Source organism: Ahaetulla prasina, chromosome 10, assembly GCF_028640845.1.
Source record: "Ahaetulla prasina isolate Xishuangbanna chromosome 10, ASM2864084v1, whole genome shotgun sequence".
NCBI lineage: Eukaryota > Metazoa > Chordata > Lepidosauria > Squamata > Colubridae > Ahaetulla > Ahaetulla prasina.
The window spans coordinates 24839263-24911351 of NC_080548.1; the positions used below are offsets into that span (position 1 = coordinate 24839263).

General features: G+C 41.9%; 1 long non-coding RNA gene across 1 annotated transcript; it reads left to right on the forward strand.

The window, feature by feature from the left end:
- The first annotated feature begins 21272 nt into the window (after positions 1 to 21272).
- LOC131204296 (uncharacterized) lies at positions 21273 to 24881 on the forward strand. The gene is made up of 5 exons (XR_009156577.1): positions 21273 to 21303; positions 22312 to 22344; positions 22908 to 22940; positions 23824 to 23847; positions 24736 to 24881. It is a non-coding gene; the product is annotated as an uncharacterized LOC131204296 (long non-coding RNA).
- The last annotated feature ends 47208 nt before the right edge of the window (positions 24882 to 72089 follow it).

Here is a 72089-nt window from a genome sequence, read left to right on the forward strand (position 1 = left end):
CACTGAAAATTTAACCGTATATTCAGGTTGGCACCCTGTTTTTTGCCTCAGCTTTCTCAGTATTCACTGTAGCATGAGAGTCAGAAATAACCTCTGGTTGGACCTACTGAGTTGGACCAATACAGAAGGCTGAAAATGTCTTTGGCGGAAAAGGTATTAGTAACGATGGAAAGTACGGGAAGATGAATTAAAAACAGAGACAGAGCAAAATTCACAGGCTCATTGGCACCCAAGATGTACCATATTTTTCAGAGTATAAGACGCACCTTAGTTTTTGGGGAGGAAAAATAAGAAAAAAGCTGATTGGCAGGTGGATTGGCCTCCCGGAATACCCCCCAATCAGCTGTTCCCAGAGGTGAATTTTAGCAACAGGTTCTTGGTTGTGAGCTCTGTGCCTTGCTTTTTTCCCTGCCTCTGCAAGCCTCTGAAGCGTTGAAACAGAGCTTCAGAAAAAAAGCCTCTGAAGCTCTGTTTGGGAGCTTCTATTCTGAAACTCCATTTCTGATGCTTTTTTCAGTCTCTGAAATCTCCGTTTGAGAAGCTAGGCAGGGCTACATTCGGAGTATAAGACACAGCCAGATTTTCACCCTCTTTTTTTTGGGGGGGGGGAAAGGTGCGTCTTATACTCCGAAAAATACGGTATATAGTATGTGGTTATATTACCTATAAACAACTAAGGAAGCTCAATATTTGACTTTTAATTCACATATTGTGTCAAGGCTTTTTGGATACCCCCCAAAACTTTATATATTTACTTGGCTGCATCAACAAAAAGTTTGAGGTAATGCTTAGAAGAAAAGCTGCAGCATTGAAGGAGGGTAGATGTCTTCTAATGGTTTTTATTCTGAAGTGGACTCTGATCGGCTTAGAATGCAGAAATTTCTCAACAGCTACCAAATTCATTTTTCATCAGTACTTCTCTCCAAATTTAATTGGTTCGGTCCATTCTTTTAAAGAAAGAAACTGATGGAGACTTTGGTCGAAGAAAAGAGTTGACTTAGTTTTCATTGCCATCTGGCTAATAACATGCTGTTCATTTCATGTGGCCATGTGATCACAATTTGCAACTTTCCCGGCCAACCTGCAACAAGCAAAGTCTATGGGGGAAGTTTTGCTTAATGACTGTGATAAAAAAAAAAGTCACAAAACAAGGTCCATATTGTGGTTGTGAGAATAGGGAACGATATGGAAAAGGACATCTCTCAAAACATTTATTATTGTATATCTGGACAATGAAGGAATTCATATACATTACCCTAAAGATGGCAGCGATGGTGTGGTTGGAGAAATCCTGAGTGTTTTAATGCAATAGTTTCCTTTTGTTTCCCTTTTAGGTCCTGGGTGGTGGAGGAAGTGGATTGATGGTAAGAAGCTTTTGTTTTACTTTCTGCCGTTCTGAATATTTTTCCATCTGAACAAGCACCCCTTTTATCTTTCTTCCTCTTACACCAAAAGCATCTCTAAAGTCCCGAGAGCATAATTTCACCTGATGAACAAAGTCGATTATATTTGTTCCCACTTGGAACCCAGGTCCATGTAAGATGCCCAGAAGAAAGTTTTGTCCAGTTATCTAGGAACAATCCAGTCCTGTTGGACCCTATGAAGTGGGCAGGATCCTTAACACTGTCAGTGCAGCCACCTGTCAACCCAGCCCATAACTTGGGGTTTTGTAGTGCATGGAGTTGTAATATCAGGGACTTCCTTAATTTGGGATGGGATTGCACTACCCCAGACAGACCTGGCCTATGTTCTCCTGGACCTGTGACTCCTGATTGAAGAGCAGGTGGCAGTCATGGGCTAAGAGAGCCTTTGTACAACTTTGTGTATAGGTGCCAGTTGCAAAGGTGGGTTTTAGTAGGTTCTGACCAGTTCTGGAGAACCGGTAGCGGAAATTTTGAGTAGTTCACAGAACCGGTAGTAAAAATTCTGACTGCCCCTGCCCCCATCTATTGTCTGCCTCCCGAGTCCCAGCTGATTAGGAAGAAATGGGCATTTTGCAGTATCCTTCCCCTGGAGTGGGGTGGGAATGGAGATTTTGCAGGATCTTTCCCCTGCCATGCCCACCAAGCCACGGCCACCGAGCCACGCCACATCCAACAAGCCACACCCACAGAACCGGTAGTAAAAATTTTTGAAACCCACCACCAGCCAGTTGTTATTATCCCTCATCAAGAATTGCTGTAGTCACTCAAGCCCTGGTCATCTCACATTTGTACTACTGCAATGCACTCTACATGGGCTTCAACTTAAGCTTTCAGAAGCAACAACTGGTGCAGAGTGCAACAACATAGCCATTCGCTGCGAACTTAAAACTTATTTATTTCGTATGGCTGGACTAGCCTGATTTTTATCTTTAAATTTTAATTGAATTTGATGGGTTTTTTAAAGTTTTATAATTTTATAATTTTATGGGGGAGTATGTTATTTTAACATTTGGGCAAATTTAAATTAGTTTTTTAAGGGATGTTTTTAATTATTGTGTGTATCTGTATTTTATCTGCCTGTTCACCGCCCTGAGTCCTTCGGGAGAAGGGCGGTATACAAATTAAAATATTCCTTCATTCATTCATATTCATTCTTGGGACTCCTAGAGTGGGCCATCCTACACCACTGCTTCATGAACTGCACTGGCTGCTAGTTTGCTTCCTGGCGTAATTGAAGGATTTGGCTATTACCTTTAAAACCCCGTACAGCAGTGGTTCTCAACCTTTATAGTGCTGCGACCCCTTTAATACAATTCCCCACTATGTGGTGACCTCAACCGTAAAATTATTTTCGTTTTGAATTTATCGCGCCTGAAGCCGTATTGGCTAGCGATCTGAACTCCTTGCGATTGCCTTGAGGACAGAGGCATTAAAGCGGAGACTCCTCCCCTATTAATTTTATTGTGCCTGAAGCCAGATTAGGCTAGTGATTGGGAGTGATTGCAGCTGGCTTGAAAGGGAGACATCAGAGCAAAGATTTCTCTCTTTTTTAATTCATCATGCCTGAAGCCGAATTCGGCTAGCGATTTGAAGAGCCTGCAGCTGGCTTGTGGAGTCAACCATTGGAGCGTGATTCTTCAACTCGCAAGTATACTTCCCTTATTTCCGATGGTCTTAGGCGACCCCTGGCAAATCGTCATTCGACCCCCAATGGGGTCGCGACCCACAGGTTGAGAACCGCTGCCGTACGGCATGGGTCCATGTTACGCCAGGTTCTTTCTTTTCAGAAAGAAACTGAAGCAGACTTTGGGGAAAGAAAGAATTACATTAGTTTTCATTGCTATCTGGCCAATAATATGTTGATCATTTCACTTGCGTGGAAAAGAGAAATGTGACATTATTAGAGGAGACAGACATTCTATTCATCTATATCTGGACATCTGTTTGATACATGCATACAGGTAATCCTTGATTTATGACTATTTGTATAATAATGGTTTGAGATTATGACAGTGCTGAAAAAAGGGACCTATGACCTGTCCGCAAAGTTATGACCATCGCACCATCCATTAGTCCAGGGAATGTGATTTAGGTGCTCGGTAACTGGCTCACATTTATCATGGCTGCAGTGTTATGGTCATGTGATCATGACTTGCAACTTTCCCAGCCAGTCTGCAACAAGCAAAGTCAATGTGGGAAAGATTTACTGAATGACTGTGATTAAAAATAGGTAAAGGTAAAGGTTCCCCTCGCACATACATGCTAGTCATTGCTGACTCTAGGGGGCGGTGCTCATCTCCGTTTCAAAGCTGAAGAGCCAGCGCTGTCCGAAGACGTCTCCATGGTCATGTGGCCGGCATGACTCAACACCAAAGGCGCACGCAATAATAAGTGGTCCCTATTATTTCTACTTGCATTTTTACATGCTTTCAAAACTGCTAGGTTGGCAGAAGCTGAGACAAGTAACGGGAGCTCACCCTGTTACACAGCAGCACTAGGGATTCGAACCGCTGAGCTGCCAACCTTTCAATCGACAAGCTGAACATCCTAGCCCCTGGGCCACCGCATCCCTTGATTTAAAAAAAAAAAAAGAGTCACACACAAAAAAGGTTGTGAGAATATGGAACAATATTGAAAAGGGAAAGATTTTTCTCTTTCAAAACTTTTAATATATCTGCATCTGTTTGGTCCCTATTACTGAATGTTGTATGAACGAACACATTTTATATCTGGGCAAAGAAGGAATTCATATATACTACACTTAAGATGGGAGTGATAATAATAATAATAATAATATTTTAATTTTTATACCGCCCTTCTCCCGAAGGACTCAGGGTGGTGAACAGGCAGAATAAAAACAACAATCAAATACATACAGTAGAATAAAATATTAATTAAAAAACTTATTTAAATTAGCCCAATCTAAAAATACTTTTAAAATCCCAAAACCTAATTTAAAACCCTAAAAACAACTAAAAATTCTATGCCAGTCCCGCACGAATAAATAAATAGGTCTTAAGCTCTCGGCGAAAGGTCCGAAGGTCCGGGAGTTGGCGAAGTCCAGGGGGAAGCTCGTTCCATAGGGTAGGAGCCCCCACAGAGAAGGCCCTTCCCCTGGGGGCCGACAGCTGACATTGTTTGGCTGACGGCACCCTAAGGAGCGCACGGGTCGGTGGGAGGCAAACGGTGGCAGTAGGTGGTCCCGTAAGTAACCCGGTCCTAAGCCATAGAGCGCTTTAAAGGTGGTAATCAACACCTTGAAGTGCACCCGGAAGACCACAGGCAGCCAGTGCAGTCATGATGTAGTTGGAGAAGTCATGAGTGTTTATGACAATAGTTTCCTTTTGTTTCCCTTTTAGGGCATGGGTGGTGGTGGTAGAAGTGGAAATGGAATGCCGGTAAGTAGCTTTTATTTTATTTTGTGCTATTCCAAATATTCTTCCATCTGAACAAGCACCCCATTTATTCTTTCTTCCACCTACACCAAAAGCGTCTCTAAAGTCTCCAGAGAATAATCTCACCTGATGAACAAAGTTCATTAGATTTGTTCCTAGTTGGAGCCCAAGCATGGTGCAGGTCCATGTGAGACGTCTGGAGGAGGTCTTGACCAACTAACAATAAGTACAAGCTTGATGGACATTACCTTACAGATGATCCCCACCCTGTTAAAGACCTTGGAGTTTTTATATCAAATGATCTAAGTGCCAAAGCCCACTGCAAATACATAGCAAAAAAGGCTCTAAGAGTTGTAAACCTAATCTTGCGTAGCTTCTTTTCCAAAAACACTACACTACTAACCAGAGCATATAAAACATTTGCTAGACCTATTCTTGAATACAGCTCACTTGTCTGGAACCCATACCACATCTCTGACATTAATACAATTGAATGCATCCAGAAATATTTTACAAGAAGAGTTCTCCGCTCCTCTGAATACAACAAAATACCTTATACCACCAGACTTGAAATCCTGGGTTTAGAAAACTTAGAACTCCGCCGACTCCGACAAGACCTGTGTTTAACACACAGAATCATCTATTGCAATATCCTTCCTGTAAAAGACTACTTCAGCTTCAATCGCAATAATACAAGAGCAAACAATAGTTTCAAACTTAATGTTAACTGCTTTAACCTTGATTGCAGAAAATAGGACTTCTGTAACAGAGTTGTTAACGCTTGGAACTCACTACCTGACTCTGTAGTCTCTTCTCAAAATCCCAAAAACTTCAACCAAAAACTGTCTACTATTGACCTCACCCCATTCCTAAGAGGACTATAAGGGGCGTGTCTAAGAGCACAAATGTGCCTACTGTTCCTGTCCTATTGTTTCCTATCATTATATCAAATTAATATAGTTATTGCATACTTTTGCTCATATATATGCTTGTATGATATGTAGTTATTTTATGTTGATGCTTGTGTATATTGTTGTGACAAAAAAACAAAAACAAAAACTAGTTATCTGGGAACAGTTTGATCCTGTTGGATCTAATGAAATGGATAGGGACCTCAATGCTAACAGTGCAGCCACCTGTCAATTAGATCAATTAGATTAATGTTGTAATGTTGTAAGCAAGATGGGTGCCAAATAAATAAATAAATAAAAATCAATCAATCAATCAATACCTTAAAAATAGATCTAGCACCACATTAGGGTGAAAATTCCCCCTGAGACTGAGTAGCTAAGGCGGGTGGGTGGGAATTTAGATCTCAACCATGTAGAATATGAGAAATGATAACATGTGCACAATGATGTTTCTTTGTTGCAATGAATTGTGTCTGTGAGGAAGTAATTTCATAATTTAGGTGTCTATGAATTTAGGTGTAACATCATTTTTACACTTTTATGGTGTGTTGATGCTCCTTGTCTTCCTGGAGCACAGGGTTGAACCTCATTTTCAGGCATCATACCTCATGCAATCATATCTCCTGTAGATTTTACCTGAATAAAGAGCAGAGATGCAGTCTCACACACATACCAAATGCTTGAACTACAAGGACAAGGTTTCAAAAGATGTCTTTTTTCCCCTCCTTCTTGCAGAGTGGCCAATCCGGAGGTGGACTGATGGGTCTCTTGGGGGTAAGTTAATATGTATTTAATGTCTATAGTTTTCATTATATTTTCAGCATTATTCTTTCTCTACATAACGAAAACCACCTCTTGAGATTCAATCCTTTGAAGCATCTCTCTCAATATTCCAGGAGGAATTCTAATAGGGGTCGGACACTGTAAGGAATGTTGAAAGGTTGAATTTATAGAAAGCTGTAGACATATGTCAATATAGGTTGCATAACAGTGAAGACACATGGATGTAATTAAAAGTTTCTATTTCTGCTCCTGCCACTGTCCTTTGAACTACAGTTACTTTCCAGAAGAGTGCCATTGTACTTGAATAAACAGCAGAGATGCAGGCTCACACACGTATTAAATACATGAACTACAATGACATAGTTTCAAAAGGATCCATAATCCAAGGTGTCTTTTTTACCCTCTTACTTACAGGGTGGCCAATCTGGAGGTGGACTATCAAGTTTGATGGAGGTAAGTCAATATGTATTTAATGTCTCTCATTTTCATTATATTTTCAGCATTATTCTTTCTCTACATAACGAAAACCACCTCTTGAGACTCAATCCTTCGAAGCATCTCTCAGTATTCCTGGAGGAATTCTAATAGGGGCCGTGGTGGCTCAGGCTGTAAAATAGCCTGTTATTAAAACACAGCAGCCTGCAATTACTGCAGGCTTGAATCCCACCAGGCCCAAGGTTGACTCAGCCTTCCATCCTTTATAACGTAGTTAAAATGAGGACCCAGATTGTTGGGGGGGGCAATAAGTTGACTTTGTAAATATACAAATAGAACGAGACTATTGCCTTACACACTGTAAGCCGCCCTGAGTCTTCGGAAAAGGGCGGGATATAAATGTAAATAAAAAAAAAATAGGGGTTGGATACTGTAAGGAATGTTGAAGGGTTGAATTTGTAAAGAGCTGTAAACATGACCTTGGAGAACTTAGGCAGAAATGGAAGTTGGAAAAACACATTTTAAGCCCTGAAAAGAGAAAACACGAGAGAGAAGCTGAGAGTTATTCTTGCCTAATTCTCTAGAGGATCTTCTTATAGCTGCACAACAGAATTATGATGATATCCAATAAAGGAGAATATCTGTAGCTCAGGGTTGGCATGATTCCTGCCTCATTCACAAGAGTCACAGGGAGGGAGGGAGGGAGGGAGAGAGGGAGGGAGGGGAAAATCCAATCAGGTTTTCAGGCTAGTTGCCATATTGAAGCCCTTCACTTCATTTTTCATATCATGCCATTTGCCCTGTGAATATCTCCTGTAGATTTCTAGCCTCTTGATTTTTTTCTCTTTTCCCCCAAGCGTATTTCATTATTTCCATAGCATGAATATGGTCTATATCCCTTTTGGGTCTTTTTTTAGCAAAAATTTGGAATTTGAGGTAAATTCTATTAGACATGAGAAGAGGACCTGCGATTCATTCAAATGTATGTCTTTGTTCAGAGAAGGAACGCCTGTAATGCAATCCTACTTCATTTTGTCTTATGTGTGAGGAATGCGTTCTCTGAATCCTTTTAAGGGACCCTTTGTGTGGGGCAATTCTTTTATGAAACATGGATGATAGTAATGACGGCAAGAATAGAGAAGCAACGGGAGTTATCATATCGTATCAATTGTTATCTTTTGTTTCGTTTTAGAACTTGCCTAGTTCTCTTGGGAGTCTACTGCCAGTAAGTAACTTTTATTTATTTTCTGCAATTCCTTTCTTCACATTCTTCTCCCACTTAATAATAATAGAGTTGGAAGGGACCTTGGAGGTCTTCTAGTCCAACCCCCTGCCCAGGCAGGAAACCCTACACCATTTCAGACAAATGGTTATCCAACATTTTCTTAAAAATTTCCAGTGTTGGAGCATTCACAACTTCCAGAGGCAAGTTGTTCTACTGATTAATTGTTCTAACTGTCAGGAAATTTCTCCTTAGTTCTAAGTTGCTCCTTTCCTTGATCAGTTTCCACCCATTGCTTCTTGTTCTACCCTCAGGTGCTTTGGAGAATAGCTTGACACCCTCTTCTTTGTGGCAACCCCTGAGATATTGGAACACTGCTATCATGTCTCCCCTAGTCCTTCTTTTTATTAAACTAGACATACCCAGTTCCTGCAACCGTTTTTCATATGTTTTAGTCTCCTGTCCCCTAATCCTCTTTGTTGTTCTTCTCTGCACTTGAACAAGTACTCTTTTTATTCTTCTTCCTCCTTCACCAGGAACATAGCCAGACGCCTCAGAATAAAATCAGTTCAATTCAGAATAGAGCTGGAAGGGATCTTGGAGGCCTTCTAATCCAACCCCCTGCTCAAGCAGGAGACAGTATACCATTTCGGACAAGTGAATAGGTCTCTTTTTAAAACTTCCAGTGTTGAAGTACCCAAACTTCAAGGAAAAGTTGGTTAATTGTTCTCACTGTTAGGAAGTTTCTCTGCTTCTTTCGTTGATTAGTTTCCATCCATTGTTTCTTGTCTTGCTTTCTTGTGCTTTGGAAAATAAGTTGACCCCCTCTTCACTGTGGCAGCCCCTCAAATACTGGAATATTGCTATCATCTGACCCAGGGGTGGGCTTCAAAAATTTTAGCAGGGGTTCTCTGCCCGGTTGCTAGGTGGGTGCGGCCATGATGGGCGTGGCTAAGTCGGCCTCCTGCACCATGAGGGAGGGAGTTTTTGCCCTCCCTGGGCTCCAGAGGCTTTCCTTAAGCTTCCGGGAGGCTGAAAAAGGCCTCCCCAGGCTCTGGAGGCCCTTGGGAGGTCAGAAATAGGCCCATTTCTGGCCTTCCGGAACTTCCGGTAGGCCCATTTTTCGCCCTCCCCAAGCCTCTACATGCGCCCTGCAGTTACCTCCATCCAAAAGGGGCCCTGTGGGGACTCCTGGGAGGGGTGGGGTGGTGGGGGTAGGGCCATCCCGGAATGGGATTTGGGGATTTTCTGAATTGGACAGAATCTTAGCTAGAGGTTGTCCTAAACCCCTGTGAACCCCCAGCAACCCACCCCTGATCTCACCTGTAGTCCTTCTTTTCTGTAGACTAGCCATACCCAGTTCCTGCAACCGTTCCTCTCATGTTTTAGTCTCCAGGCCTTTAATCATCTGAGCTGCTCTTCTCTACACTTTTTCCAAAGTCTCAACACCTTCTTTGTAATGTGATGACCAAAACTGGATGCAGTATTCCATGTGTGGCCTTACTAAGGTTTTATAAAGTGGTACACAATTGTTCACAATAGGGAGAACCAAAATATTTGGCCTGTTTGATAAAGTCTGGTGCCTTGGCCAGTGGATTCAACTGGAAGAGTCTCTTCAAGCCCTATAATTCTATAATCCCATTCATGATTTCTGCTGAGGTGTGATGAGTTGTGTGATCAATAAGAATTCCATTATTTATGTGATGAAACCATAGCATGCTTATCATAGTTTTTGCAGCCTCGGGATGTGCTGATGCCCCTTGTCTCACTGGAGCACAGGGTTGACCCTGAGTTTTCATACATCATACTATTTGCAATCGTATCTCCTATGGATTTCAAAACCCCTTGTCGTGTCCCACTCCTCCGCTGACAGCCAGGTCGGGGAGGTCCGTATCAGGCGTGCCTCTGCAGCTCTGCCAAAGTCCTAGCAAAGTTCTCAAGGCAGGCAGGAGACCAGGAAGTGACTTCAGCAATCCAAGGTAGACTTTGCCTGACTCAGAGAATGCCAGAAAGCAGATCCTTTATATAGGCCATGGGGTGTGGCTCCATGACTCAGCACTTATCCAGGCCTGCCCCTCCCTTCCTTTTGCTGACGCCGCCTATCAATTCTCCTGAAGCGAGGATCTCTCCAGGCTGCAGCTGTTGGCAATTCACATTCCTCAGGCTCACATGCTGTGTTGGAGGGGTCTAGTTGCTCCGTTTGCATGGGCATGGAGCCAGGGCTGGGGGCTGGAGGCACGTCAGGCCCTTCGTCTTGCTCGGCCTGTCTGGGCATGGTGCCAGGGCTGGGGCCTGGAGGCATGCCAGGACATTCCTCAGCGTTCGGCAGGAGATAAGAGGGACCTGGCTGCGGGGAAAGCGAGCGAGACACAACACCCCTGTTTTATAATGGGATGGAATTGCAAGGACCTCACCACCATTTGTTGGTATAATACAGTAGCATTAATTACAGTAGTAACGTAAAATAGCACATTGCTCTTGATATTAGTTCTCAATATAGTCATGGATAAGACTTCTTCAAATAAAGTGACTCTTGGATTTTTAACCAAATTACCATAAAAACTGGGGCAGTTCAATGATCAGCTGAAAGATTCATATCTTTTCATTTTGACGTTTTCATTGAATTATGTTTAAAAAATTCAGAGCCAGGATATCCATGGGTCCAGAATTCATGAGTGCTATGACAATAGTTTCCTTTTGCTTCCCTTTTAGGGCATGGGTGGCGGTAATGGAGGTGGAATGTTGGTAAGTAGCTTTTGTTTTATTTTGTGTTATTCTGAATATTTTTCCATCTGAACAAGGACTCATTTATTCTTTCTTGCACCTACACCAAAAGCATCTCTAAAGTCCCCAGAGGATAATCTCACCTGATGAACAAAATGGATCATATCTATTACCCAAAGCATGGTGAAGGTCCATGTGAGATATCCGGGGAAAGGTCTTGACCAGTTATCTGGTAACAGTTCAATCCTGTTGAACCCAATGAAATTGACGGGAACCACAATGCTATCAGTGCAGTCACCTTTCAATTAGATCATTGACCCCCCTGGTTGGTGAAAGCTACCAGATAGGTTCAAGCAGAGATGAATTCTAACCCCAACACTAACCCTAACCTTATACCATTTCAGACAAGTCGCTGTCCAATCTCTTCCTAAAACTTCCACTGATGAAGTATCCAAAACTTCTGAAGGCAACTTGGGAAAATAGCAATAGCAATAGGGCTTAGAGTAATATACCACTTTAAAGTGCTTTATAGCCCTCTCTAAGCGATTTTACAGAGTCAGCATATTGCCTTCAAAGATCTGGGTCCTCATTTTACCTACCTTGGAAGGATGGAAGGCTGCATTTATGTGATGAAACCATAGCATGCTTACCATAGTTTTTGTAGCCTCAGGATGTGCTGATGCCCCTTGTCTCAGTGGAGCACCGGGTTGAAACTCATTTTCATACTTCATTCCCCATGCAACATATCTCCTGTAGATTTCAGGACCCCTCTTTGTTTTATTATGATAGGTAGTCATATGTTAATATAGGTTGCATAGCAGTGATGACAGCTGGTTATAATTAGAAGTTTGTATTTCTGCTCCTGCCACTGTCTTTTGAACTACAATTACCTTCCAGAAGGGCCCCAATTTTGTTGAATAAACAGCAGAGTTGCAGGCTCACACACATACTAAATACGTGAACTACAACGACATAGTTTCAAAAGGATCCATAATCCAAGATGACGTTTTTCCCTCATTACAGGGTGGCCAATCTGGAGGTGGACTGTCAGGTTTGATGGAGGTAAGTCAATATGTATTTAATGTCTCTCATTTTCATTATATTTTCAGCATTATTCTTTCTCTACGTGATGAAAACTACCTCTTGAGACTCAATCCTTCGATGTATCTCTCGGTATTCCAGGAAGAATTCTAATAGGGGTTGGATACTGTAAGAAATGTTGAAAGGTTGAATTTGTAAAGAGCTGTAAACATGACCTTGGAGAACTTAGGCAGAAATGGAGGTTGCAAAAACATGTTTTAAGCCCTGAAAAGAGAAAACATGAGAGAGAAGCTGAGAGTTATTCTTCACTAATTCACTAAAGGATCTTCTTATAGCTGCACAACAGAATCACGACGATATCCAATAAAGGAGAATATTTGTAGCTCAGGGTTGACATGATTCTTGCCTCATTCACAAGAGTCACAGGGAGGGAGGGAGGGAGGGAGGGAGGGAGGGAGGAGAAAACCCAATCAGGTTTTCAAACTAGTTGCCATATTGAAGCCCTTCACTTCAATTTTCATATCATGCCATTTGCCCTGTGAATATCTCTTGTAGATTTCTAGCCTCATTATTTTTTTCTCTTTTCCCCCAAGCGTATTTCATTATTTCCATAGCATGAACATAATATGGTCTATATCCCCTTTGGGTCTTTTTTTAGCAAAAATTTGGAATTTGAGGTAAATTCTATTAGACATGAGAAGAGGACATGCGATTCATTCAAATTCATGTCTGTGTTCAGGAATCCTACTTCATTTTGCCTTATGTGTGAGGAATGCCTTGTCTGAATCCTCTCAAGGGACCTTTTGTGTGGGGCGGGGTGGGGGTGTTATGGCTCATATATAGTACATAATTTATGTGTCCATGTTTTGGCTCCTTTCTCACCTTTTTGTGTAAAATTACACTTTTTTCATGTAGAAATTTAAGGAATTCTTATATGAAATATGGAAGATAGTAATGATGGCAAGAATAGAGAAGCGACGGGAGTTATCATATCGTATCAATTGTTATCTTTTGTTTCGTTTTAGAACTTGCCTAGTTCTTTTGGGAGTGTACTGCCAGTAAGTCACTTTTATTTATTTTCTGCAATTCCTTTCTTCATATTCTTCTCCCACTTAATAATAATAGAGTTGGAAGGACCTTGGAGGTCTTCTAGTCCACCCCCCTGCCCAGGCAGGAAACCCTACACCATTTCAGACAAATGGTTATCCAACATTTTCTTAAAAATTTCCAGTGTTGGAGCATTCACAACTTCCAGAGGCAAGTTGTTCTACTGATTAATTGTTCTAACTGTCAGGAAATTTCTCCTTAGTTCTAAGTTGCTTCTCTCCTTGATTAGTTTCCACCCATTGCTTCTTGTTCTAACCTCGGGTGCTTTGGAGAATAGCTTGACTCCTTCTTCTTTGTGACAGCCCCTGAGATATTGGAACACTTCTATCATGTCTCTCCTAGTCCTTCTTTTCATTAAACTAGGCATATCCAGTTCTTGCAACCGTTCTTTGTATGTTTTAGCCTCCAGTCCCCTAATCCTCTTTGTTGCTCTTCTCTGCACTTGAACAAGTACTCTTTTTATTCTTCTTCCTCCTTCACCAGGAACATAGCCAGACGCCTCAGAATAAAATCAATTCAATTCAGAATAGAGCTGGAAGGGATCTTGGAGGCCTTCTAGTCCAACCCCCTGCCCAAGCAGGAGACGGTATACCATTTCGGACAAGTGAATCGGTCTCTTTTTAAAACTTCCAGTATTGAAGTATCCAAACTCCTGAAGGCAACCTTGGAAAAGTTAGTTAATTGTTCTCACTGTTAGGAAGTTTCTCTTTAATTCCAGAAAGAATTGCTTCTTTCGTTGATTAGTTTCCATCCATTGTTTCTTGTCTTGCTTTCTTGTGCTTTGGAAAATAAGTTGACCCCCTCTTCACTGTGGCAGCCCCTCAAATACTGGAATATTGCTATCATCACCCCCAGGGGTGGGCTTCAAAAATTTTAGCAGGGGTTCTCTGCCCGGTTGCTAGATGGGTGCGGCCATGATGGGCATGGCTAAGTCGGCCTCCTGCACCATGAGGGAGGGAGTTTTTGCCCTCCTTGGGCTCCAGAGGCTTTCCTTAAGCTTCCGGGAGGGTGAAAAAGGCCTCCCCAGGCTCCGGAGGCCCTTGGGAGGTCAGAAATAGGCCCATTTCTGGCCTTCCGGAACTTCCGGTAGGCCCATTTTTCGCCCTCCCCAAGCCTCTACATGCGCCCTGCAGTTACCTCCATCCAAAAGGGGCCGTGTGGGGACTCCTGGGAGGGATGGGGTGGTGGGGGTGGGGCCATCCAGGAGTGGGATTTGGGGGTTTTCTGAATTGGACAGAATCTTAGCTAGAGGTTGTCCTAAACCCCTGAGAACCCCCAGCAACCCACCCCTGATCTCACCCGTAGTCCTTCTTTTCTGTAGACTAGACATTCTGTAGACATTATTCATCAGGTGAGATTGTTTTCATTGAATTATGTTTACTCATTTATTCTTTCTTGCACCTACACCAAAAGCATCTCTAAAGTCCCCAGAGGATAATCTCACCTGATGAATAATGTGAATCATATCTATTACCCAAAGCATGGTGAAGGTCCATGTGAGATATCCGGGGAAAGGTCTTGACCAGTTATCTGGTAACAGTTTAATCCGGTTGAACCCAATGAACTTGATGGGGACCACAATGCTATCAGTGTGGTCACCTTTCAATTAGATCATTGACCCCCCTGGTTGGTGAAAGTCACCAGGTAGGTTCAAGCAGAGATGAATTCTAACCCTAACACTAACCCTAACCTTATACCATTTCAGACAAGTGGCTGTCCAATCTCTTCTTAAAACTTCCACTATGGAGTATCCAAAACTTCTGAAGGCAACCTGGGAAAATAGCAATAGCAATAGGGCTTAGAGTAATATACCACTTTAAAGTGCTTTATAGCCCTCTCTAAGCGATTTTACAGAGTCAGCATATTGCCTTCAGCAATCTGGGTCCTCATTTTACCTACCTTGGAAGGATGGAAAGTTGCATTTATGTGATGAAACCATAGCATGCTTATCATAGCTTTTGTAGCCTCAGGATGTGCTGATGCCCCTTATCTCAGTGGAGCACCGGGTTGAAACTCATTTTCATACTTCATACGTCATGCAACATATCTCCTGTAGATTTCAGGACCCCTCTTTGTTTTATTATGATATATGTTATATTAACCTATATGTTAATATAGGTTGCATAGCAGTGATGACAGCTGGTTATAATTAGAAGTTTGTATTTCTGCTCCTGCCACTGTCTTTTGAACTACAATTACCTTCCAGAAGGGCCCCAATTTTGCTGAATAAACAGCAGAGATGCAGGCTCAGACACATACCAAATACGTGATAGGATGACATAGTTTCAAAACGATCCATAATCCAAGATGACTTTCCCTCCCTCCTTCTTACAGAATGGCCTACCTGGAGGTTTGATGGAGGTAAGTCAATATGTATTTAATGTCTCTCATTTTCATTATATTTTCAGCATTATTCTTTCTCTACGTAATGAAAACTACCTCTTGAGACCCAATCCTTCGATGTATCTCTCGGTATTCCAGGAGGGATTCTAATAGGGGTTGGATACTGTAAGGAATGTTGAAGGGTTGAATTTGTAAAGAGCTGTAAACATGACCTTGGAGAACTTAGGCAGAAATGGAGGTTGCAAAAACACATTTTAAGCCCTGAAAAGAGAAAACATGAGAGAGAAGCTGAGAGTTATTCTTCACTAATTCACCAGAGGATCTTCTTATAGCTGCACAACAGAATTACGATGATATCCAATAAAGGAGAATATCTGTAGCTCAGGGTTGGCATGATTCCTGCCTCATTCACAAGAGTCACAGGGAGGGAGGGAGGGAGGGAGGGAGGGGAAAACCCAATCAATTTTTCAGGCTAGTTGCCATATTGAAGCCCTTCACTTCATTTTTCATATCATGCCATTTGCCCTGTGAATATCTCCTGTAGATTTCTAGCCTCATGATTTTTTTCTCTTTTCCCCCAAGCGTATTTCATTATTTCCATAGCATGAACATGGGTCTTTTTTTAACAAAAATTTGGAATTTGAGGTAAATTCTATTAGACATGAGAAGAGGACATGCGATTCATTCAAATGCATGTCTTTGTTCAGGAATCCTACTTCATTTTGTCTTATGTGTGAGGAATGCCTTGTCTGAATCCTCTCAAGGGACCCTTTGTGTGGGGCGGAGTGTGGGTGTTATGGCTCATCTATAGTACATGATGTATGTGTCCATGTTTTGGCTCCTTTCACACCGTTTTGTGTGAAATTACACTTTTTTCATGTAGAAATTGAAGCAATTCTTTTATGAAACATGGACGATAGTAATGATGGCAAGAATAGAGAAGCAACGGGAGTTATCATATCGTATCAATTGTTATCTTTTGTTTCGTTTTAGAACTTGCCTAGTTCTCTTGGGAGTCTACTGCCAGTAAGTCACTTTTATTTATTTTCTGCAATTCCTTTCTTCATATTCTTCTCCCACTTAATAATAATAGAGTTGGAAGGGACCTTGGAGGTCTTCTAGTCCAACCCCCTGCCCAGGCAGGAAACCCTACACCATTTCAGACAAATGGTTATCCAACATTTTCTTAAAAATTTCCAGTGTTGGAGCATTCACAACTTCCAGAGGCAAGTTGTTCTACTGATTAATTGTTCTAACTGTCAGGAAATTTCTCCTTAGTTCTAAGTTGCTTCTCTCCTTGATTAGTTTCCACCCATTGCTTCTTGTTCTAACCTCGGGTGCTTTGGAGAATAGCTTGACTCCTTCTTCTTTGTGACAGCCCCTGAGATATTGGAACACTTCTATCATGTCTCTCCTAGTCCTTCTTTTCATTAAACTAGGCATATCCAGTTCTTGCAACCGTTCTTCGTATGTTTTAGCCTCCAGTCCCCTAATCCTCTTTGTTGCTCTTCTCTGCACTTGAACAAGTACTCTTTTTATTCTTCTTCCTCCTTCACCAGGAACATAGCCAGACGCCTCAGAATAAAATCAATTCAATTCAGAATAGAGCTGGAAGGGATCTTGGAGGCCTTCTAGTCCAACCCCCTGCCCAAGCAGGAGACGGTATACCATTTCGGACAAGTGAATCGGTCTCTTTTTAAAACTTCCAGTATTGAAGTATCCAAACTCCTGAAGGCAACCTTGGAAAAGTTAGTTAATTGTTCTCACTGTTAGGAAGTTTCTCTTTAATTCCAGAAAGAATTGCTTCTTTCGTTGATTAGTTTCCATCCATTGTTTCTTGTCTTGCTTTCTTGTGCTTTGGAAAATAAGTTGACCCCCTCTTCACTGTGGCAGCCCCTCAAATACTGGAATATTGCTATCATCACCCCCAGGGGTGGGCTTCAAAAATTTTAGCAGGGGTTCTCTGCCCGGTTGCTAGATGGGTGCGGCCATGATGGGCATGGCTAAGTCGGCCTCCTGCACCATGAGGGAGGGAGTTTTTGCCCTCCTTGGGCTCCAGAGGCTTTCCTTAAGCTTCCGGGAGGGTGAAAAAGGCCTCCCCAGGCTCCGGAGGCCCTTGGGAGGTCAGAAATAGGCCCATTTCTGGCCTTCCGGAACTTCCGGTAGGCCCATTTTTCGCCCTCCCCAAGCCTCTACATGCGCCCTGCAGTTACCTCCATCCAAAAGGGGCCGTGTGGGGACTCCTGGGAGGGATGGGGTGGTGGGGGTGGGGCCATCCAGGAGTGGGATTTGGGGGTTTTCTGAATTGGACAGAATCTTAGCTAGAGGTTGTCCTAAACCCCTGAGAACCCCCAGCAACCCACCCCTGATCTCACCCGTAGTCCTTCTTTTCTGTAGACTAGACATTCTGTAGACATTATTCATCAGGTGAGATTGTTTTCATTGAATTATGTTTACTCATTTATTCTTTCTTGCACCTACACCAAAAGCATCTCTAAAGTCCCCAGAGGATAATCTCACCTGATGAATAAAGTGGATCATATCTATTACCCAAAGCATGGTGAAGGTCCATGTGAGATATCTGGGGAAAGGTCTTGACCAGTTATCTGGTAACAGTTCAATCCTGTTGAACCCAATGAAATTGACGGGGACCACAATGCTATCAGTGCAGTCACCTTTCAATTAGATCATTAACCCTCCTGGTTGGTGAAAGCTACCAGATAGGTTCAAGCAGAGATGAATTCTAACCCCAACACTAACCCTAACCTTATACCATTTCAGACAAGTCGCTGTCCAATCTCTTCCTAAAACTTCCACTGATGAAGTATCCAAAACTTCTGAAGGCAACCTGGGAAAATAGCAATAGCAATAGCGCTTAGAGTAATATACCACTTTAAAGTGCTTTATAGCCCTCTCTAAGCGATTTTACAGAGTCAGCATATTGCCTTCAAAGATCTGGGTCCTCATTTTACCTACCTTGGAAGGATGGAAGGCTGCATTTATGTGATGAAACCATAGCATGCTTATCGTAGTTTTTGTAGCCTCAGGATGTGCTGATGCCCCTTGTCTCAGTGGAGCACCGGGTTGAAACTCATTTTCATACTTCATACGTCATGCAACATATCTCCTGTAGATTTCAGGACCCCTCTTTGTTTTATTATGATAGGTAGTCATATGTTAATATAGGTTGCATAGCAGTGATGACAGCTGGTTATAATTAGAAGTTTGTATTTCTGCTCCTGCCACTGTCTTTTGAACTACAATTACCTTCCAGAAGGGCTCCAATTTTGTTGAATAAACAGCAGAGTTGCAGGCTCACACACATACTAAATACGTGAACTACAACGACATAGTTTGAAAAGGATCCATAATCCAAGATGACGTTTTTCCCTCCTTACAGGGTGGTCAATCTGGAGGTGGACTGTCAGGTTTGATGGGGGTAAGTCAATATGTATTTAATGTCTCTCATTTTCATTATATTTTCAGCATTATTCTTTCTCTACGTGATGAAAACTACCTCTTGAGACTCAATCCTTCAATGTATCTCTCAGTATTCCAGGAAGAATTCTAATAGGGGTTGGATACTGTAAGGAATGTTGAAGGGTTGAATTTGTAAAGAGCTGTAAACATGACCTTGGAGAACTTAGGCAGAAATGGAGGTTGCAAAAACATGTTTTAAGCCCTGAAAAGTGAAAACATGAGAGAGAAGCTGAGAGTTATTCTTCACTAATTCACTAAAGGATCTTCTTATAGCTGCACAACAGAATCACGACGATATCCAAAAAAGGAGAATATTTCTAGCTCAGGGTTGACATGATTCCTGCCTCATTCACAAGAGTCACAGGGAGGGAGGGAGGGGGGGGAAACCCAGTCAGGTTTTCAAGTTAGTTGCCATATTGAAGCCCTTCACTTCATTTTTCATATCACGCCTTTTACCCCTGGGGACCAGATCAGGGGTGGGTTCTACTTACCTTTACTACTGGTTTGCAATGGAAGTGTGTGTGTGTGCACGCTTGCTTTGCTCACCCACGCGCACTTCTACGCATGCACAGATTGCCTATGATGACATTTGGGTTGGTGGGCGGAGCCTCCCGCCGGTTTTACTAACGGTTCTTACGAACCGGTCCGAACTGGGGCCAACCCAGCACTGGGCCAGATTGAAGCCCCACATGGGCTGCATTTGGGCCACGGGCCTTGAGTTTGACACCCCTGGATTAATACATAAATATCCTTTTGGTCCTTCTCATTCTGTGTGGAGTTAAAGAATAATTTAATAATGATTACATTTATAAACGAGATACCAAACGTGATGGCATGGCTGGAGATATTACGGTTGTAATCATATCAGAATAGAAGACTTCCTTTTTGTTTCCCTTTTAGCGATTGAGCAGTGGAAGAAGGGTAAGTAGTTTTTATTTATTTTCTGCCATTCCTTTCCTCATATTCTTCTTCCACCTGAAAAAGTATTCCTTTTGCACGAAGCTGAAAACACCAGCCTGAAGATGACGAATGAGACTTTGTCGCCAAGACACTTCCAATTTTACACAGGAGAAAACCTGAATAACCAAAAACCTACATATATATAGATATAAATATAGCTATAGCTATAGCCATAGCTATAGATAGATATATAGATATATAAAGGTAAAGATAAAGGTTTCCCTCGCACATACGTGCTAGTCGTTCCTGACTCTAGTGGGTGGTGCTCATCTGTGTTTCAAAGCCGAAGAGCCAGCGCTGTCCGAAGACGTCTCCGTGGTCATGTGGCCGGCATGACTCAATGCCAAAGGCGCACGGAACACTGTTACCTTCCCACCAAAGGTGGTACCTATTTTTTCTACTTGCATTTTTAGGTGCTTTCGAAACTGCTAGGTTGGCAGAAGCTGGGACAAGTAACAGGAGCTCACCCCGTTACAGGGCAGCACTAGGGATTTGAACCGCTGAGCTGCCGACCTTTCGATTGACAAGCTCAACGTTCTAGCCCCTAAGCCACCGCGTCCCCTTCATATATATTTAAGAGATAAATCTGCATATGTAACCATTTCAGCCTTCTCTCTTTTCTGTCTTACTTCCAATAGAAAGAGATGGAGGTGGGGCAGGGGTGAAATGTAAAATTTGTTACTACCGGTTCTGTGGGCAAGGCTTGGTGGGGGGTGGAGTAATGTGACTGGGTGGGCATGGCCACCTTTTTTTCTTTTAAAAGCATTTTTTTACAACCTCTTAGGCCGAAGAAAAAATGCTTTTAAAAGACTCCTCTGACAATCCCAGCTGAGTTGCCTGATCGTCAGGTTTTTTTTTCTTTTAAAGGCAAAAAAAAAATGCTTTTAAAAGAAAAGAAAAGCCTCTGACGATCAGGCAACTCAGCTGGGATTGTCAGAGCCTTTTAAAAGCATTTTTTCTACAACCTCTTCAGCCGAAGAGGTTGTAGAAAAGAATGCTTTTAAAAGTTAAAAAAAAAAGTTAGCCACACCAACCCAGTCACATTACACCCCCCCCCCATAGAACCAGTAGTAATAAATTTTACATTTCACCACTGGTTTTAATGTATAGAGCTATGCCTATTATGCCTATTCCACTATGTTTGTGTGAATGTGGAAGAATTCTGAAAAGAATAGGGAAACCTATTTATCACAACAATCTAATACATTTGTATTTTTGGTTGTTTTTATTTCATATTGTGTGGATTTAAAGAACACAGACGGCTTCTGTGGATAATAATATAATTTGTATATGAGATATGAAATGAAATAAATGATATCTATATATATTTATACATATGCATATATGTTATATATATTTATTATTATAATAAAGGCATGGCTGGAGAAGTTATGGTTGTAACCATATCAGAATAGATCAGTTCTTTTCTTGTTTCCTTTTTGTTTTAGGGCATGAGTGGCGGTAGTCCTGGTATGGTGGTAAGTAGCTTTTATTTATTTTCTGCCATTCCTTTCTTCATATTCTTCTTCTCCCTGCAAAAGTATCCCTTTCATCCTTCTTCCTCCTTCACCAAAAAACATGTCTGAGCATAAGTAGAGCAGGCAGGCCCAAAATTCTGCTCCATTTTTACCTGCCTTTCTAATAACAATTTAATAGATGTGTCTCTTTTTGGCTTCTTTCACTTTGCTTTGTGTCAAAGAAGACAGGTCTTTTTTTTGGCCTGGCTGGCTTGGACCGATTCGGGTGAACTGCTGGTAAAAAGTGCTTGACGATCAGCTGGGCGACTGTCAGCTGTGATGCACGATTTATATTAGCTAGAATCGTCAGATTTCCTGCTTTTTCTGTCAAAAAAATAAATAAAAAATTTTCAAAAAAAAAAAGTTTAAAAAAAATTCCGACGATCGTGTGTCGCTCAGCTGATCGTCGGAACTTGTTTTTTTCTTTTTAGGCATATTTTTTATTACTGGTTTGGGCGAATAGGTAGTAAAAAATGCTTTAAAAAAGTAAAAAGAAGAGGCTCAGACGATCACAGCTGTGCCACGCGATCGTCGGAGCCTTTTTTTAACCTTTTAAAAGCATTTTTTTTACTACCTATTCACCCAAGCCAGTAGTAAAAAAATGCTTTTAAAAGGTAAGAAAAATGCTCAGATGATCACGCGCCACAGCTGATCAGCCCCCTGTGCTCTTCTACTTACCTTCCCATGCTCCTTTTGGTGCGTGCTGTGCGCACATAGGCACCTCGGATTTGGTGCAGCGCAAATGCACGGCCAGCAAACCGGTAGTAAATAGGTTCAGATTTCACGACTGCTTTGCAGACTCGGAAAGCTTCAAAATGTTCTTTTTATAGTGCTGCGCAGGCCAGCCTCAGGCAGACTCAAAGAACCGGTAGCAGACTTCAGAGGATTTCACTGCTGGATGGCATGGTTGGAAAAGTCATGGTTGTTATCATAATAGAGTAGAACCTTTCCTTTTTCTTACCCTTTTAGGGAATGAACGTCGGTGGTGGAGGTGGATTGCCAGTAAGTAGCCTTTATTTATTTTCTGCCATTCCTTTTTTTTTTATATTCTTTTTCTGCATGAAAAAGTATCTCTTTCATCCTTCTTTGTCCTTCACCAGAAAACATCTCTGAGCATAAACACAGCAGGCAGGGCCAAAATTTTGCCCCGTTTTTACCTGCATTTCCAATAACAGTTTACTAGTTGTGCATCTTTTGGGCTTCTTTTGCTTTGTGTAGTGTTGAAGAACACAGAGGGTTTTTTTTAGGTCTCGATAATGAATGAGTTTACAGTGGTGCGATTCTACCGGTTCTACCTGGTTTGGGCGAACCAGTAGCGGCGGCGGTGGGAGGCTCCACCTACCTGCCTGGATGTCATCATGGACGCTCTGCGCATGCGCAGAAGGCTCTGCGCATGCACAGAGATGGTGTGCGCACTCACATTTGCGAACGATAGTGAAGGTAAGTGAATACCACTACTGTGAATTTATGTATATTATGCCAAAGATGGTAGTGATGGCATGGTTGGAAAAGTCATGGTTGTTATCATAAAAGAGTAGAAACTTTACTTTTTATTTCCCTTTTAGGGAATGAGTGTCGGTGCTGAAGGTGGAATGGCAGTAAGTAGCTTTTATTTATTTTCTGCCAGCTAGATTTGGCAACAAATTATTTTATTTTATTTTATTTTATTTTATTCTATTCTATTTTATTCTATTTTATTTTATTTATTTATTTATTTATTTATTTATTTATTTATTTATTTATTTATTTTATTATTTATTTATTTATTTATTTTATTTATTTATTTTGTCGAATACATTTTAGATAATATATATAAGTATAAGCATGAATTGAATACATAAAATGAATACAATTAAAGGGAACATTAGGACAGGGACGGTAAGCACATTGGTGCTGTTATGCACACCCCTTACAGACCTTTTAGGAATGGGGTGAGGTCAGCAGTAGACAGTTTTAGGTTAAAGTTTTGGGGGTTTGGGGATGAGACCGGAGAGTCTGGTAGTGCATTCCAGGCATTGACCACTCTGTTGCTGAAGTCATATTTTCTGCAATCGAGTTTGGAGCGGTTCACTTTAAGTTTGTATCTATGGTGTCCCCGTGTATTGTTGATGTTCAAGCTGAAGTAGTCATTGACAGGTAGGACAATGTAGCAGATGATTTCATGAGCTATGCTCAGGTTGTACCGAAGGCGGTGTAGTTCTAAATTTTCTAAACCCAGAATTTCAAGTCTGGTGGCATAAGGTATTTTGTTGCCAACAGAGGAGTGGAGGCTACAGAGAACCTAGCCACAGTCAATGTTTGTTAGCTAAGGACATTATGAGGTGAAATGGCAGCTGCTGGAATTATTACTGATGTGGTTAAGCAAGTTGTGTGAAGCTGGCCTTTTTGTGTGACCCTCATCCAAACAGCGAGATAGGTTGCTTATTATTTACAAGAAAGGGAAAAGTAACAAAGAACTGACATGGTTTTTTTTTCTCCCAGGGAAGACAGAATTCGAGAAAATAGGTAAGTCCTATCTACAGAAAAAAAGGGCAATATTTAAGTGGTCAACAGAAAGGTATCATTTCTAAGGTTCCAAACAATCATTTCTCTCCCTTTCCCGCCTTTTCTCCTCCATTAGAAAGTGTCATTCTAAGAGCTAACATGAGCTTTTGGGACATGCCTGTCCTCCAAAGTGGGTCTATGATTGTCCATGGGGAGAGGAATAATGGGGATTGTGATGCCAGGCATATCATGACATCCTCACACAATATACATAATTTCTCATTTGTGTCTATCGATATGCATAATTTCTCCTCTATCACCTGTAGACTCAGGGGTGAAATGCTTACCGGTTTGGACCGGTTTGGATCGGTTGGGCCTAACCCAGGGGTCTGGAAACTTGGCTCCTTTAAGACTTGTGAACTTCAACTCCCAGAGTTGAAGTACACAAGTCTTAAAGGAGCCAAGTTTGCAGACTCCTGGCCTAACCGGTAGTGGTGGCGGCATGTGGTTTGGAGAACCAGTAGCGGTGGCAGCGCGAGGCTCTGTCCCCCCCCCCCTGCCCTGACGTCATTACTGCCTGGTTTTAACCAGGAAGTAACCTGTTTTTGACCCGCTGCGCATGTGCAGAAGGCTTTGCACATGCGCAGAGGTTCCAAGCGTGCATGTGACGTGCCCACACGAGCATGCACTTCTGAACTGGTAGGGAAGGTAAGTAAATTTCACTCCTGTGTGGACTCCAGGAAATCTTTCTTGAAGACCAAACTTGACTTACAGTTCTGGCAGGCTTTTTTGTCTACATCTGTGTCCTCAACACAGCTCTCCTCCTAGAATCACTCCAGCAAAATATCTTTTCATTTCATTTAGTAATTGTTCCTCTTTCTCTCACTTCATTTCAACCTGAAACAAAAGAGAGTCCAAAGCTGGAATAACGGAATTGATGGAAATATCTGAATATGCTGGAAAGGTCCAGCAGCATTCTTCATATCTACAACGGGAACAAGACTGTTGTGCTCAAGAACATCCACTGATCCAGTCTATTCAGCGCGTGATGGTGGTGGTGGCAGTAGATACAATATATATGGCTTGATTTTAATGGTTTTCTGTAGCAGAATAGTTTTCTGTCCTTGGTGTGGGGAAAACTTTGTGAAATAAAAAACAAATAAATCTCAATTGCACAAACATCACTTGTTTGGTGTGCATGTGTGAAGGCCAGTTTTGATGCTGATGTTGTTGCAGATTGTGGTCCGAAATATTGCCATAGAATACAACTAGATGAAAAGTCTCCCGTTTCTGTGCTGATGTGGGTTGGAATTCACTCTTGTTACCGACAAAACTTGTAGACCAGTGTTTTTCAACTACGGCAAATCTCAGGTGTGTTATGGATTTAAAAGCTACCAGGGTTGAGAAACACTGGGGTAGACAAGGTGATCTTCATAGTGCCATGAGTAAGAGAGCCTTGGCAAGATACACATTACCTCACCTTAATTAAAAGTTACTACATAGTTAGGATGATTTAATTTAATTAACCCTCAAAGTGTGGTCTACCCAACCTTCTTGGCTTTCCGAAAGGGTCTGAAAACCTTCCTCTGCCAACTGAGTTTAGGCCCCAATGGAGGCTTCCCATTCTGGAGGTTATCAGAAGATCCTACCTGCACCTCACCTAGGTATCGTTTCTCTTTGTCCATTTTCTGGTTAATTTTAACAATTTAACTTTCAATGCCCAATGTTTATACCTTTTGTTTTATACTATCACCCATGGTAGGGTAAGCTGCTCAGAGTCTCCTGCTAGTGAGATGGGTGGTATTTAAATTTAATCAATAAGTGAAAACATTTTTTTTAAAAAAAATAACATAACATAGAAAGGGCAGCAGCTTAAAAAAATATGGTGGGCTGATACCTTGTCTACACACACACACACACACACACACACACACATTCTGAGGGGAATTTGTAGCTTAACGGTAAAGCAGAGGGGAAATGCTCCCAGATTGGACCGGATCGCATTATCCGGTAGCGATCTTGGCCGGTAGTTCGGTGATCCGGTAGCGATGGCGGAGCAAAGCTCCGCCCACCCGGCCAGGTGTCATTACTTCCTGGTTTTAACCAGGAAGTAATGTGTTTTTTACCTTCTGCGCATGCGCAGTAAAGCACTGTGAAGTAGTATATAAATCTAAGTGCTATTGCTAAGTCCTAAATTATAATGTTTTTTGCAAACTTTTTGGGAATCTTGGTGATCGCAATACAGCTCTATTCCTATAATCACTCCAGCAAATTATCTTTTCAAAAAAATCCATTTAGTAATTCTTTCCCTTTTTCTCACTTCATTTGGACCTGAAACACAAAAGAGAGGCCGAAACTGGAATAATGGAAAAGTTGGAAATGATAGAAATGATGGAAATAATGGAAACTACAGAAATTACAGAAATTACAAAAATTACTGAAAATAATGGCATATCTGGATATGCTGAAAATGTCCAATGGCATTCTCCATTTCCACAAGTTTGTTCCACTCAAGGACATCCAATGATCTGGCCTACTCAGTCCTTGATGGTGATAGTGGCAATAGATACAACATTTGTGAAATTAACTAACTAAATAAATCTTAATTGCACAAGCATCACTTGTTTGATGGGCATGTTATGAAGAACAATTTTGGTGCTGGTGTTGTGCTCCTAAATTGTGGTCCTAAATTCAATGGTGAAAAAAGTAAGGTTCTACATTTAGGCAAGAAAAACAAAATGCACAGGTACAGTGTATGTGGTACCTTGCTCAACAGTAGTAACTGCGAGAGGGATCTTGGAGTCCTAGTGGACAACCATTTAAATACGAGCCAGCAGTGTGCTGCAGCTGTCAAAAAGCCAACACAGTTCTAGGCTGCATAAACAGAGGGATAGAATCAAGATCACATGATGTGTTAATACCAATTTATAATGTCTTGGTAAGGCCACACTTGGAATACTGCATTCAGTTTTGGTCGCCATGATGTAAAAATGATGCTGAGACTCTAGAAAGGGTACAGAGAAGAGCAACAAAGATGATTGGGGGACTGGAGGCTAAAACATATGAAGAACGGTTGCAGGAACTGGGTATGTCTAGTTTAATAAAAAGAAGGACTAGGGGAGACATGATAACAGTCTTCCAATATCTCAGGGGCTGCCACAAAGAAGAGGGAGACAAGCTGTTCTCCAAAGCACCTGAGGGCAGGACAAGAAGCACTGGGTGAAAACTAATCAAGGAGAGAAGCAACTTAGAACTAAGGAGAAATTTCCTGACAGTCAGAACAATTAATCAGTGGAACAACTTGCCTCCAGAAGTTGTGAATGCTCCAACACTGGAAGCTTTTAAGAAGATGTTGGATAACCATCTGTCTGAAGTGGTGTAGGGTTTCCTGCCTGGGCAGAGGGTTGGACTAGATGACCTCCAAGGTCCATTCCAACTCTGTTATTCTATTCTATTCTAAATACTGCTACACAACACAACCAAAGCTAAATGAAAAGTATCCCACTCCTGTGCTGGTGTGGGTTGGATTCCACTCTTGTTACCTACAAAATTTATAAACCAGTGTTTCTCAACCTTGGCAAATTTCAGGTGTTTTATACATCTGCAAATTGCTAGGGTTGAGAAACACTGGTGTAGACCAAGTCACCTTCATAGCGAGGATAAGTGAAACTTGGTAAGATACACATTCCCCCACACCCTAGTTACTTTCTGATTAGCTACCAACTGTGGCCATCCTAAACCAAGCCAAGTCCAAAAATGATAGACAATTCCTGGAAGCCTGGAACTGAGAAATTAGTCATCAATAGCCACATGGATATAACCAAAACCTAACATACGGTGCAAAAGAGACAATCAAGAAGCCCAAAAGAAAACGAAAAGACCCCAGCACTTTTCTCCACCAGTAAGCAGCATCCAAGTCAACATAGATTAACTCCAAGGTTAAGCAACAAAGAGACCAACAAACAAGTAAACCATATCCCAGTCATGAAACTGTAAATAGCCCAACCAAAGAATCTCTAAGACTGCCCCCACCCACACAGAGGGCAAGTCACCAGAATATAAACTGACAGCAAACAGCACTCCTTACTAGAACTGATGATGTTACCTAGTTAAGGTAATGAAAGTCTGCAAGAGGCAGGAATTGGAAAAATAGGGCATTATCATAGATTGGTGGCCATACAGACACAGACTTCAGAGGATAATTAGAACTGCAGAAAAAATAATTGCTACCAACCTGCCTTCCATTGAGGACCTGTATACTGCACGAATCAAGAAGAGGGCCGTGAAAATATTTGCAGATCCCTCACATCCAGGACATAAACTGTTTCAACTCCTACCCTCAAAACGACGCTATAGAGCACTGCACACCAGAACAACTAGACACAAGAACAGTTTTTTCCTGAAGGCCATCACTCTGCTAAACAAATAATTCCCTCAACACTGTCAAACTATTTACTAAATCTGCACTACTATTAATCTTCTCATCGTTCCCATCACCAATCTCTTTCCACTTATGACTGTATGAGTATAACTTGTTGCTGGCAATCCTTATGATTTATATTGATATATTGACCATCATATGTGTTGTAAATGTTGTACCTTGATGAAGGTTATCTTTTCTTTTATGTACACTGAGAGCATATCCATCAAGACAAATTCCTTGTGTGTCCAATCACACTTGGCCAATAAAAAAATTCTATTCTATTCTATTCTATTCTATTCTATTCTATTCTATTCTATTCTATTCTATTCTATTCTATTCTATTCTATTCTATTCTATTCTTGCAACTTCAATCACAGTACAAAAAAGACAAAGATGAGTATAGAATTGAGATTGTGCCGCAACAATTGGACAAATTATTAATTGGCCCAGATGAAAAATTGATAACAAAAATTTATAACTACTTATTAGAATTTGATAGAGCTGAAGATATAGTGAAGGGGGTTATGATAGCATGGGCAAAAAATGTCCGGTATAGTATTGAATTGGAGGATTGGGGGAAAATAGAAATTATAAAATAACTAAATCAGCAACGTTCAAAGAGAACCAGTATAAAATGTTCTCTCGCTGGCATTTGGCACCCTCTAGACTACCGAAGATATACCCAAATCTAAGCCCGAACTGTTGGAAATGGGGTCAAAAACAAGGTACCTTCTATCATACATGGTGGTTGTGCCCTGAAATGAAAAAATACTGGAAGAAAATATACAGGTGGTTACAGGAATTAACAGGATTTCAGATAGAATACACCCTGGAACTATTTCTCCTAGGGATAGTTAAAGGAAAATACGACAAAAGAACAATATACATCATTTTATACATAATCACCGCAGCAAGGATAGATTTCGTGCAATGCTGGAGAAATACAAATATACCTTCCGAAGTTTTAGTAATTAAAAAAATATTTGACTGTGCTGAAATGGACAAACTGACAATTGAACTGAAAGGACAAAAGGATTCGGAATATTTCGCAATATGGGAAAAGTGGTACAACTCAGAGGTGGGTTTCAGCAGGTTCTGACCAATTCTGGAGAACCGGTAGCAGAAATTTTGAGTAGTTCAGAGAACTGGTAGTAAAAATTCTGACTGGCCTCACCCGCATCTATTCTCTGCCTCCCGAGTCCCAGCTGATTCAGAGGAAATGGGGATTTTGCAGTAACCTTCCCCTGGATTGGGGAGGGAATGGAGATTTTACAGTATCCCTCTCCTGCCACACCCACCAAGCCACACCCACTAATCCATGCCACGCCCATTAAGCCATGCCCACAGAACCTGTAGTTAAAAAAAAAATTTGAAACCCACCACTGATACGACTGAATTGAGAACAGAAAAATGAAAAAGAAATAGACAAAATAGAAGTAGGATTAAAATGTATAGTAAAAATGTATAGAGTGTATTTGAACTGGAATGTTATGGTATGTAAATGGTCGCAGTTACGCCTAACCCAGTAAAGAAGAGTGTATGTTGAGACACAATTTCACTTGAACCACATGCTTCACCCATAATGATAATAAGGTTGACTTGGTTGAGGTCCAGAGAAGACACAAATTGTCTTTTGAAGGCAGTTTCCACCATCTTAGGATTTCATCCAGCAGTTCTAGCCGAGAAGCATTTCTCGATTCTTCCAATAAAGGATAGCAAGAGTCAGAAGAAGTTTCTGCACACAGGTAAAAACCTTTTTAATAATAATAATAATAATATTTTAATTCCTCCCGAAGGACTCAGGGCGGTGAACAGGCAGATAAAATATAAATACACACAATAATTAAAAACATCCCTTAAAAAACTAATTTAAATGCCCAAAATGTTAAAAAACGTACTCCCCCGTAAAATCACAAAATTTTAAAAACCCATCCAATAAAAATAAAAATCAGGCTAGTCCAGCCATACGAAATAAATAAGTTTTAAGTTTGCGGCGAAAGGTCCTAAGGTCAGGTAATTGTCGAAGTCCGAGGGGAAGTTCGTTCCACAGGGTCGGAGCTCCCACAGAGAGCTCCCATTTTTAGGCTAAAATGAAGTACTCTTTAAAGCTTTGCACAGTCCAACTAAATAACCAAGGCAATGGTGGGTTTCTACTGCTTCACCACAGTTCAGGTGAACCTGTACTGGTGGCAGCAGGAGGCTCCGCCCACCTGCCCAGACGTCATCGCAGACGCTCTATGCATGCGCAGAAGGTAAGTGGAACTCACTACTGAACTAAGCCCAACACTCTAAATGGATGCCCCAGATGTCCAGATGAATTACCAAATGCTATCACAAAAACAAACAAAAAAAGCAAGCAACGGATGGAACAACTTGTCTCTCTTCCACTCTTTGCTCTTCCAAATACTGAAGTTCTCTTGATGCTACTGGTTGCGTAAGCCATTTATAATTCATCGGGCATGCTTCAGTGACTCCAAACCTGGCCCTATTGTCAAAGGAGGAAGCGGCTGAATGAAAGGTTCTTTTTGATAAGTAAAGGCCATCAGATATGGTCACTCTCACCGTCATGGCAGTTCAGGTCACCACAGGATAAAGGAGCCTTTCAACAATGAAGAAAGTTTCTAGGCATGTAAAATTGACACGCTGATCTTATCTAAATTATACTGTTAATATGGAGGGTGTTGGTACTGCTGAAAATAATGGCGTGGGCACTTTGGGCCCTTGGTGGGTTTGGATTTGCTCGTGTCAGAGATGCCACAAGTGAAAGCAGCAGGGGTGGGCTTCAAAAATTTTAGCAAGGGGTTCTCTGCCCGGTTGCTGGGTGGGCGTGGCCATGGTGGGTGTGGCCTAGTCGGCCTCCTGCACCACAGGAGGGGGGGATTTTTGCCCTCCCCAGGCTCTGGAGGCTTTCCTTGAGCCTCCGGGAGGGTGAAAATGGCCCGAACTTCCGGTAGGCCCATTTTTCACCCTCCCCGAGCCTCCACATACACCCTGCACTTACCTGCATCTAAAATGGGTCACGTGGGGACTCCTGGGAGGGGCCGGGTGGGCGGGGCCAGCCAGGGGTGGGATTTGGGGGTTCTCCAAACTGCACATAATCTTAGCTAGAGGTTCTCCCGAACCCCTGCAAACCCCCAGCAGCCCCCCCACCCCCGGAAAGCAGGTTGAGTACAATGAATACATCATGTAAGTTCTAAAGTAATAAATTTTAATGTATTGCCTTACACAATCTTAATTTATTGCCTTACATAATGTAAGCTGCCCTGAGTCTTCGGAGAAGGGCGGGATATAAATGTAAATAAAAAAATAAATAAAAATAAAATAAAATAAAGAGGTGCAGCAAGATTGAAACTTGTTCTTTTCCTTCCATTTACCCACTGCAACTTTTGTTTCTTTTTTCAAATTCTGGTTTAATGTCATTCTGAGAACTGTTGGCAAAGATTATAGCAACTATAAACACATCATGGGACTCCTTACCTTAAGGCCACTCATCTTTATCTTGATGGTGTTGTCAGTATTAGACACCCTTTTGTGTGGCCTGTTAACATTTTATCAACCCAATCCAATAAGGCCACCACACTCAAAAGGACTTTTGCTACTCTTGGAAGTGTTTCAGAAGGGATTATCTTCTTGTTTGCAAAAGTGGCCTAACCTCTGTTAAAGAACTATTAAAAAAAAAACCATCTGATGGAAAGAGCGTCATACTTACACAAAGTTTTTTGGAAATATTGATGAATCAAAACTAAGATTTTGGCAGAAGATAACAGCACCAAAGTAGGTGGTTCGCAACTTGGGCGTCCTCCTGGATGGACGGCTGTCCTTTGATGAACATCTGGCGGCCATCTCCAGGAGGGCCTTTTACCAAGTTTGCTTGGTCCGCCAGTTGCGTCCCTTCCTTGACCGGGATGCCTTATGCACGGTCACTCATGCTCTGGTTACATCTAGGTTGGATTACTGCAATGCTCTCTACATGGGGCTGCCCTTGAGGTGCACCCGGAGGCTACAGTTAGTCCAGAATGCGGCTGCGCGAGTGGTAACGGGAGCCGCTCGTGGCTCTCATGTAACACCACTACTCCGTAGCCTGCACTGGCTTCCTATGGTTTTCTGGGTGCGCTTCAAGATTTTGGTTACCGCCTTTAAAGCGCTCCATGGCTTAGGACCCGGGTACTTACGAGACCGCCTGCTGTTACCTTATGCCTCCCACCGACCCGTACGCTCTCACAGAGAGTGTCTCCTTAGGGTGCCGTCCGCCAAACAGTGTCGGCTGGCGGCCCCCAGGAGTAGGGCCTTCTCTGTGGGGCACCGACGCTCTGGAACGAACTTCCCCCTGGCTTACGTCAAATGCCGGATCTTCGGACCTTCTGTCGTGAGCTAAAAACACACCTATTTATTCAAGCGGGACTGACATAATAGTGTTAAATTTTAATTCGGGGTTTTATTAATATTTTTAAAATTTTAAAACTAAATTTTAATTATCAGCCTTTGTAATTTGCTAGGTTTTAAATGTTTTAATTTGTATATATTCCTGTGTTTTATCTTGGCTGTACACCGCCCTGAGTCCTTCGGGAGAAGGGCGGTATAAAAATTTAATAAAATAAATAAATAATAAATAAATAAATAAATAGGAAGCTGCGGAAGTCTTCACCTTTCAGAATAAATTTTTCTGAAGGGGAGCCTAGATTAGCCCTTGTCCCCATAGGAAACAGTATAAGGCAGAATTAGAGAAGTAGGGGTAGGGTGATCCAGGCACCTGTCCATATTAGAAAATTAATATTCTGATAATTACCGTATTTTTTGGAATATAAGATACACTGGAGTATAAGATGCAGCTTAATTTTGGACAGGAAAATAGGGAAAAAAAATCTGCCTACCAGATATTCATTTGGCTAGCGTCCTTAGTCTGGTCAGCTTCAGCACAGTCGTTTGCCGGTTTTGTGTGCGCACGTTTTTTTATCCCCTGCACAGCTGAGAGGGAGCAGCAATGAGAAAAGCAAGCAAAGCTCAGAAGATCGCTTAGGGCTGAAAAAAAGCTTCTAAAACACAGCTGAGAGTCGGAGGGAGCAGGCAAAGCCCGCAGAAGATTGCTTCGCTCACTAGCGCCTCATTAGCGTCCCACCACAAGCCTGTGTAAACGAGGCATTACGAACTCTAGCTGACCAAATCATGGAGGCTGAAGCCAAACACCCTGATTCACTGGCCATTGTTTTGGGAGATCTAAACAAGGCAAACTTAAGGAAAGAACTACCAAAATACTTTCAGCATGTCAATTGTCCCACCAGAGGCAAGAATACTCTAGACCACTGCTACACAACACTAAAAGATGCCTATCGGTCTTTACCACGTGCAGCTGTAGGACACTCTGATCATTGCATGATTCACCTTGTACCTGCTTACAGGCAAAGACTTAAAGCCATAAAACCAATAATTAAATCAGTGAAAACCTGGACGGAGGAATCAGAATTAAAGCTACAGGCATGTTTTGACTGCACTGATTGGAATATTTTTAAAGATACCTCTGCAGACCTGGATGAACTCACAGATACTGTAACATCATATGTCAGCTTCTGTGAAGACCTATGTGTACCTACAAGGAACTTGTGAATACACAGTAATAACAAACCTTGGTTTACACCTAAACTTAAGCAGCTACGACATTCCAAAGAGGAAGCCTACAGAAAAGGTGATAAAATGCTGTACAATCAGGCCAGAAATGCACTAACAAGGGAGATAAGACCAGCAAAAAGAAGCTACTCTGAAAAGCTAAAGAATCAATTTTCAGCAAATGAACCAGCAAACATGTGGAAAACTCTTAAAAATATCACCGGCTATGGCAAACCTCCTTCCCAGGCTGAAGGTAATCAACAACTGGCAGATGACCTGAATGAGTTTTACTGCAGGTTTGAAAGGAAACTACAGCCACCTATCTCCACAACCCCCATCTCAGACACACCAACAACAGCCAAGCCTCCTACAACTGACCCCATTTCATTGGGTTCACAACCCTAGTGATCACAGAAAAGGAAGTGCAGGACCTATTTCACAGACAAAAGCCAGGAAAAGCTCCAGGCCCAGACAAGATAACTCCTTCTTGCTTAAAAGTCTGTGCTGACCAATTGGCCCCCATCTTCACCCATATTTTCAATAAATCACTAGAGATGTGCTATGTTCCTTCTTGCTTCAAACGCCTACCATCATCCCAGTGCCAAGAAGCCCACCATCAAGGAACTGAATGACTACAGACCAGTTGCTCTAACATCTGTAGTCATGAAAACCTTTGAAAGGCTAGTGCTTTCCTACCTGAAAACCATCACGAATCCGCTCTTAGACCCCTTGCAATTTGCATACCGAGCAAATAGATCAACAGATGATGCTGTTAATATGGCTCTGCACTACATCCTACAACATCTTGAGTCTCCAAAGACCTATGCAAGGGTCCTTTTTGTAGACTTTAGTTCAGCATTCAATACCATCATTCCAGACATTCTTCTAACTAAGCTAAACCAGCTACAGGTACCGGAACAGACTTGTAAGTGGATCACAAGCTTCCTAACAAACAGGAAGCAGCAGGTGAAGCTAAGCAAGATCACATCAAATACCTGTACAATTAGCACAGGGGGGCCCAAGGCTGTGTGCTCTCCCCACTTCTCTTCTCTCTGTATACCAATGACTGCATCTCCAATGATCCATTTGTTAAGCTACTGAAGTTCGCAGATGACACAACAGTGATTGGTCTCATTCGAGACAATGACGAATCCGCATATAGACGAGAGGTCGAACGACTAGCCTTGTGGTGCAACCAAAACAATCTGGAACTGAACACACTCAAAACCGTAGAAATGGTGGTAGACTTTAGGAAAAACCCTTCCATACTTCCACTTCTCACAATACTTAACAACACAGTATCAACAGTAGAAACCTTCAAATTTCTGGGTTCTATCATATCGCAAGATCTCAAATGGACAGCTAACATCAAAAACATCATTAAAAAAGGACAACAAAGAATGTTCTTTCTGCGCCAACTCAGTAAGCTCAAACTGCCCAAGGAGCTGCTGATCCAATTCTACAGAGGAATTATTGAGTCTGTCATTTGCACCTCTATAACTGTCTGGTTCGGTTCTGCAACCCAACAAGAAAAACACAGACTTCAGAGGATAATTAGAACTGCAGAAAAAATAATTGCTACCAACTTGCCTTCCATTGAGGACCTGTATACTGCACGAATCAAGAAGAGGGCCGTGAAAATATTTGCAGATCCCTCGCATCCTGGACATAAACTGTTTCAACTCCTACCCTCAAAAGCGCTATAGAGCACTGCACACCAGAACAACTAGACACAAGAACAGTTTTTTCCCGAAGGCCATCACTCTGCTAAACAAATAATTCCCTCAACACTGTCAGACTATTTACTGAATCTGCACTACTATTAATCGTTTCATAGTTCCCATCACCAATCTCTTTCCACTTATGACTGTATGACTATAACTTGTTGCTGGCAATCCTTATGATTTATATTGATATATTGATCATCAATTGTGTTGTAAATGTTGTACCTTGATGAACGTATCTTTTCTTTTATGTAACACTGAGAGCATATGCACCAAGACAAATTCCTTGTGTGTCCAATCACACTTGGCCAATAAAATTCTATTCTATTCTATTCTATTAGAGCTGGAAAAAAAAAGCTTTGAAAAAGCTACATTCAGAGTATAAGAGGCACCCAAATTTTCAGCCTCTTTTGGGGGGGAGAAGTGTGTCTTATACTCCGAACAATACAGTAATATTGCCTTTTATGTTTTAATCCAGAAAATAATTGCATACCCAAAGATTTCTAACAAACTGGCCTTTGCTGAGCATAACCTAGTTAGGGTAATGAAAGAGTGCAGAGAAGAGCAACAAAGATGATTAGGGGACTGGAGGCTAAAACATATGAAGAACGGTTGCAGGAACTGGGTATGTCTAGTTTAATAAAAAGAAGGATTAGGGGAGACATGATAGCAGTGTTCCAATATCTCAGGGGCTGCCACAAAGAAGAGGGAGTCAAGCTATTCTCCAAAGCACCTGAAGGCAGGACAAGAAGCAATGGGTAGAAACTAAGCAAGGAGAGAAGCAACTTAGAACTAAGAAGAAATTTCCTGACAGTCAGAACAATTAACCAGTGGAACAACTTTCCTCCAGAAGTTGTGAATGCTCCAACAGTGGAAGTTTTTAAGAAGATGTTGGATAATCATTTGTCTGAAGTGTGGCATAGGGTTCCTTCCTAAGCAAGGGTTGGACTAAGAGACCTCCAAGGTCCCTTCCAACTCTGTTATTCTGTTCTATTCTATCCCAAAGAGCTGTGTGCTTTAAAATGGAAGAGTACCAGATCTGGTTTTAAGATTGGATAATCCCTGGACCAGTTCTAATTCTGTGCTGCCATTTAAGTGATTATCTGGATTTATGCAGCTCATCTCTGGTACTTCATAGAAAAAGAGTCTGAGAACGTCTTCCATTATGTTAAAACTTTACTGTGGGCAGAGAGACACAACCTCTGCCTTTTACCTTCAATTTGAACACGGATGATGGAATAATTGTGCATGATGCAATGGATGCTCAATATTTCCATGTAAATCCATATAACAATAGAAAGCATTGAGTTTGCGCAACGAAGCTTGCAGATTCAGATATTAAAAACGTGACAGTGGAGCTGAATAAAATCACTTAGGAGAACAGCAAGGACCAGAAGAGCTGAAGAGCAGCAAGAAGATGTGGCTCCTTTTAATCTTTGCGTTGACCTTTACGCTTTCTACACAGACGGTAAGGCAACCTTTTGTGGCTTGCAAACCTGTTAGCTGGGGTGCCTGCAGATAAAGTGAATAAGCTTCTCAAGCTTCTCCCCACAGTTTAATTGACACATTTCTTCACGAAAGGATTGAAAAATCCAGCAGAGAGTTTTAAGTACTTTGTGTTTTCATCATCAAAAATGTAAGTGTGTCAGAAGTTCTGAATTCAAGTTGTGTTGTGGCTCCAGACTCCCCTGGGTCTGGCCCCCTGCCAGAGAGTGACTCAGAAAGTGAGGGGGAAGGGCCGTCAGGGCTCCCTTCTGCAGGGCTGACTTCCTTGGCTCAGCTCCAGGAGCCAGAGGTAGGCCAGGTGGAAGAGGTGACGAGGCCTCTGTCTCCTGTATCTCCCCTTGCCCAGGAAATGCTTCCAGACCCAGCTGGGGACAATCAGCCCTGGTTAGATCCCAGGTTTCGTAAACAAGAGAGGGTGGACCAACAGAAGCAGGGGTTGGGCAGGCCTAGAAAGTGCTGGGTCACGAAGCCACACCCCACAGGGTATAAAAGCAGGAGGGGCTGCTATACTGCTTCGTGACAAACAAATCAAACTTGAGCTAAAGTGCTGTTTATTCCTGACTTCCTGGTTGACACGGCATCAAGAAAGATAACAGAAAAACCTTGGCAGACACTCGCTGGGTTGCTGCCAGAGCTGATAGCTGCTGTGGACTCAATTGTCGGCTAATTGAGTCATTTCTCGTGCCTCCCGGACTGCGGTGGGGGGACAGAACAAGTTGGTATCCTGTTCTCTGCATTAGCTTTCTCAGTGTTCATATAAATATGAGATAACCTCTCATGGAACCTTTGGTTGAATCTACTGAGTTGGACCAATACAGAATGCTGAAAATTCCTTTAAGTGAAAAGAAATGTTTAACTATGCAAGGTATAGGAAGAGTTTGACATGAATAAAAATAAGGTAAAGGTTCCCCTGCTAGTCATGATTGACCTTAGGGGGCAATGCCCATCTCTGTTTCTTAAGCCAAAGAGTCAGTGCTGTGACCAGCATGACTTTACTCTGCAGTACAAAGCATACGGCAAAACACACAATGCTATCACCTTCCCACATGCTTATATGTGGTACCTGTTCATCTACTTGCATTTACATAGCTTTGAACTGCTAAGTTGGCAGCAGTTGGGACAAGTTATGTCTCATGGCACTTGGGTCTCAGAGCTATGGACTTTTAATAGTCTAAAACCCAGCATCTCAACCACTTAGCTGCTGCATCCCCTATAGAGCCTAAATATAAATGAGGCGAGAGAAAAATTCACAGGTTGATTATCTCCTAAACTGCACATTATATGTGGCCATATTACCTGTATATGTGCTTGGCTACATCAACAAAACCTTAGAGGCAGTGCTTGGAAGAAGACTGTGTAGTATTGTGGGAGGCCAGATGCCTTCTTATGGTTTTTATTCTGCAGTGACTCCAATTGGCATAGTTGGTGAGAGGAATGGCATGCAGCAATTTCTCAATAGTTACTAAATTCATTTTCCCAAGTACTTCTGATACAAATTTAATTGGTCTGGCCTATTTATTTAAGGAACAAAGCTGAATGAGACTTTGGGGAAGGAAAGAGTTATGTTAGAATTTCATTGATTTCTGGCCGATAAGATGTCAATCTTCAACGGAAAAGAGAACTCTCAAGTTATTAGAGAGAGGAATATTACAACCACCTATGATGTCTTTTTACATATGTTTATCACATGCATATAGGAAATCCTTGATTTATGACCATTTGTATAACAATGAAGTTACAACAATGCTTTAAAAATTTGACTTACCATCCATTCTCACAGTTACGGTTGCCGCATCTTATCTATGGTCATCGATTGTGATTTGTGAGCTTGGCAACTGGCTCCCATTTACGATGGTTGCAACATCCTGAGGTCATATAATCATCTCTTAAATCCTATATTCATAAATTTAGGCTTACCTATAATAATATGTAAATGCATATAGATGTTGGTTAAAGGAGATGAAGAAGCCATACTGGAGAAAACAGGAAGAAGGAGAAGAAATGAGGTGATCCTTTGCTGGATCATGGGCACTAGTGATTGTCTAACTAGTGATAATCTCAGTGCTTGACCCAAATCTAAGTCGATGTCACTGTTGTGGCCCGCCAGCAGCCAGCGGAGCTGGTGGCAGACTTAGACAGTGAGGAGGTTGGGGAGGAACATGGGCCAGTCCTGGAGTCTGGGGAAGGCTCTGATGAGTGCTCTGCGTCGGAGGCAGAGATAAGGCCAGGGCCGTCCGACAGTTATCAGCTGCCTTCGGAGTCGGAGATCAGTGGGGCAGAAGAACAGCTGGAGCCTGTTCCCATTGTGTGCATGCACACAGCTGCCAGGAGAAGGGAACAGCTAAGGAACAAGGGCCGACTCGGGAGTAAAGCCACAGGGGGACGGTGAATGGCCCTTCTCATAGGGAATAAAGAGGAGCGAAAGGGGAGGAGAGTTTGCAGGACGCAATTAGTTCAATTCATGAGGGTGAAGATCTGTTCCTGACTTCTTGCCAAGTAATTGCTGCTACAGCGTGGCATTTGGAAGATACCAGCCTGCAACTCTCCAAGCCTGATAAAGGACTGGAGTTGTGAAATCTCATGAAAAACTGTTTGCCGGGTCTTTGCTGGACAGGAATTTCCCTTTAACCTAAATAAAAGAGGTTTTATGGGGACGAGGAGTCTGCTTCTCGCTCTTGGGAAGCTTAGGTCAGAACAGTCAGTTTCCTGAGGTGTTTATCCATCTCACTGGATTGAAGCAGAGATAGAAATATCTGTTGTGATTAACATTATTTCACAAGGGACACATCAGTATTAAATGTCTCCCGCATTTTCAGGCCAGGCCACATCTGAGTGAAGGCATACAAGATGTCTGTATACCAAAGGTTTTCTGTTACAGGAATACAGGAATATTTTAAGAAGAAAGAAGGGAAACTTGAAGTTGCCCAAGATATCTGTCTGAGCAAGCAAATAAATCACATACATTCCTTCTATCGCATTTTCCTTTTTAGCAAAAAATAATTACTGTATTTCTAAAATGTGAATAAGTACAGTATTTTTCGGACTACAAGACACACATTTTGTCTTCCAACCGCCGTCCGTTTTTTGTTTTTTTTTTGCCTCCACATGCCCCATTTTTTGGCCCATTTTCAGGGTTTTCAGGGTTTTTTTCAGCCCATTTTTGAGACTTTTTTGGCCAGTTTTCAAGGCTTTTTTTTGGCCCATTTTCGAGGATTTTTTAGCTTATTTTTGAGGCTTTTTTGGCCAACTTTTTTTGGAAAAAATGGCCTGAAAAAAGCTTCAAAAATGGGCCAAAAAAAGCCTCAAAAATAGGTTGACAAAAGCCTTGAAAATGGGTCAAAAAAAAGCCTCAAAAAAGGGCTGAAAAAGCCTCAAAAATGGGCCAAAGAAAGGCTGGGAAAGGCCTGAAAAAAAGCCCCAAAATGGCACACACGGAAGCCAAAAAGTTTTTTTTTGTTGTTGATTTCCTCTTCTAAATTTAGATGCGTTTTATAATCCGAAACATACGGTACATGAAATTTAGTGCATCTTCTTCCTTCTCCTCAACATGCTCATGGCGTAATTTCTCTCAGGTTTGCAAATGGGCAAATGACTATGAGAAAACTAGTAATCTGAAATTGCATACCTGAGATGGAATAATTAGGAACTTTTCTTGTTTTCTTTTCAGGATAACACGGAAAATGCTGATGCAGAAACTACGGTAAGTAAGGCTAGATATCCTGATGTTTTGCCCCTTTGGGGGCATATATATGCTCCCTTTTCTCTAAAAGAGAGCTCACAGTCTCATTTAGATTCAGAGAAATGTGTGGGTATAAATCATTGAGTCCAGAATAATCTGTAATAAGTTCCTCTACGGCAGGGGTGTCAAACTCGATTTTATTGAAGGCCACGACCTCAGGGGACCAGAGTGGGTATGGCCAGGGTCAGCATGGCTAGCTCACCATCACGAATGTCGGGGGTGTCTATGGCGGCCCAAGCACTCTGCCAAAGAAAACAGGCTCCTGAGCTCCGTTTTCAGCTGCGATAGCCTCCTGCAATCCTCTGCCAGCGAAAACAGAGCTCGGGAGGGCCGCAGGCAGCCCTCCCAAGCTCCGTTTTCCCTGACAGACGCATCGTGGCTCAGTCTTTCACTGTTTCCAGGGCGGCCACACGGGTCAGATCTAAGCACCCCGTGGGCCGGATCCGGCCCCCAGACCTTGAGTTTGACACCCTTGCTCTACGGTAATGTTGATAAATTGGTAGTCCATGAAGATAACATCAGCCTGAGAATACTTGTTGTGGGACACAATTCCCTTTGCCAAACCAGGAGAGGAGATGAGAAACAGATGATGGGGCAGCTATTCTCCAACCAAGGGTGCTGAGGGAGAATGAACAGAACATCTCAGAGGATTGGTATTGAGGACTGGAGCAACTGCAAGACTGTTTTGATTAAGAATAAGATTAAAAAAAATGAAATAAAACGATGATCAATCTGTCTGCCATTGTATGGATTTTGTTTCCTTTTTAGTTTGCAGTTAAATCAGTTGTACGAGTAAGATATAGTCCTCCATTAGGCATGAAATCCTCTATGTGTCTTGTTTCTCTTCCTTATTCTAATGGTATAATTCTCTCCCTTTTTGACCGGCTCAAGAAAAAAAGCCAGTAATCACAAACCACATATCTGACATGCAAGAGTAAGAAAGTTTTATTTCTTTTTTCTTTTTGGTCAGGATAATGATGATACAGAGACTCAGGTAAGTCAGTTGCATCATGCGGATTGTCCTGATCTTTCTTCTCCTTTGGGAGAATGTATATGCTGCCTTTTCTCCAAAAAGAGCTCACTGTCACATCTATTGTGTTTTCCCCCAAAATAAGACCCGGTCTTATTTTCTTTGGGGCCCCAAAGTAAGCACCAGGTCTTATTTTCGGGGGATGTCTTACACGCTTAATTTAGAACCATCGCAGCCAGATTCTTCAACGGCCTAACACCTGTCGCGCTGCTGCCTGACTTCTTCTGCAGCCACTTGTGGCCAGCCGCTGTGTAGTGCATAGCGCTTATACTGAAAAATACGATAGTTGTTATCTCATGCTCATGAACTCTGGTGTGTCATCCAAAACGTTGTGGCAGGTCACCTTTGACACGTGCGTCTTAAGTTTGCCCTCACTGAAATAGTGCTTCACTTCCACTAAATTCTAATTCATCATTCTTCAGTTATGGCAATACGAAAGGATATTACTGTAATCATTGCTGCGTTTGAAATTTTAGTAGAGCCTGTAATTCCATTGGTAACTTGGCAACAGGATCATATCTAAGCGCACCAGCGTGCCTACCGTCCCTGTCCTAATATTTCCTTTTATTTGTATCCATTTCATGTATTTATAACTATGTTTACACTTGTATCTGTTATCAAATACACGCTTGACGAAATACATAAATAAATAAATAAGTAAATAAATAAATAAATAAATAAACAAATAAAATATCCTATTAAGTTTTCTAAGAGAAACGGATACCCTTCTCTTCCCTTGCAGGGAGACAACGATGACATGATGGAAAAAGTTACGGTAAGTCGTTCTTTGTTTCTTTTATGCCCTTTCCTTGGGCAGTCTCAGCCCTTGATTATTCAATTTCCTTGGAGGGTAAAAAGCAAGTATCATCAACCCATGGATTCTTATTGCTTCACATGCACACAAAACATCAATTCACAGATTCTGCCAGGAAATCTAGCTCTTTCATTTTTAAATAAAACCGACTCAACTTCACTCCAGAAAAATATCAGAAAGGGAGCCAGAGGCTGCAAGGATAATTGCACCCCCACTTCCCATTCCAGCTTTTGGCGGGACAATCCCGCTTTTTAATAATTTGTCCCGCATCCCACGGCAATTCCAAAAAGTCCCAATTTTTTTTTTGTTTCACTCCCATTCTAAAAATGGGAGGCGGCAATGCAAGAGGAAGAGGCGGAGAAGGGGGAGTGGCGGACAAGGGGGCGCGAGAGGGAGGAGAGACGCTGCTTGACTTCATCCGAGAGGAAGAGAAGACCCGAGAGGAGAGCCGAGCCTGCCTGGAAGAGCGGAGAAGCAGCAGCCGCTCCTCCTCCTTCAGGCAGGTGGCAAGACTCACCGCGCATGCACAGCCCCCTTCCCCCCCCCGCATCAAAGGTGTCCCGCTTTGCCATCGCTGAAATCTGGTCACTTTGTCCAGGAGGCCTCATCTTCTATATAGGAAGAGGATTCATCTGTTGACTGCCAGAGCCAGTCCCATCTCACCAGCCCTATGGATAGTTTAATGTTCTCTGGTTTGCCACCATCTCGCCACAAGGAGATGAGTCACAATATGGACAGAAACTATCACTAGCCCGGTGTTTCTGACCTCAGCAACTTTTAAGTTGTGTGAATTTCAACTCCCAGAATTCTCCAACCAATCAAAGAAAGTTATTGGAAGGAAGAAACCATGCTGGGGACTTCTGGAAGTTAAAGTCTACATAGCTTAAAGTGGCTGAGGTTGAGAAACACTGGGCTAGTGATAGTTTCTGTCCATTTTGTGATTCATCTCCTTGTGGTGAGATGGTAGCAAACCAACTGAATAAAAAAAAAAAAATATTCGTTATATCAGATGCAATTTTCCTGGTGATATAGATTTCCTCACCTCCTTTTCCAGGGCTTAATTTATTGGGACATGTTTGCAAACCCAGAAACAGACTTTTTTCAAATCATCTTCACTTAACGACCCCATAATCCCTCGCGGGGTAGAATCTGGGCAACTGAATGGAGCCAGCAGAGTGTTTTAATGGCCGGATGCCCTTCCTGTCGCCAATGCGGAATTTTGTTCAGCGGATATATTCTCAGTATGCCCAGAGGGGAGAAATATCTTTCTCTACTTAGGATCGAACTCACAGCCACCTGATTGTGAGACAAGAGCTCCACCTCTAGGCCACTGCATCACTCCTAGAGATTTTTCAAATGATCCAAAATATTTCATGAAGTCAAAGTCTTTCTCAAGTTTACTTAGTTAGCTTCTTAGTATTAGTGTGGTCATGCAAAACACATATCCTGGCTACTAATTCAATCCTCTTTCTGTAGTTTGTGTAGTACAGTAAGTGCTAAAATGATGAAATAATGTGAGTTCCCCTAAATCAGTAAAGCACAAAACAATGTATAAAAATCTAACCGAGTATCCCTGTATGGGATGCTGTGCCAATGCAGCTGTTAGAGTTGTTATTGACATATTAGCATGAGTTCACCTATGAAATGAATACATTTACTACATATTCCCAGAATGACATGTCTATTAAAGGAGCAATCCTTTCTAAACAGAAGAAGGAAGGAATTCATTTTGATCGATATATGGGTTATGTGTTCTTATATGAGTATAGAGATAATACCCTTTCTTTCTTTCTTTCCATTGTAGAATGCACTTGGTGAGGAAGGTTTAATGCATTTAATGGTAAGCAGCTCTTTGACTATCCTTTACCCTTTCCTTATGAAATACCTTTCTTGCATGTTATCAAGCAGCCCTTTTCAGATTCTAACTTCTCCCTTGCTCCCCAATTTAGCACCTCCTGTATAAATATTGAAATATACCCAGCATATATATTTAGGAGAATAGAATAGAATAGAATAGAATAGAATAGAATAGAATAGAATAGAATAGAATAGAATAGAATAGGAGTTCTTTATTGACCAAGTGTAATTGTAATTACAATTGTAATTACAATTCTAATTGTAAGTGCGCCTTTGGCGTTGAGTCATGCCGGCCACATGACCATGGAGACATCTTCGGACGCTCTTTGGCTTTGAAACGGAGATGAGCACCGCCCCCTAGAGTCGGCAACGACTAGCACGTATGAGCGAGGGGAACCTTTACCTTTACCTTTAATTGGACACACAAGGAATTTGTCTTCGGTGCATAAGCTCTCAGTGTACATAAAAAACACATTCATCAAGTAACATAAGATAAAACACTTAGTGATAGTCATAGGATACTAAATAAGCAATCAAATCATACCAGGAAACTAAATTAAACAATATAAATCGTGAAGATACACGCAACAAGGTTATAGTCATAAGTGGGAGGAGATAGGTAATAGGAAGGATGAGAAGAAGAATAGTAATACAGTCTTAGTAAATAGTTTGACAATGTTGTGGGAATTAGTTGTTTAGCAGAGTGATGGCATGCAGGGAAAAAAACTGTTCCTGTGTCCAGTTGTTCTGGTGTGCAGTGCCCTATAGCGTTGTTTTGAGGGTAGAAACTGAAACAATTTATGTCCAGGATGCAGTAAACCGGTTCAGTTTTCACCACTGGTATATTTCATATTTGAAATTACCTGGAGGAAGAATAGCGGAGGAGATAGAAGAGAGAGGGAGTAAGTGTAGCAGAATAAAAAACAATATTTCATCATAATGACGTCCTATTTCTATAGGTATTATTAACTACAGTGAATCTAGATTTTAAAATATAGACATGTATAGCAAAATTCTCAAAAGCTGTTATCCTCAATGCCCTGTCTAGTAAAGCTACTGTTTTCTAAGCAATCATATACTGATGAATAGAGTAGAACCATTATTCGTTGGGATTGTCAAAGCATATTACACTTCCATGAATGTGGAAGAACATTGAAAAGATAAAGAAAACAAAACAAAACAAAAAAGAAATATCGGAATACTGTTAATTCAGATTTGTGTTTTAGACTAAGCACTTCCTGTTGTAATAAGAAATCGTCTGTTTCTTCCTAAGTTTCCTAAAGGAGCAATTCATGTATATGATATCTAAGATGATAGTAATGTCCACAGATGGAAAGATTCTGGACGCCTTCTATTAGAATAGAACTTGACATTCTCGTTTTCTTTATAGACTAATATGGATGAAGACGGTATGACTAAATTGATGGTAAGTAGCTCTTCCTTCATATTGTGTCGTTGCTTTGAGTAATATAGTTCTTGCCTGCAATGAAACATCCCTGTGTTATAACAACACTGACCCCAAAGCAAAACTCACTTGATTGTTGAGCCTCTGGTGGCTCAACAGGCTAATGCAGTCTGTTATTAACACAGCTGCTTGCAATTACTGCAAGTTCAAGTCCCACCAGGCCCAAGGTTGACTCAGCCTTCCATCCTTTATAAGGTAGGTAAAATGAGGACCCAGATTGTTGGGAGGGCAATAAGTTGACTTTGTAAATATACAAATAGAATGAGACTATTGCCTTATACACTGTAAGCCGCCCTGAGTCTTCGGAGAAGGGCGGGATATAAATGTAAATTAAAAAAGAAGAAGAAGAAGGGAAGAATAGAATAGAATAGAATTTTTTATTGCCCAAGTGTGATTGGATCCACAAGGAATTTGTCTTTGGTGCATAGGCTCTCAATGTACATAAAAGAAAAGATACATTCATCAAGAATCATAAGGTACAACGCTTGATGATAGTCATAGGGTACAAATAAGCAATCAGGAAACAATCAATATCAATATCAATCGTAAGGATACAAGCCACAAAGTTACAATCATACAGAGAATTGGATTCTCTGTGCAGAATTTCACTGTATGAAGTTGGAAGAATATTGAAAAGAGAATGTAGCAAAGTGTTTCGAAGCACAGATCACTCCTATGTGCCTTTTTGGCCCTCCCTGTCTCTGTCCCGATAAGAAATGCATATATCTCATCGATAGAATGGCGCAATCCACACATATGACAGCAGAGATGATAATAATGGTGTGGCTAGTTTATTATTATTATTTCAAAGGTTTGTATAGCTGCCCATCTTATGCAGCAGAACCCGGTTAGAGAAGTCATACATGATGTCATGTCAGAATAGAAATAATAGCTTTTGCTTCCTCTGCAGGAGTGCGCGGAGAAGAAGTGTACATTGGTGGATTTAGCCGTGAGTACCTCTTTGCTCATCCTGTGTTTTTCCTTCTGAAATATTCTTCCTGAAATGTGATCAGGTACTCCTTTAGTCAGTGGTGGGATTCAAGTAATTTAACAACCGGTTCTCTGCCCTAATGATTTCTTCCAACAACCAGTTTGCCAAACTGCTCAGAAAGTTAACAACCGGTTCTCCCGAAGTGGTGCGAACTGGCTGAATCCCACCACTGACTTTAGTGATTCCACTCCCACTCTCAGCGACCATCCCCATTGTTCCCAGAGCATTGAGAACGAAAGGGCTAGTGCTGATAATGCAGCTTGAGGCACTGCTTTACCCATTACAAATATACCCACCACCTGCACTCTTGTAGTGCAAGGTGCCCTAAAGTGAGGTGGAGCTCATGGAATTACATCATGACAGCAATTTGGACCAGGAACTCTGTTGCTAAGCAACGGAGTCATAAAGCACGTGAGGTACGTGATCATATCACTCAGCAACAGCAATGCTTGTTGCTGTCCTTAAACAAGGACCACAACACCTCATTAAGAAATAACGTCATATGATTTCAACTTCTGATTTTCTGCCAGCTTTCCCATTGACTTTCCTTATGGGACACCAGCAGGGAATGCAATAAATCACTATTTACTATTGACCCTGTTTACTTTGATGTAGCTCAGGACAGCATCTCTTTTTGTCATACTGTACTGTTTGCAGTTGTATCTCTTGTGGATCAATTGTGATAGGACAAGTATATATTCGTTCTTCATAGAATAGAATAGAATAGAATAGAATAGAATAGAATAGAATAGAATAGAATAGAATAGAATAGAATTTTTTATTGGCCAAGTGTGATTGGACACACAAGGAATTTGTCTTGGTGCATATGCTTTCAGTGTACCTAAAATAAAAGATACCTTCATCAAGAATTATAAGGTACAACACTTAATGATAGTCATAGGGTACAAATAAACAATCAGGAAACAATCAATCAAAAGAAGAAGGAGGAGGAGGAGGAGAATAGAATAGAATAGAATAGAATAGAATAGAATAGAATAGAATAGAATAGAATAGAATAGAATAGAGTAGAGTAGAGTAGAGTAGAATAGAATAGAACAGTTTTATTGGCCAAGTGTGATTGGACACAGAAGGAATTTGTCTTGGTGCATATGCTCTCAGTGTACATAAAAAGAAAAGATACCTTCATCAAGGTGCAACATTTACAACACAAATGGTCAATATATCAATATAAATCATAAGGATTACCAGCAAAAAAGTTACAGTCATACAGTCATAAGTGGAAAGAGATTGGTGATGGGAACAATGAGAAGATTAATAGTAGCACAGATTTAGTAAATAGTTTGACAGTGTTGCCTTGCACTGATGATGCTCTAATAGGGTTTTGAAATTTCTGCAACCAGAAATTTCAAAGCAAGCAAGAATTCCACGGGATCTATTTAGATCTTTAACCTAGAAATTGTCTTGCAACCCATGATCAGAATAACCACATCCCATAAGTTATGTTACACATGCTAAATCCTGAGACACCTAACAGATTCATACCAACTGCCCTGGGAGTCAGGCAGCACATAAACGTAACAAATTATCATATCATTATCGTTGTACAAAACAATGTGAAATCACAGCTACCAGTTCTTTAGCTGGTGTTGGCAATATTATTATTGTGGTTATTTGCACAGATTTCCAAGTTGAAATCATATCACCTTTTCCTGTCTAGTTTCCCTTAGGATCATTGTCCACGTTATGCTTCTCCCTTCTTTGTTAGCTCTTGTAACAAATTAGTAAAGCAAGAGAACAGGAGGAAAAGTTGGTGGAGGAGCAGAAGGTGGAAAGGTGAGCTAGGTGAAAGTAGCTGGTCATGACAGGGAAGTCTTATGCATATTGAGCAAAGAGAGTTCTTATTCACTTTTTGGTTTGCGCAGCTTACACTATTAGATCCTCTAGGTTTCATCTCCCAAAATTTACCAGCTAACATGTGGCTGGGGAATTATGGCAGTTGAAATCCATGCACATCTTAAAGTTGCCAAGGTTAAGGAACACTATCATGCCCCTGTCGGAGCCTGAATCTGTGGGGGAAGATGAGCTGGAACCTGAGCTGACAGAGATTGAAGGGGTGACTTCATTGTCTTTGGAAGAAAATGGAGAAGGTCAAGGACTTTCAGGATTAGGACAGATTGTAGGCAGGGAGGAACAGAGGCAGGATGAACCTGGGAGGAACAGATCAGGCGAGGAGCAAGGACCACCCCCTCCTGATCTAAGAGCTTGGAGAGTGGAGAGAAGGTGTGAACAGCGCAGACTGAGCAAGCTACTCGGGAGAAGAGTGCCCTGCCCATCTTCACAAAGCACACATGGGGAATGAGACTTAAGGAGATGCTGTGGGGAGGGGCATTGGTGGGGAACAAACACTGAGTTCCTGAAGTGTTGCATGCCAACATTTGAACTTTCCAAGAGTCCTTGCATTCCTTCTGGCATTCTGAACTAATTACCTAGATCTTTTGCTTCCTGAACTCCTTGATTTTCCCCGTTGGATTTATTTCTGTGCAGCCTTGGTGCAGATAGTGCTTGGCTGGACTAATTGCAGTCAGAGGTTGCTTGAGGTTTGTGTGGGGGTTTGTTATCACTCTGCTCTGGGACTTGCCAGAAACATGGGAGCATTTGGGGACAGTTAGAGCAATAAAGGGGCAGTTTGAACTGCCAGCTGTTTGTGTGATCTCTGTGCCGTGCCTCGGATCATCACAAAGACACTCTAGGTGGACTAATAAGTTATAGCTGTTATACAATTTACAATTTTGTCTCCTAATCCTAACTCATTTCATTTGATTGTATGTGTGATCAAGGCATTTTGTAAATTCCCTGGGGGAAATGTTCAGCATAGGAGGGTCTGTACTAGCGGTGGGATTCATTTACTTTCTGTTCTGTCCCCCTCCCCACCTCACATAGAAGAATGCAGGAGCGAGCGTCTAACAGTCATTTATTCTACAACCGACCTGAATTTCCTTTGTGGATAAAAGACTTGGCAGCTACAGTTCAAATGCCTGCCAAGTTCCTTATCTCTGTCAGAGACGGGAGTCCACTTGTCCGTAGGCCATTGCCGGGGCAGCCAAGAATTCACAGAATAATTCCTTCACACTTCCAGGCCTTAACTCAAAAACAACCGATCTGAAGTTTATGCTTTGTAGTTTTTGTCCGTCACAGGGGCTACAGAGCAACTCCACCTGCTTTTATCCCCTGTGGGGTGTGGCTCAGTGACTCAGCACTCTCTGGGCCTGCCACACCTCTTCCTTTGCTGTGCACGCTTCTCCTTCCGACGCTGCCTGAGATCAATCCAGGATTGATCCTCCTCACCCTCTGTCGGTGGGGGCTCTGACACGCCTTCTTCCTGGCCTTTAGCTGGCACCTGAGGCATTGCCAGAAAGGAGGGACCTGGAGAGGGAGGCCTTGTCAGCTCCTCCCCCTCACTCTCAGAATCATCCTCCTCCATGAGGACAGGCTCGGGAGCCGGAGTCACAACACTTTCCCTACCGGTTCGCAAATGTATTTATGTGTGCACATGTGCGCTTTGCTCATACGCGCCTCATCTGTGCATGCACATGACCTTCTGCGCATGTGCAGTACTTGTGCATTACATCCAGGTGGGTAGGTGGAGCCTCCCACAGTTGCAGATACCAGTTTGCCCGACCCAGAGAGAACCAGCTGAATCCTACAACTAGTCCATACTAACCTTGACTTTTTTGTCCTTGTCCTTTAAAGGGTGTCATGAAGGTTTTGGATGGGATGTCAGGCTTCTGCTACTAAATCCATCTTTGGTGATGGGAGGCCATTCACATCTCCCTGGCTCTCAAGCAGGGATGAAATGCTCCCGGTTCAGACCGGATCACCCGATAGTGATTCGGAGAACTGGTAGCAAAAATCCCTGCCCGCCCCCTGCCCATGCCTAGCTGAGCCACGCGCTCATCAGAGGGGGTTTTTTGTTTGTTTTTTTTACTTTTAAAACCATTTTTTTTTCGGCCGAAAAAATGCTTTTAAAAGTTTTTTTTAAAAAAAGTCTCTGATGATCGCGTGGCTCAGCTGGGATCGTCAGAGGCTTTTAAAAGCATTTTTTCTACAACCTCTTTGGCCGAAGAGACTGTTTAAAAAAATGCTTTTAAAAGGTTCTGACAGTCAGGCAACTCAGCCGGGGTCGTCAGAACCCTTTAAAAGCATTTTTTCTATAACCTCTTCAGCCAAAGAGGTTGTAGAAAAAATGCTTTTAAAAGTAAAAAAAAAAAGTTGGCCACGCCCATCCAGTCACATTAAAAAAACAACACCCACCCACGAAGCCAGTCCCACAGGACCTGTAATAACAAATTTTACATTTCACCACTGCCCTCAACAGCTCACCAGTTTATGCTAATGGATTTCAATGGTCTGGGCAAAGCCCACACAGATACTTATGTCATGGCCTGGCACAATGTGGTTATGAAGGAATCAATAAAAGAGAATAATAATGCCTTTTCTGTTTCCTTATAGGATGTGATACCTAGTGTGATAAACTGTATGAAGTCATTTCAGGGTGGCAAAGCATTGTGTGCAATGATTGTAAGTACATACACACTTAAGTTCTCTCATGTGCTGTTTGTCTTCTGTGTTATCCTTCTTAAATCCTTCGGGAGATAGGGCGGTATATAAATTTGAATAAATAAATAAATAAATAAATTAAATGTAAACCCAATAGCTCTCTTGAGCCTCTCTCCCTTCAAAGGATTTACAGATAATTTCATCTGTGATGGTATAGTTATATTTAGTGATATTTATTTTGCCAGAATAGAACTGAGCTCCTTTGTTTCCTTTGTAGAAAGCATTTGTACCAGAAGGTCCTATGGCCACTATGGTAGTAAGTATCTTTGATTTATTTTCTTCCATTTCTTTCTGTTGTGACCCAGGCCCAAGTAGTAGTAGGAAACTCAGTCAGTGTAAAAACAAACAAACAGCAGAGGATTAGCTCATTCTCAGCGTAGTTCAACTAAACTAAAGCAAATTCCTCCCAACACAATTCCTCAGTCCTCTCACCAACCTTGGTCCAATTAGGCAAACTGCCAAAGGCAGTTCAGAAGACACCGATACAAATGCAACAAGACAAAGCTATCAATGTTGTTTTCTGGCAAAGAGCCCAAATGCCGTTGCTGGTCTTTTAAACCTTATGGGAGGGATTGCTGGTCTTTTAAGCCTCATCTCTTGGCCCTACTCCCAAGTTGTCCTCTTTGCTTGAGCTGCTCTTGCCTTCTGGTAGCTCTTCTCATGCGTGCATTAGAAACAGTCTCCTCCTGTTCCTCTGCCTCACTACTGTCAGCCTCTGGAAGCTCTGGAGTCTGCACATCATTCCCCGATGACCTTGGCCCTACCTCTGCCTCTGACGCAGAACCCTCATCCGGGCCTTCCCCAGCCTCCAGGACTGGCCCATGTTCTTCCTCAGCCTCATCGCTGTCTGACTTTGTTGCCAGTTCCGCAGGCTGCTGGCAGATCACAACACTTTCTTTAATATTCTTCTTGCATTTGAACAAGCACCTCTTATATTTTTTCTTCATCCAACATTTAAAAGCAGGGGTCTCCAAACTTGTCAACTTTAAGACTTGTGGACTTCAACTCCCAGAATTTCCCAGTTAGCATAACTGGCTGAGGAATTCTGGGAGTTGAAGTCCACAAGTCTTAAAGTTGACAAGTTTGGTCACTCCTGTGCTATGTTGAGAAAACACTGAGTTGTAGCTAAACACTTTCTCTCTGGGGTATGTATTGGAAATTCACTTTGGATCCTCCCCGGGGGACCAAGGAGAAGGAGCCTATGGAGAGGGGATTTTTTTCCCCTCTAGTGAAGTGTTGGTCAACCGTAACAACTTCAAGATGTGTGGACATTATCCCTTAATTCTCCAGCCACCAAAGTCATTGGAATCCACACATCTTAAAACATGCTATCTGGGAAATTCTGGAAGTCGAAGTCCACATAGATTAATTGCTGAGATTGAGAAACACTGGTCTAGTAGTAGTTTTTCTGTCTCTATAGTTGTGACTCATCTCCTCAAGGCAAAACAAATTTAATAAATGAAATAAATATTTCCTGCATCAAATGCAGTTTTGCTGGCAAGATAGATGTCCTCACCTCCTTTTCCAGGGTTTATTTGATCGGGACATCTGGCATATCCAGAAAGAGATATTTTTCAAATGATCCAAAATATTTCATAAATTCAAAGTCTTTTTCAAGTTTACTTAATTAGCTGCTTGGTGTTATTAATGGAAAGCATATATCCTGGCTACTAATCCTCTTTCTATAGTTTGTATAATACACTAAATGCTAAAATGATGAAATAACCCAACTCAGTAAACCACACAACAATGTATAAAAATCTAACCCAGATTACAAACATCCAAGTTTGGTATATTGTATCAATACAGCTGCTAGGATCTTTATTGACCGGGTTAGGTAAAAAGCATGAATCTAGGTTCGCATATGAAATGAAGGCCTGCAGTACATATTCGCAGAAGAGCTTTAACCCAAAAAGGTATGTATATTAAAAGACTTCTCTGAAATCTTCTTTTGTGTTCATACATACAAGCATTTTGATTTAGGTTTCTCTGTGCATCTTGTGGTTGTGTGAATGTGGAAGAATATTGAAAAGAGAAAGAAAAGGACAAGGGGCCTCAGAAAGGGCCGTGGTGGCTCAAGGCTGTAAGAAGCCTGTTATTAAAACCAGCTGCCTGCAATTACTGCAGGTTCAAGCCCCACCAGGTCCAAGGTTGACTCAGCCTTCCATCCTTTATAAGGTAGGTAAAATGAGGACCCAGATTGTTGGGGGGGGCAATAAGTTGACTTTGTAAATATACAAATAGAATGAGACTATTGCCTTACACACTGTAAGCCGCCCTGAGTCTTCGGAGAAGGGCGGGATATAAATGTAAACAAACAAACAAACAAAAATACCGTGTATGTCTTTTTGGTCCCAAATCACTTTCTGCTGTAATAAGTAATATATTGTTGTGTCTGCGCCCCCCCCCCCGAGCCGGGCCCCCTGCCAGAAAGTGACTCGGAAAGTGAGGGGGAAGGGCCATCAGGACTTACCTCTGGAGCACCGGCTTCCCTGGCTCAGCTCCAGGTGCCAAAGGCAGGCCAGCCTCCGTCCCCTGACTCTTCCCCCCCCAGGCCACGCCTCCAGACCCGGCTGATGGCAACCAGGCCTGGCTAGATCCCAGGTTTCGGAGATACAAGAGGGGGCTACAACAAAGGAAGGGGTGGGGCAGGCCTAGAGAGTGCTGAGTCATGGAGCCACACCCCACAGAGTATAAAAGCAGCCCTGGCTGCTCTTCTGCTCCGTGACGAGCAAAAATTGAGCTGAACTATTTGACTCGTGGAGAAGTGAGCTGAACATTCGGCCTGGATTGCTGACTTCCTGGTTGCCCGGCAACCCCAAGATAAGGGAGACTTTGGCAGGCAGTTGCAGATTCCCTGCCAGGACTGATAGTAGCCATGAACTCAATTACTGGCTCGTTTAACCAGCTCACGTGGCTGAGTCCGGGAGGTGACAGAACATATATGTTTTCTATTTGAGGAATGAAAGGATTCATATTTATGATACATAAAATGGCAGAGATAATACAGTTGGAAAATTCATATATGGTATCATGTGAGAATAGAGTTGATGCCCTTTGTTTCCATTGTAGAATCAACTAAACGAGGAAGATATGATAAAAATGATAGTAAGTAACTCTTTGATCATCTTCTCTCTTTTCTATGTGAAATATCTTTCTTGCGTGTGATGAAGCAGCCTTTTTTTTATTCTACCACACCCTCACCAAAATTTAATATTTCTATACAAAGCAGTGAGATGTACCCATGTTATATACTTAGGAGGATAATTATTTTATGACGGTCATCTCATTCTTTAAAAAGAATGAGTCCAACAGTACAAACTTGGATGGGGAGGAGTGGGTTGAATGTTGAAATAAGGGCTTTAGCATTCAGGATAGCCTAAATATTGTTGGGATCTTTTTCTGATCAGCAAATGGTCTGAATCTGAGGTGATATTCTTGCAGCAGTTGGAAGAAGAAATGAAATGCTCTTATGAGATTTCAGTAGTCCTTCTTCTTGACGTGGTTGCACTGAAAAGCAAGTAGAGCGCATATAAGTAAAAACACATATCTGCATATTTAATATATGTCTATATATTATATTGAATTGAGTTGGGGGAGGAGGAGGTAGATGAGATAGGAGAGAGGGAGGCCTTATGTAAAGCTGTTGGAATAGAGATGTATTTTTGAACAATTACAGCAGTATTAAGTAATACATATATACTGATATATATATATATATATATGTCTTTGGTTATTCGGGTTTTCTCCCGCGTAAAATTAGAAGTGTCTTGGTGACGTTTCGACGAAGTCTCATTCGTCATCTTCAGGCTTCAGCTTCGTGCTTCTGGGAGCAATGTGTGATCGCAGCTGTTTCTTCCTTTTAACTGCTAGTGGGGGTTTGAACTGATTGGGTGGGAGCTTGGCTGTGTTCTGATTGGATGGGGTTTTTTTGTGCTCTGATTGGCTGCGGGTGTGTCCTGTTTGGGTGGGGGCTTGGTTGTGCTCAGATTAGTCTGAGTTGCAGGAGGATTTGAGCTGGTGAGCTGCATTGCTGTTGTTTGGCTTCATGTTATATATATATATATATTTGTTTTCTGAGGTTTTCACGGGTGTTTGTATGTAGGTCTTTGGTTGTTCGGGTTTTCTCTCATGTAAAACTGGAAGTGTCTTGGCGATGTTTCGACGAAGTCTCATTCGTCATCTTCAGGCTTCAGCTTTGTGCTTCTGGGAGCAATGTGATCGCAGTTAAAAGGAAGAAACAGCTGCGATCACACATTGCTCCCAGAAGCACGAAACTGAAGCCTGAAGATGGCGAATGAGACTTTGTCGAAACATCGCCAAGACACTTCCAGTTTTACATGAGAGAAAACCCAAACAACCTAAGACCTACACATATATATATACTTTTTAAAGTCAATATATATTGACCAGAACTATCGCCAAAACTGAACACTTTAACAACAGAATAATCAGAGAAGCCATCGAGATAGAAAAACGCCCACACAGCATGAACAAACGAGATGATACCTCCCGCCTACCAGCCATTTGGAAACCCGCCCTTATTGACAAACGAGTCCCTAACATGAGGAATGATACCAGATCCACACTCATGAGTTCCACACAGGATGTCACCACCACACATCCACCCAGAAAGTAGACCCAAACCCACACTGATCATGAAGCACGACCAGGGACCAGAAGCCAGACCACAGCTGCAACATTAGCCATTTCAAACCCCTCCAATCCATACATGCAGCAGACTGACACCCACTATGAAGATGTAGCACAAACACAAACACGAAGCCAAACAACAGCCATGCAGCTCACCGGTTCAAATCCCCCTGCAACACAAACTAATCTGAACACAACCAAGCCCCCACCCAAACAGGACACCCCCCCAGCCAATCAGAGCACAAAAAACCCCATCCAATCAGAACACAGCCAAGCTCCCACCCAATCAGTTCAAACCCCCATTAGCAGTTAAAAGGAAGAAACAGCTGCTATCACACATTGCTCCCAGAAGCAGAAAGCTGAAGCCTGAAGATGACGAATGAGACTTCGTCAAAACGTCGCCAAGACACTTCCAATTTTGCGCGGAAAAAACCCCGAATAACCAAAGATCTACATACCCGCGAAAACCTCAGAAAACAAATATATATATGTATGTATGTATGTATGTATGTATGTATGTATGTATGTATGTATGTATGTATGTATGTATAAAAAAGATGTCTGTCTGTCTGTCTATCTATCTATCTACAGTATTTATCTATCCTATCCTATTCCATCTATCTATCTATCATCTATCTATCTATCTATCTATCTATCTATCTATCTATCTATCTATCTATCTATCTATCTATCTATCTATCTGAATTTTGCTCTACTTGTTCAAAAATAAATGACAACCAAAAAAATGACAGTGTTTACATATTTGTAGTTGCATCTATGGTACAGTAGTGGCCAAAATTGTGGAAACCTTTTGGGAAAAGTATTTTTGAGGTTTGATGGCTAATAACACCACTTTATTTTTTTTAATTTTTTTTTTTTGAGTTTCAAGATAATCACATTCCACTGCTGGAATGGCCTGGGAATAGCCCAGATCTTAACCCAATTGAAAATCTATGGTGCCGACTAAAGAAACTTGTTAGTCAGAAGCGACCCAGCAATAAAGCCCAGTTAATAGAAGCAATCTTTCAATCTTGGTTTCACATTATAACAGCTGCAGAACTAAAAGACTTGGTTCACTCCAAGAGAATACTTTTTTGCAGACCGTAATTCATGCTAAAGGTTACCCAACTAAGTATTAACTGACATGGTGATAATTTTTGTATATCTCGTTTTTTCTATACATTTCACTTTTCTTCTTTATACTGTAACTGCTATTCTAATAGCAAATCCTTCATACAAGTTATCACATTACAGTCTTGATTCAATTATCTTTCCATTGATATATAATTTTATGGTACTACTCCCCCCAAAAAAGTGGTGTTATTAGCTAGCTTTAGAAAATACACTTTTCCCAAAAGGTTTCCACAATTTTGGCCATTACTGTATACTCCATGCCTTTTTCTCACAATAGGTCTGCTGCTTCCTTGTTGCAGTCAAACGGAAAAGCACATGTAGACTGCATTGCCTGTTCTGTAGAGCTATATACAGAATTTCTGAGAAGCGGAGAAAAGAAAACATTCCATCATAAGGATGTCTTGCATGTATAAGTGAAGTGAATCTAGTGAATCTAGATTTGGGTATAAAATATGGACATGTAGGACAATATTTTCAAGAGAGTGTTGACCCTCAAGTGCCATGGCTGTTAAAGCTCCTCTTTTCTTAGAAATCATCTTATCAGTTCATGCATAGATACAGCCAGTGGCGGAATTCAAGTAATTTTAACAACCTAATGATTTTTTCCAACAACCAGTTCATTAAACTGCTCAGAAAGTTAACAACCGGTTCTCCTGAAGTGGTGTGAACTGGCTGAATCCCACCACTGGATACAGCCTTTATTCCTTAGTTTTTTTCAGTGTACATTTTGATACTGTAAATGTGGAAGAAAATTGAAAAAAGGAAGAAAAGGAAAAAAGAAACCTCAGAACACTGAATATTAAAAAAAAATGTTTTGGGTTAAGCACTCCCTGTTGTGATAAGAAATGTGTGTTTTCTAAGTGGGTGGAAAAACAGCAATTCATGCATATGATATGTTAAGATGGTAGTGGCTGCATGGATAGAGAGATCCTGGATGTTTTTGTGTCAGAATAAAATTTGATGTGTTTCTTTCCATTACAGAACTGTTTGACACCAGAAGAAATTAATGTATTAATGGTAAGTAACTCTTTCTTCATTTTCTGACTTTTTGTCGAGTGATATTCTTCTTGCATGCAATGAAGCATCCCTTTTGTGATTCCACACCTCCCAGAAAGCATTTCCAGAGTCCCCAGAGCACATATGTGTTAGTTGTTCCCGACTCTAAGTGGCGGTGCTCATCTCCATTTCAAAGCCGAAAAGCCAGGCTGTCCGAAGACGTCTCCGTGGTCATGTAGCCGGCATGACTAAACGCCAAAGGCGCACGGAACGCTGTTCCCTTCCCAACAAAGGTGGTCCCTATTTTTTTCTACTTGCATTTTTTACGTGCTTTCGAACTGCTAGGTTGGCAGAAGCTGGGACAAGGAACGGGAGCTTACCCCGTTACGCAGCGCTAGGGATTCGAACCGCCGAACTGCCGACTTTTCGATCTACAAGCTCAGTGTCTTAGCCACTGAGCCAGCGATACCCATTGCCAAATTGGAGTGATGTTTCCCCTGGGGAATGAGTAGCAAAGGCAGGGACTAGATCACATCCATGAGTGTTCCTGTAGGAAATGGGAGCAAATCATGACGTGTGCATGAAGTTGTCTCCTGCAGTCACTGGGATTTGTGTCCCCTGTTGAGATGTAAGTGAATATTTCTTTTGTGATGGTATCATGCCATGAATAACATGATTTCAATGTCATGGTAAGTCTCTGATGAGCTTCCTGTTCTGTTTCCCTCCCCCAATACTCCCAGCAAAGAGTCAGTCAGAGGCCTCCTTTTCTAATTTAATTTACATAGATAAATGTCCTGGCCACGTCTACCTACGGGCCTGCCAAGTTTCTGGAGATAACGAGGAAATTATAGATAAGGCCAGAATTACTCACGAATATATTCTTCCCTCCATTGATACAGTTTGCCAGCGCAAATTCATTGCTTTGTCCAAGACAAAAAACCAGGAAGTCCCGCCTCCTATTTATAGTCTCTGCAGATGTCACTGCATGACAATCATTACTTGGCTTTATCCCAACGCTGCTTCTGCTGCGTGCGCCGGTCACGTCTGCGCAGTCTTGCATCACTCCAAAACTGTTCTTGGGGCGTTGCCAAATCAGAAGAAGGCTCCAGAGAATCAGGCCTTGCTGGCCCCTCCTCCTCCCTTTGAGTGGGTGCCAGGGAGGGAGAGGGCTCAAGAGAAGCAGGGTCTGCCAGGTCTTCTCCCTCACTTTCTGAATCATCTGAGTCCAGGAGTCCGGGTCCAGGAACCTGGGTCACAACACTTCCTTTCAGGAGCAGAGTCTACAATACATATGAACACACCATTCTATTTACCATAGTATCCTCTGTGGCTCCTCACGAGCCACATTTTTACACCTGGTTCTCTCTGTAGAATCTCATCTGGTAATCTCTATGAAGACGTGATTCACTTTTACATCATCCTGACTTGATTTGGGGTGGCTGCAGAGTTGCGTCATATTCTGCCCCATCAATTCTGTTTTTGGAAAAGAGAATGTAACGAAGCGTTTCAGAGCATAATTCATCCATGTCAGTCCCTTTTCTGATAAGAAAAAGTGTGTATCCCATCTGCAGAATGAAGCGATTTACCTGCATGACATCAAACGTGGTGGTGATGGCATTTTTAGAGAAACCATGTCTGACACCATTTCAAAATCAAAGTATATACCTTTTGTTTCCCTTGCAGAAAATGGGTAGCGGTACACCTGATTTTGCCAAATTAATGGTAAGTGGATTTTGTTCGTATTGTATCCTTTGTTTGAGCAATAACATCATTTTTGTTATTCCGCATCTCACAGAAAGCAACTTCAGAGACCCCCAAAGCAGAAACAGAGCAGGCAGGGCCCAAGCATTTCACCTGTTCACTTTCCTTTTTAAAGCAGTTTATAATATCTTATATAACCCCACACCAACTCCCAAATTGGAGTGATGGTACCCCTGGGTACTGAGCAGCAAAAGGAGAAGCTTGTTGCCAGGGTTTCAAGGAACACCCCCAACGAAATAAAGCGCTGAGGCTGGAGGTTCCTCAAAGTTCCAATTTATTAGAGATGTCATGTTGGCACAGCTGGGAAAACCCGAAACTGAAAGCTTCCAGGTTTTCCACACCCAGTTGACAGTTCACACCCCTGTCCCACACCCACAAGTTCATCACATTGTCCAATCAACTCTTCACACTCAACTGGATACAATCTTCAGGCAGTCTCCATTAGATGCAGGATGTCCTTGAATACGGAATGTTGTTATGACTAGCTTTCTACCGCTCCAAAAACAACCCCCTCCCAACTTCAAAAGCTAAAATATGTGGCAGTTATGAAGCAAAAAGAAAATTGCCTTCCAAAACTGACACTTGTCTTTTGGACTGTCCCCTGCTTGTGGTTTTGCTCTCTCCACAAAATGGTAAATTGTTGGTTTCAAGCCTGAATCTGACTGGGCTATGGGGTTTCTATCATGGGTTATTCTCACATGAATTCAGGTTGACACAGTTTGGAGCTGAGGGGGGAGAGCAGAGGTGGATGGAGGCTTCAGCCAAAACAACAGGTACAGTATATGTGGTACCTTGCTCAATAGTAGTAACTGTGAGAGGGATCTTGGAGTCCTAGTGGACAACTACTTAAATATGAGCCAACAGTATGCAGCAGCTTCCAAAAAAGCCAACACAGTTCTAGGCTGCATAAACAGAGGGATAGAATCAAGATCACATGAAGTGTTAATACTATTTTATAATCAGTGGTGGGATTCAAATAATTTAACAACCAGTTCTTTGCCCTAATGATTTTTTCCAACAACCAGTTCATCCAACTGCTCAGAAAGTTACCAACCGGTTCTCCTGAAGTGGTGTGAACTGGCTGAATCCCACAACTGTTTATAATGCCTTGGTAAGGCCACACTTGAAATACTGCATTCAGTTTTGGTTGCCACAATGTCAAAAAGATGTTGGAACTCTAGAAAGAGTGCAGAGAAGAGCAACAAAGATGATAAGGGGACTGGAGGCTAAAAATATGAAGAACGGTTGCAAGAACTGAGTATGTCTGGTTTGATGAAAAGGAGGACTAGGGGAGACATGATAGCAGTGTTCCAATATCTCAGGGGCTGCTTCAAAGAAGAGGGAGACAAGCTCTTCTCCAAAGCACCTGAGGGCAGAACAAGAAGCAATGGGTAGAAACTAATCAAGGCGAGAAGCAATTTAGAACTACGGATAAATTTCCTGACTGTTAGAACAATTAATCAGTGGAACAACTTGCCTCCAGAAGTTTTGAATGCTCCAACACTGGAAGTTTTTAAGAAGATGCTGGATAACCATTTGTCTGAAGTGGTGTAGGGTTTCCTGCCTAAGCAGGGGGTTAGACTAGAAGACCTCCAAGGTCCCTTACAACTCTGTTATTCTATTCTATTCTATTCTATTCTATTCTATTCTATTCTATTCTATTCTATTCTATTCTATTCTATTCTATTCTATTCTATTCTATTCTATTCTATTCTAACATAGTTAACCAATGAGTCAGATACATTACAATGGTTGGCTGGCCAGAGGAGGAGGAGGAGAGAAGTTGCCAAGCAACCAGCTCTTGTCACGACTGGACAGTGTGGCATTTTGGAAAAATGAGGAACTCTTACTTTAAGTGGGGTGGAAAGTGTAGGAACCTTTAGTACTGGCTTTCCACCAGTTCGTGCCAAGATGATGTATGTAAATAAATTTGTTCTTTGAGGAAGTGAAATGCCTTGGAGTTCGATTTGTGATGAGTACATTAATTGGAATCTGACCGTTGGCTCAAATAGTCTTTCTGTCAGGTCCAGTTTTGCTAGGTCTTTCCTCATTTACCTTTCCAGAATTAATTTTATCAGAAGGCAGTATATTTTGCAAAGCCAGCTCGATTTTGTGGCCCTTGAAAAGGAATGGTGACATTTTCGATAGGCTTTCAAGATTCTGTTAACATACTCAACAACATTATAGTGGTTCTTCTGGAACCCCTGCCATGGCTTCTCTTGACTTTTACTTGCCTCAGAAGATTGAATGTGGCTTTATGTATCTACTCTGATGATATGAGGCCTAGCTGGTTCAGTGGCTAAGACGCTGAGTTTGTCGATCAGAAAGGTTGGCAGTTCGGCGGTTCAAATCCTAGTACAGCGGCACGAGCAGGGGGTTGGACTAGATGACCTCCAAGGTCCCTTCCAACTCTGTTACTGTTACTTTCATATCAAGATCCTCTGTGACTCTCAAGGGAACACTGTTTTGTTTTAATGGGCTGCAGTGGCTCAGGCAAGGCCTACACAGAGCCTTATATCGTGTGTTAGCACAACTTACAAAGAAATCCATAAAAAGGATTAATTTTTCTTCTTTTTTCTTATAGCCAATTGGACTAAAGATATTACCTATTCTCAGAAGAGCTAATGGTGGCAAAGCGATGGGTAGTATCATCGTAAGTAGATATACGCATACCTTCTCTCATTTTTTCCCCCAGTTTTTTTATGTTCTCCTTCTTAAATGTAATCACAGTAGTTCTCTTAAGGCTCCTCCCTCCCTCCTGGGTTTTACAGACATTTTCAGGAACCATTCCAGCAGGAAAACTATAGTGTTTTTAATTTTATTTTTTTAATTAAGTTTTTACAGTTAAACGAATCTTATTCACCACTTACACGACTGTGACCATTTTATATCCTCCTATTAATATTGACCTATGTTCTATACAAAGGGGACGTGGTGGCTTAGTGGGTAAGATGCTGAGCTTGTCGATCAAAAGGTCGGCAGTTCAGCGGTTCAAATCCCTAGTGCCGCGTAACGGGGTGAGCTCCCGTTACTTGTCCCAGCTTCTGCCAACCTAGCAGTTCGAAAGCAAGAAGAAAAATAGGGACCACCTTTGGTGGGAAGGCAACAGCGTTCCATGCGCCTTTGGCATTGAGTCATGCCGGCCACATGACCACGGAGACATCTTTGGACAACGCTGGCTCTTCAGCTTTGAAACGGAGGTCATAGAATGGAACCCACTTGATAAAAAGCGTCCACGAACGAGTCCTAGAACAAGATGGATCGACGACATCAGCAAGTATTGCCATGCCTGATTGGCAAAAGCAAGGTCAGGACTGTATTGGTTGGAAACATACGGAAGAGGCCTTCATCCTGCAGTGGCTAGAATGATGATGATGTCTTCAAATGGTGGGACCTAGAATTCCTTTTCCATAGTAGTCTCAGGCCTACGGAACATCATTCCCCTGGGATCCAGCAGACCTCCCAGAACCTTTGTTTACCCTTCTGCAAAGCTATGAAGAGCTTGAGGCAGTGGCACAATGGCACAGTGGCTTAATGACATTGAACCTGCCAGCCAGAAATGGTCTTCCCTGGTAGCATTGTGGGACCGGGTGAGCTCCCATCACTCACCTCTAGTTCCTGTCCTGCCCATCCAGCAATACTTACGGGACCGCCTACTGCCACCAACAGCCTCCCATCGGCCTGTGCACTCCCATAGGGAGGGCCTCCTCAGGGTGCCGTCAGTTAAATAATGTCGACTGGTGACCTCCAGGGGGAGGGCTTTCTCTGTGGGGGCTCCTGCCCTTTGGAATGAGTTGCCTCCGGGGTTGCGTCAACTCCCCAACCTCCGAACTTTCAAACGCGAGCTCAAGACTCTGTTATTTCATCGGGCGGGGCTAGCCTAACAAAATTTTTAAATTGGGGTTTTATGATGGTTTTATGCTAGTTTTAATCTGAGTTGGCCAAATTTTTAGAATTGGTTTTTTAATAAGTTTTTAATGTTTGTTTATATTTATGTTTTTATCTTTGGCTGTAAACCGCCCTGAATCCTTCGGGAGAAGGGCAGTATAAAAATCAAATAAATAAATAAATAAATAAATAAATAAATAAATAAATAAATAAATAAATAAATAAATAAATAAATAAATAAATAAATAAATAAATAAATAAATAAATAAATAAATAAATAAATAAATAAAATTCAAAAGGATTTCCTTGGATAACAGTCCTGCTGTATCTGCTTCTCTGACATTAATACCCTCTGTGGCCATTCAGGGCACATTATGGATTTGAAGAAATTGCAATAGGCCAGACCTGAACCCAGCCAAAACGTGATAGTATACACTGCCACAAAAATAATTATAAAAATATTGTTTTGTTTCCATTTTAGGGTATGTTAATGGGTGGTGGAGGTGGAAATAAGGTAAGTGGTTTTTGTTTCGTTTCTGCCATTCCTTTCTTTCAAATTCTCCTTTGATCTTTCTTCTTCCTAACACCAAAAGTATCTCCAGAATCATAAGAGCATAATTACAAGCAGGGATGGGCTTCAAAAATTTTAGCAAGGGGTTCTCTGCACGGTTGCTGGGTGGGTGTGGCCATGGTGGGTGTGGCCTATTCATTTATTTATTTTATTTATTTTATTAGATTTTTATACCGCCCTTCTCCCGAAGGACTCAGGGCGGTGTACAGCCAAATATTAAAAAACCCACAATATACACATTAAAACAAAACTAAAACAAGCATATTACAAATGGCCGAAATTTAAAACAGTTTAAGATCATAAAATTCATAAATAGCCCCAAATTAAAAATGTAATAAAACTTTTAAGACTTTTAAACCAGTCCCGCTTGAAAAAATAGGTGCATTTTCAGCTCACGGCGAAAAGTCCGAAGATCAGGCACTTGACGTAAGCCTAGTCGGTCTCCTGCACCACGTTGGGTGGGGAGGGGCTTTTTTGCCTTCCCTGGGCTCTGGAGGCTTTCCTCAAGCCTCTGGGAGGTCAAAAATGGCATCCCCAGGTTTCGTAGGCTGGAAACAAGCCCGTTTCCCGCCTTCCCAAACTTCCGGTAGGCCCGTTTTTTGCCCTCCCAGAGCCTCCACCTGCTCCCTGCAGTTACCTGCATCCAGAACGGGCCACGTGGGGATTCCTGGGAGGGGAGGAGTGGGGTGGGTGGGACCAGCCAGGAGTGGGATTTGGGGGTTCTTTGAACTACACAGAATCTTAGCTAGAGGTTCTCCCGAACCCCTGCAAACTCCCAGCAGCCCCACCCCTGATTACAGGAACCTGAGCTAAAGTATTTGGTTTTTATTTCTCTTTCAAATCACTGACCCTTTAACAATAGATGCGGCAGCCATTTTGGGGTGAAGATTCCCCCCTGTGGACTGAGCAGAAAAGGGGGGATTTGGCTCTCACCACAGATGTCCATGTGGGGAAGATGGCAAAAGATCAAATGTGGGTGATGATATCTACTGAGTTACGGTGAATTGTGTCATCGAGGAAATAACTTCACAATTGATGCAATGATACCACAGCATGCATGCCATTGTATTTACATCATCGGGATGTTAAAGTCCTTATCTTGCATCCATAATCCAGGATGATTTATTTTCTTCTTCTTGCAGAAAGGCCAATCTGGTGGTGGTGGAGGAGGAGGAGGCGGTGGAGAAGGAGGCGGATTAGGAAGATTAGGAGGAATTATGAGTATGCTTGGAGTAAGTCAACATACAGCTAATGTTTCTCACTTGCATTATGTTTTCTGTTATTTCTTGTGTTCATAACCACAGCCATTCTCTTGAGATTCAACCCTCAGCCCTTCAAAAGTATTGTTGTGCCTCGTCCGCCCCCCTCTCCGCAGCCGGGCCCCTCTCATCTCCTGTTATCTCAGCCAGGGACTGATAGTGCAGACGAACGGCCTGGCATGCCTCCAACCCCCAGTCCTGGCACCATGCCCAGACAGACCAAGCAAGACGAATGGCCTGGCATGCCTCCAGCCCCCAGTCCTGGCACCATGCCCGGACAGACCGAGCAAATAAACCCTTCCCCCACAGCATGTGAGCCTGAGGAGCATGAAGCCAGTCACGAGCTGGAATTGCCGGCAGCTGAAGGGTGGACAGATCCATGCTTCCGGAGAATGGAGAGGCGACGTCAGCAAAAGGAAGGGAGGGGCAGGCCTGGATAAGTGCTGAGTCATGGAGCCATACCCCATGGCCTATATAACGGATCTGCTTTCTGGCATTCTTTGAGTCAGGCAAAGTCTAATCTGGTTTGCTGAAGTCACACCTTGGACTCCTGCCTGCCCTGAGAACTCTGACAGAACTTTGGCAAAGCTGCAGAGGCTTCGTGGCCACGCTTGATACAGACTTCCCCGACCCGGCTGTCAGAGGAGGAGTGGGACACTACAAGTATCTCCTGAAAGTCCAGGAACAATTCTAGTAGGAATCTGGATATTGTAAGGAATGTTGAAAGGTTGAACTTGTAAGAGAGGCATGAATATGACCATGAATATGACCTTGTAAAAACAGGTTTTAAGACTTGAAAGTAGAAAAAGCATGAGAGAGAAGCTAAGAGTTATTCTTGTCTCACTCAGCAGAAGATCACAGGGAGGAGAAAACCCAGTCAAATTTTCTAGCTACTTGGTATACCAAAGCTCTGCACCATATTTTCACACATTATGCTGTTTGCCCTATGAATGTACAGTATCTACAGATCTGCAAACTCATATTTCTTTCCTCATTTCCCACAGGGGAATTCCATTATTGCCCTAGCATGCTGGTCTATATGAAGATATGCATAAGGACTCAGGGTAGCCTAGTCCTTTTGTTGTTGTTTTTCTGACCGGCAAAAATCTGAACTTGAGCTAAACATTTGGTGGAAATTAGAAGAGATCATGACATTCTTCTCTGGGATTTCAGAGACTGAGTTGCTGCATATACCTGCATAGGAAATCATGTGAGGGAGATCTCAATGGACAGAGGAATCTGTTTCTACAACCGTCTGAATCTACACTCCTCTACACTCCTCTGAATACAACAAAATACCATATGCCACCAGACTAGAAATACTGGGTTTAGAAAATTTAGAACTCTGCCGACTTCGATATGACCTGATTTTAACTCATAGAATAATCTGTTACAATGTCCTTCCTGTCTAAGACTACTTCAGCTTCAATCGCAACAATACACGAGCACACAATAGATTTAAGCTTAATGTGAAGCGCTCCAATTTTGATTGCAGAAAATATGACTTCAGTAACAGAGTTTTTAATGCCTGGAATTCACTACCTGACTCTGTGGTCTCTTCCCAAAATCCCCAAAGCTTTAACCAAAAACCATCTACTATTGATCTCACCCCATTCCTAAGAGGTCTGTAAGGGGCGTGCATAAGAGCATCAGCGTGCCTACTGTTCCTGTCCTAATGTTCCCTTTGATTATATCCAATTCGTATAGTCATTTCATACTTAGGTCTATATATATGCTTATATATCGTATAGTTATTTCATGCTTATGCTTATATATACTGTTGTGGCAAAATAAATAAATAAAATAAAAATAAAAATAAAATACTTGCATAGGAAATCATGTGAGGGAGATCTCAATGGACAGAGGAATCTGTTTCTACAACCACGACTTCCATTTAATTTTCTAACTTCCTTCGAGTAGAAGGAGCTGGAGGAGACACAAGAGAGAGAGAGAGAGGGACAATGTGGAAATGAATTAGAAAGCAGCTCTCCATTATCAAGATGTCCCAGAAATAACATGCGAAGAAAGTCCTTACTGATTGCTGGTTTCTTATTGCCTGGTCAATAAAGAATTCTATTCTAAACATGAAGAATTCTATTCTATTCTAAATATGAAGAATTCTATTCTATTCTAAACATGGACTGTGACAATTTAGTATCAAAAGCATTCATAATCCAGGATGACCTTATTTTTCTCCTTCTTGCAGGGTGGTGGCCAAGGAGGTGGACTTCTTTCTGGTAATCTGCTTTCAGTAAGTCAATATGGATTTAATGTCTCTCATTTCCTTTAAGTAACCATATATACCCTTTTGAGACTCAATTCCTAGAAGCAACTCCTGATATTCCAGGAGCAATTCTAATAGGAATTTGTATATTGTAACGAATGTTGAAAGGATGAATTTGTAGAGAGCCATGAAACATGACCTTGGAGAAACCAGGTGGAGGGGATTTCTGTAAAAACATGTTTTAAGACCTGGAAGCAGAAAAAGCATGAGAGAGAAGTTTAGAGATCTTTTTGCCTGGTTCACTGGAGAATCACAGGAAGGGCAGGAAAAGCTCGCGGCGGAAGGTCCGAAGGTCCGGAAGCTGATGAAGTCCTGGAGGTAGTTCGTTCCAGAGGGTGGGAGCCCCCACAGAGAAGGCCCTTCCCCTGGGCGTCGCCAGACGACATTGCCTCGCTGACGGCACCCTGAGGAGTCCCTCTCTATGAGAGCGCACGGGTCGGTGAGAGGTATTCGGTAGCAGTAGGCGGTCCCGTAGATAACCCGGCCCTATGCCATTTATGCATCCCCTCATATATATTTTTTCGTTTCTCCAAGAGGAATTCCACTATGGTCCTCGCATGAGGTCTATTTGGAGTCATGCATTAGGACTCAAGACCTAGATCCCTTTTACTTCATAGAACTGCACAGGAAATCATATAAAGCAGATGCTAATGGACACGGAAATTTGTTTCTATAACCACAACTCCCTTTTAATTTTTTAAAACTTACTTGGAGTAGAAAGAGCTGGAGATGGAGTTGACCTAGGAGAGAGGGCTGGGTACAAGCAAATCTGAAAGCATTTCTCCACTTTGAGGATATTCCATTGCTGTTTTTACCATCTTACTTTGCTCTTCTTGACCAATCTTTGAGGATCATATGAGGATGGGTTGCAGTTACTGTATCATCACCGCCATCACTGTAATGTGTGCTAAATGAGGGAATCACACACATACACGTACACACACAAGACCCATTTGTATTGTTGGTGTGAGTATGTGGAATGGTATTGAAAACAGGAAGAAGAAAACCTTTCAAAATAATTTAGTACACATGCAATTTTTTTTCTGGTCCCTATCAGTCCATGCTGTGTTAAACACATGTAAGTTAACAGAAGAATGAATGAATTCACATATGAGATACTGAAAAGGTGTGATGAATGGTTGGAGAAGACATGGGTGTTATCAGAGTTACCCTTTGTTTCCCTTTAGAGCTTCCTTGGTGGTGGTGGAGGAGGAGGAGCTGGAATGATGGCAAGTAGCTTTTTTTTTAATTAGTTTCTTCCACTTCTTTCTTTCATAGACATTCTTTTGAGACTCAATTCCCTGAAGCAACTCCTGATATTCCAGGAGCAATTCTAGTAGGAATTATGGATCTTGTAAGGAATGTTGAAAGGATGAATTTGTAGAGAGCCATGTAATATAACCTTGGGGAAACCAGGCAGAGGCAACTTGTAATTTTTTCCTCATTTCCCACAGGGGAATTCCATTATTGACCTAGCATGCAGGCCTAAATGAAGATATGCATAAGGACTCAGGGTAGCCTAGTCCTTTTGTTTTTTGTTTTTTTTCCTGACCAGCAAAAATCTGAATTTGAGCTATTTTTTTTTCCTGACCAGCCCCAATCTGAATTTGAGTTAAATATTTGTTGTAAAATAGAAGAGGCGGTAATATCCTTCTTTGAGTTTTTAGAGAATGAGTTGCTTCATATAGGTCCATAGGAAGTCATGTAAGGAAGATTCAACGGACAGGAGAATCTGTTTCTACAACCATAACTACCATTTAATTTTCTAACTTTCTTGGGGTAGAAGGAAGTGGAACTGGAGGAGAGGTTCCAGGAGCAATTCTAATAGGAATTTGTATATTGTAACGAATGTTGAAAGGATGAATTTGGAGAGAGCCATGAAACATGACCTTGGAGAAACCAGGTGGAGGGGATTTTTGTAAAAACATGTTTTAAGACCTGGAAGCAGAAAAAGCATGAGAGAGGAGCTTAGAGATCTTTTTGCCTCGTTCACTGGAGAATCACAGGAAGGGCAGGAAAAACCCAGTGAAGTTTTCTAGCTACTTGGAGCACCAAAGCCCTACACCATACTTTCCCACATCATGCCATTTGATCTGCATTTATGCATCCCCTCATATATATATTTTTTTCGTTTCTCCCAGAGGAATTCCTCTATTGTCCTCACATGAGGTCTATTTGGAGTCATGCATTAGGACTCAAGATGACCTAGATCCCTTTTACTTCATAGAACTGCACAGGAAGTCATGTAGAGCAGATGCCAATGGCCAGAAAAACCTGTTTCTATAACCACAACTCCCTTTTAATTTTTTTAAACTTACTTGGAGTAGGAAGACTGGGCCTCTGTGGCTCAGACTGCTAATGCAGTCTGTTATTAACACAGCTGCCTGCAATTACTGCAGGTTCAAGTCCCACCAGGCCCAAGGTTGACTCAGCCTTCCATCCTTTATAAGGTAGGTAAAATGAGGACCCAGATTGTTGGGGGCAATAAGTTGACTTTGTATATAAATATACAAATAGAATGAAGATAATTGCTAACATAGTGTAAGCCGCCCAGAGTCTTCGGAGAAGGGCGGGATATAAATGCAAATTTTTTTAAAAAAAAGAGCTGGAAATAGAGTTGACCTAGGAGAGAGGGCTGAGTAAAAGTGAATCAGAAAGCATTTCTCCACTTTGAGGATGTTCCATCGCTGTTTTTACCATCTTACTTTGCTCTTCTTGACCAATCTTTGACGATCATATGAGGATGGGTTGCAGTTACTGTATCATCACCGCCATCACTGTAATGTGTGCTAAATGAGGGAATCACACACACACACACACACACACACACACACACACACACAAGACCCATTTGTATTGTTGGTGTGAGTATGTGGAATGGTATTGAAAACAGGAAGAAGAACCTTTCAAAACAATTTAGTAGACATGCAATTTTTTTTCTGGTCCCTATCGGTCCATGCTGTGTTAAATACATGTAAGTTAACGGAAGAATGAATGAATTCACATATGAGATACTGAAAAGGTGTGATGACATGGTTGGAGAAGACATGGGTGTTATCAGAGTTACCCTTTGTTTCCCTTTAGAGCTTACTTGGTGGTGGTGGAGGAGGAGGAGGAGCTGGAATGATGGCAAGTAGCTTTTTTAAAAATTAGTTTCTTCCATTTCTTCCTTTCATATTCTTACGTCTGAACAAACAAGCATAATGACAGCATAGTTGGAGAAGTCAAGGGTGGTATCATAACAATTTAAAACGGTTACGTTTTATTTCCCTTTTAGGGCATGCACAGAAGAGGTAGCGGTGGATCGTGGGTAAGTAGCATTTGTTTTCTTGCTATTCCTTTCTTCATATTCTTTTTCCACCTGAACTAGCACCTCTTTTATCCTTTTTCTGTTGTGACCTAGGCCCAAGTAGGTAGTAGGAAACTGAGTCAGGGAAAAAACAAACAAACTCCATTCGAACAGCAAATTAAAGCAAATTCCTCCCAACACAAATTCCTCAGTCCTATCGCAAACCTTGGTCCAATTAGGCAAACTGCCAAAGGCCTTTCTTGGCAAACGTTCAGAAGTCACAGAAATAAATGCAAGATGTAAATGAAGAAAAAGATGAAGCTACCAACATTGTTTTCTAGCAAAGCCCAAACACCATTGCTGGTCTGTTTTAAGACTTATGGGAGGGGCCAATCATCTCTTGGCCCTACTCCTGAGTTGTCCTCTTTGCTTGAACTGTTCTTGCCTTCTGGCAGCTCTTCTCATGCGTGCATTAGGAACAGGCTCCTCCTGTTCTTCTGCCTCACTATTATCAGTTTCTGGAGGCTCTGGAGTCCTCACTCCCCGATGGCCCTGGCCTCACCTCAGCTTCATTGCTGTCCGACTCTGTTGCCAGCTCTGCAGGTTGCTGGCGGACCACAACATTTTCCACCTGTGAGAGGGATCTTGGAATCCTAGTGGACAACCATTTAGATATGAGCCAGCAGTATGCAGCAGCTGC